Genomic DNA, 64,952 nt, shown 5'->3' with positions numbered 1-64,952 from the left:
TGAGGTAACTAAATGCTGAACTAGGGTATGGGAGGGATGAGAGGGAAAGGTCGAAAGAAGTGTAGGAGTTGGAGAGAATTCTAGAGGAGAATGATCTGATGTATCCAGTTCTAGAGGGAATACAAAGCACTATTTTGGTTAAGACACTGAGTATGGACATCTATTTATGGGAAACTATAAAAATAATGGGCCTGAAGTACAGATTTTCTACTGGAAGTGCAGCTTTGGTGTGTAGAAAAGTGTTGTTAGAGAACATCTCAAATTAGGAACCATCCCTCTTAACGGAATTTTTTTTTTTTTTAAGATTTTATTTATTTATTCATGAGACACCGAAAGATAGGCAGAGGGAGAAGCAGGCTCCATGCAGGGAGCCCCATGTGGGGCTCAATCCCCGGTTTTCAGGATCACACCCTGGGCCGAAGTCAGACGTTCGACCACTGAACCACCCAGGCGTCCCTCTTAACGGAATTTGAGGGGGAAATAATCAGGATCTTGAACCAAAGCATCTGAGTAAGATGTTCCATGTGAAGTAATTTCCACAGTTGTATGAAGTAACTCTTGTCAGAGAGCAATGGGGACCAGGCTTCAGGTCCACTTACTAATGGCATGGTGTTGGTACCTTTTCCTCTTCTGTAAAATGAAGATGATAAAAAATACCTACCTTGTAGGGTTATTATTAAGGGATTAGATGTGCAATTATTTTGTGAAGTGCTTTAAATTTCTGCTTTTGTTACATGTGTTTCATGTTACACTTTACACTTAAAATTTTCAGTTCACTAGTCTAGAGGATTCGTAAAATATGTAGGAATGTTATTTATAAAAGGAACACCAAAATTTTACGTTTTAAGGTTTTGATCACTAATTTCACAAGTACTTCAGATGCTCCAAAACCGCTTCTGTCCATAGACACAAATTGTACTTTTTCATTCAATATACATAGTTAAAGGAATTATTAATCACTTAAATATGAGCAAAAGGTTGCTCCTTCTCACCCCAAAAAAGCAGCATAAACGCAATTGAATGCAGAAAGCACAAAGAAGGTGTGCCTGGATGGCTTGTCATTTGAGCCTTTGGCTCTTGATTTTGGCTCCCTTCATGATCTTAGGGGTTGGGAGGTTGAGCGCCATGTCTGGCTCTGCCCTCAGCAGAGTCTGCTTAGGATTCCCTCCTCTCTCTCTCTCTCCCTACTTCCCTCCCTCCACCCATCCTGCTCACGCATGCACAAGCACGCTGTCTCCCTCCCTGTGTCTCTCAAATCTTTTAAACACAGTTTGTTTATTTTTAAAGATTTTATTTATTTATTCATGAGAGAGAGAGAAAGAGGCAGAGACACAGGCAGAGGGAGAAGCAGGCTCCGTGCAGGGAGCCCAACGTGGGACTCGATCCCGGGACTCCAGGATCAGTCACATCCTGGGCTGAAGGTGGCGCTAAACCGCTGAGCCATCTGGGCTGCCACACAGTTTACGTGATACAGTATATATGGATAACTCAAAGCCTGGAAAATTAACAGAATTAAATATTCATAAACTTTTGCTATCTATAAATTGTGTACTGTTGTACATAGTGCCGTAGAAGTGTTTTTGAAAAGCAGATTCTTCTGCACAGCTTCCTAATGAAGACTCCGAGGACCAAGACCCGCCCACAGTCATCCACCTTCAACAGAGACATTCGTTGCTCACATTGGCCCTTGTTTTGTTTTTGTTCTTGTAATCGTCCTCGTTTACTGACTTCAGTATCCTGAACATTTTCTCTCGTGTAAAATGTGGACAAGGTGACCAAAGCACAAGTTCTGGAGGAGCCTGGAGCCGGGATAGCACTGTGTTTTAGGAATACACAAGGGGTTTTAGGGAATAGTGTCAGTACAGTTGGAGAAGTGAAATCCAGGAGAGAGATTGGGTGGAGTACACAGGAAGATACCAAGAGAAGGGTTGGATACTGCCTTGGAAAGAGCCACCCTTCTTTGGGAAAGAAAAATTAGGTAGACTCAGATTTAGCTGAAGGGGAAATGGTGTGTCCCCATTGGATAGGGCTCGCTCAGGAGTTCTGTTGCTAGACAGGAGTTAGCACTTGGCAAGCAGCAGTAGAGTTGCTGCTAGTGATTCGTACGGAGCCAAGATGGTAGGATTTTGCGTTTTTGCAACATTAGGTTTGCTGCTCAGGAGTAGGAATGGGAGAACTAGAACACTCATGATGAGCCAGAATTAGAGATGGAGCCGGTGTGCCTGGGGAGGGATTGGCAGAGAGGCTACAGCGGGAAGGCTATTTGGGGGTAAGGGAAATTGAATGAGAAAGAACAGACCGACTGAAATGGGAGAGGTGCCTGTAGGGACTTGGTGAAGGTATGGATGGAGTGGGTCAGTGCCTGAAATGGAGGGCATGATCAGCCTCCACCAAAAAAAAATCTCAACAGGTTACTTTGGATTTTCGTGGAGAGTTTGAAGGAAAGATGATGGGTGAACTCTTTTAAAATAGAAAAAACTTTGAGCCCTTTCAAGGTTCTGTGACCTCTTAGTTTGGGTGCTCTCAGATCCCAAGTGCACGGAGCCACTTACAGTGGCTAAGCACTGGGTGCAGCCTCTGTGGGCAAAGGAAAACTAAAAGTAGCCCCATTGGCCTTGTTCATGTAAATGAGGCCCGTGAAATGTAGGTTATTGCCCTCTTGTGGCCAATTCTTGACACAGCAGCCAAGAAACTTGGTTGTACGGCAGTGTTTTCAGTGCTTTCCAATGGGCATCAGCACCTGGGAACTTGCTAGAAGCAAACTCTCAGGATCTCTCCCAGAACTACTGACCAGAATATGTGCTGGACTCATTCCTCATGCCTTTTAAAAAGCCCCTCAGATGATTCTGATGAGTGTTAAGAGTTTGAAAACTGGTGTTTTTTTTTTTTGTTTTTTTTTTTTAATGATTTAAGTAATTTCTAGGCCCAACATTGAGCTCCCCCTCATGACCCCCCAGATGGAGTCTCATGCTCTCCCAAGCCTGCCAGGTGCCCCTGAAGACCATTCTTCTGAACTCCTGCTCCCATAGCCCACCTTCCTCCCCAAAATGCACTCTAATTCCTAATTTCAGTAATAGAAATTCCTATTTGGAGTTAATCCTACATTCCGATCTCCAAAACCTGCCTCCCCGAGACCTCACCCTATGATGGAAACCCTGGATACCTGACCTTAAGGAGCCAATGTCAGGCAAGTCGGCCTAGTAACGCCTGCCCTGCAGAGCCACTTTTTGAGGAAATAGCAGCCTCAGCCTGTACTGTTCTTTCTCCACTGAGAAAAGGAGCCACTGGTTTTTCCTTCCCCAGAAACTGCTTCATTTTTCCCCTTCCTCCTGCTCACTGGAATTCCTTTCCTAAGCGACACCACAGGGATGGTAGGTTCAACTAGGGGTGAAGTCGGTGTCCGCTAACACCACCTGCAGATCCAGCCATCTGAAAAGCTGCTCCCCTAGGCCACAATGCTGCTCAAAGGATGTCGACCCAAGGGACTTACTCTGTACCTGTGGTTCCTTATATTCAAAATACTTAACACCCACGCTGTCTCACAACAGAACTTCAGCTCCTCAAAGGACTAAAGATTCCATAGAGGTTTGTACTAATGTACTTAAAATAGAGGACAATGGCCGTTCTTGTTTAAACAGAGCCCAAACACACTAGGGGTTAAATAAGCTGCTTCTCTTTCCACTGTTTATTATTAATGTACAAAATATACAAAACCAAAAGAAAAAAAATACTCATCCCTCAAATCCATCGTGGCTCTAACACAAGACCCTGCACAAAAGCCAACCAATCCACTGTTTTCATAGAAAACAACTGATGCCAAAACCTGGGAAGGAGAGGGCTGGGGAAGGGTGCGTCAGCTTGCGGCACCCACCCAGGAAGGCACCTGGTGGGACTCAGAGGTGGCTGACAGGGCAAGGGAGCCAGAGGCCTCACACTGACAAGGTTCCAGGTGGGGGGCAGAGTATGCCAACTCCTGAAGGCAGTGCATGTAGTGTGACTTGTCAGGCCCAGCGTGCCGGGCAAATTGATGAAAAGCTGGTCTCAATGAAGTGTTTTACAAAGTTCCCAGAATGAGCTGCAGGTGAGGGTGGACCACCACCACCAGTCTCACCTATGCCAGCTGCAACTTCCACTGGCTGCAGGACATGAATTGGCCATCACTGGAACTAGCAGACCCATGGTGCAGACTTGGGTGTTCACAGGTTGCAAAGTCTGACTTGAGAAAGGACTCAATGTAAAAAGCCTGTGTCCAGGGAGAAGTGGGGATGATGTATTCCAGAACTCAAATCCAGCCTGATTGAGCCCTCTCAGTGCAGCGGGATATATAATACCCCTTTTTACCATCTCCCCACCCCATGAAGAATAATGAACTTGGCTGGGAGGATTTCATAAGTGCAGCTGATTCCGTATCAGTTGTGTGCGTGTGGAGGACCCACAATAGGAGAGTAGAGGTGTTCTCCAGGATAACCAGCTTTAGGTTCTCAGGCATAAAGGGCAATACTGGAAAGGGGTTTGGGGCTATAGGGCCAATCTCAAAAACTGAAGCCAACCGGGTCTTCTCTTCAGCCGTCCAGGGTACAGAATGTATCCAGTCTCTCTCCTCCCCAGACTGGAGGAAAATATGTACATCGATGTGCACCAGTGATCACAAAACCCCCAGAAACCCAAGCAGGTGGGGACTGAGGGGCCGGCTCCTCATCAGCAGGGGACGGGACAGTGGGCCTCACAGAAGCCATAAGAGGGTAGAAGGAGCAAGGCTGCAGTCCATGGGGTGTGTGTGTGGGGGGGGGGGCAGAGGAGGCAGTCCCTAGGGCAGGGGGGGCCCATTGACACCCGGGTGGTAGAAGGCACAGTTGTTCTCATAGCGGCAATTGCCCTTCATCATGAAATGTCGGCACACAGGGCGGTTGGACATATCTGTGGGAACAATGGCAGAACAGTTAGAACACGGCTCAGAGGTCAATGCCACCCTTGCCTCCCCACCCCCACCCTGTCCATAGCACCCTGAAAACTAGCGTGCAGGGAGATACGGAATCTTACGGATTTGGGGGAAGGGCAAAGAGTAGCAATTGCCAGGCATGCTGAAAATAGGGGGACTTGCCTGGCCTACCACACCCAGGGGAAGTGATGATGCTACCCCAAAACTTAAATGGAACACCAAAAGCCATGCAATGAACAGGAACCATTCTCACCTCCTCCATGGCTGTGGCCTCCATCGTGCCCTCGGTGGCCCCCTCCTCCATGGCCAGGGCCATCATGGCCACGGTGCTCATGAGGTGGTGGCCCTCGATGGTCATGGCCTCGGTGACTAGGGACATCATGAGGACGGTGGCCATGGGGCCCCCCATGTCCAGGACCTTCATGGGGGCGATGTCCACCGCCAGCACCCATTCCTCCACCAGGACCTTCATGGGGGCGATGTCCACTGCCTCCACCCATGCCACTGCCAGGGCCTTCATGAGGACGATGGCCACTGCCACTGCCCATGCCACCACCAGGGCCTTCATGAGGACGATGTCCCCCACCTCCACCCATGCTACTGCCAGGGCCTTCGTGGGGGCGATGCCCACCACCCATACCACCACCAGGGCCTTCATGAGGACGATGTCCACTGCTGCTGTTCATGCCCCCACCAGGGCCTTCATGTGGACGATGCCCACCACCTCCAACCATGCCCCCACCAGGGCCCCCTCGTCCATTTGGAGGTCCTCCTCCAGAGCGACCTCCCCTGGCCCCCCGGAAGGGAGGAGGAGGAGGAGGTGGTTCATTTCCTCCTCGGCCACCACGGCCTCTATGGTATGGTCCAGGACCTGGTCCTGGGCCACCCCGCATTGGGCCACCTCGCATGGGGTCACCTGGGCCATCCCAGAAGGGATCACCCCCTCGTGGAGGGGGTGGGGGACCCAAGAGACGCGGACCCACTGACCCACCAGGGCCTCCATGAGGACCTGTTATGGAAAGAAAGGGAGACTGTATCAGCAACTTGTTACACTCAGGGATGGCCTCTCCCAGCCTAACCTACCTCCCACCCTTTGGTCAATCCTACACTATTGCTAAGCCAAAATTAAGCAGATAAACCCATTCCAACCTCTCATTTCCCACCTACCTGGTATAGGTCCTCCAGGTCCAGGGGGGAAGTGCTGCATGGCCTTGGGACCCCCAGGACCTCCTGGTGGGAAACCATTGGCTATTGGACCAGGGCCTAATAATCCATGTGGCACTGTTAATTAAAAAACAAAATATAGTCAGCAAGAGGATTCTAGAAGAGTGGCATGACTTCCTCCTTAGGTTTGCCCCTCTGGCCCTCTCAGACCAACTTGTCAGACCAAAGCTCCATCCAGTCTTCCCTCCTAGCAGAAGCAATACCTTTGCTCACCACTGTCTGAACCCTGCTCCCCCCACACCAACTCCACAGTAGGCTTCCTCCCTGGCCCTGGTGATTACCGAGCATCTGCTTGATCTTGTCTGAATAGTCTGGTTGCTTTAGCAGTTCCTCTGAGGGATGACTATTTGGGCTACCCTGTGAGGCAAGGTGAATAAAGAGCCAGTCAACAGAATGCAAGGGTAAAAACTAGTAAAGAAAAGAGAGCTAGATGAAGAGGTAAGTGAGACAAGTACTGGGGTATACAGAAAGGCAGATTCCAGACAAAGTGGAAAAGAGGAAGGCGGGCTCATATACCATGATGGAGGTGAGGATCTCTTGGACATTGATGCCTCCTCCTCCAGGACCCTGGGGGCTCTTCCCAGCACCCATGCTTCCCATGAGATTGGCCAGGACAGGAGGCAACTTGGAGCCACCTGCTCCATCAGGTGAGCCACCAGCTCCCCCAGGCTCTAGGCTCTCAATATATGGGGTCTCATCCATGGAACATTCCTGCAAGAACAGAACAATCAGGACTAGCTTTGAAAGAACGAAGAGACATTCCATTTGAAACTGAAAAATGCTGAAAGACGCACTAAGATCACAATCACAACTCCACCACCACATAGCATATACTCACCTCATCTAGGGGGATGAGCTTTGGGGGTACAGGTTCATAGGGTTCAGGATCAGGTTCATGAGGACTATTAGGAATGCCACAGGTGATGGGACAAGAAAAAAAAAAAAAAAGAATGATAGTTAAATTATTTATTCAAGCCCTCACATTCCCCCCTAGCCCCCACCCCCTTCTGAATTACCCCAGGGCATGTTCCTGTCAGGAGTCCAAGCACTTAACGTGGACATGGTTCATGCCCAGGGTGTGAACCCGGTTCTGCTCACCTTTCCTTGTTCAGGAAGAGCTCCTGAAGGATTCCTTTCTCCCGCTCAGCCTGGATATATCGCTCCTGGCTGTTGCTTCCAGGGGTGACAAGAGGTGAGGGCAGAACCAGGGGCCGGGGGCACACCCAGGGCACCTTCTCCTCCATGTTGTCATGGCTCAGACGCCGGGCCGTCTCAAATGCATGTCGGTCTGACAGTATCTCTCGCTTAGCTGCCTCACCAAAGTCCTTGATCTTATTCACATTTACTAGTGGCAACGAGAGAAAAGAGAAAATATAAGCACAAAACAAGTTCTTTTTAAACTCTCTATACCCAAAAATAAATAAATAAATAAATAAATAAATAAATAAATAAATAAATAAATAAATAAATAAATAAATAAAAATAAAACTCTCTATACCCATCTACTACACAAGAACCTTGACGGCTCACCTCGTTCAGTTTCATCCAGTTCAAAATAGAAATATTCTCTCAGTTTGCCCTCCTCAGGCCATGTCACCGTCTTTCTCTTCCTGCCTTTCCGGGTCAGCTGGCTGGGATCTCCGGGACTCTCCACGGGCTTTGCATCCAGCGCTCCTGACTCTAAACAGGCTGGAAGCAGGAGAGGTGTCAGACCCAGGTTGTTCCTTTTAGAAACCCCCCAAACCTGAACCAATTTCTAGACTTACCCGTATCCATGAGCTCTGGGACTTCAACAGGGGGAACTGGGGTTCCTGGGCGATCTGTGTCCATAGCCTCACAAGTTGGTGCTGGTTCTGGGGAAGAAGGTTTGGCCGTGCTCGGTTCTGTGCTCGTTTTCCCTTCAAACGGGCTTGGCTATTGTGAAAGAAAAAGAAGTTAATGAGTTGACACGAAAGCCAAGGTTAAGGTAAGGCAGTTAGTCCAGCATCCTAGACAGGCTCCCCTGCGGATTCAGATGAAGGAAGACTTTTGTGTCTCCCACTGCCAGCCCCCCAACCCTCACCCCAGTCCACATCCTGTGGTCCTCCCCAACCATTCCTGGGCCCTTCCTTTCACTTTAGACATCCTGTTGTTGACATCTACGGCACAGGGCTCATACCTTGGCAGCTGTGGGTGACAACACCTTCTTCTTCTTCTTAATTTTGATGCCTGGAACAGGGGCTGAATTGAGTGCATCCAGGAAGCCCAGGCCCTCCATAGCTACAAGAGGATAAAGCATAAAATGGAACCATCAGACCTCTTTCACAATCCTATTCCTACAAAGTTTGAGCAGGAAATGGGCCAATGGAGACCCTACCCCAACTTAGGACACAGTTAAGTTCAAGGTGACCAGGATGCATATGCTGGACTCACACAAGAAAAAAAAATTTTTTTTTTTAATTTTGTTTTTCAGTTTAAAAAAAAAAGACTTTATTTATTCATGAGAGATACAGAGAGACAGGCAGACAGAGAAGCAGACAGGCAGACGAAGGTGGCGTGCTAAACTGCTGGGCCACTGGGGCTGCCCCTGTTTTTAAAAATTCTATAATCAGGATGCCTGGGTGGCTCAGTGGTTGAGCGTCTGCCTTCGGCCCAGGGCGTGATCCTGGAGACCCGGGATGGAGTCCCACATCGGGCTCCCTGCGTGGAGCCTGTTTCTCCCTCTGCCTCTCTTTCTCTTTGTCTCTCATGAATAAATAAATAAAATCTTTAAAATAAAAAAAAAAAGAAATTCTATAACCATCATGGGGGCTTGAACTCATGACCTGGAGATAAAGAGTTGCATGTTCCTCCAATTGAGCCAGCCAGGTGCCCTATTCTTTCTTTTAAAGGCAGGCAACTTGGGGTGTCTGGCGGGGCTCATGGGGTTGAGCGTCTGCCTTCAGCTCAGGTCATGATCCCAGGGTCCTGGGATCGAGCCCCACATCAGGGGTGCTAAACTAACTAACTAGTAATAAATAATAACTAAATAAAAGCAACTTGAGGCTTTCAGTATTAATTAGAGCTCAGGTAACTCAGGAAAACCCTCATGGACAGGACCAACTATCCCGAGACTGGGAGCACCCCGAACCAGTCACTGAATAGCACCCCATTCCCATCATCAAGATTACTTCTAAGTAATCCTATGAAAGAGGAGCTCCAGAGGTGCAAAAATTAAGACAAGCACACAAAACTAAGAAATCCATCCTGTACCCCCCCTCCCCCTCATTTCCATGGAGTTCTCTCCCAATTCAAAGTGTGTTCCTCTACTTCAGACTCACGCTGTGGTGGGATGATCTTCACTTTGATCTCTTTGGTGGCATTCGGTGTGGTGTTCAGTGGCTTGTATTTCTTCTCTGCAGGGGGAGCACCATCTCCTGGAGCAACTGTGGTGCTGTTGGAAGATGAGCCGTCAACATGATCTCTGATGCACCCTAACTTGCCCCCTCTTCCTCCCTCATGTCCACAGACATAACCCACGCAGAACCCAGTACGAGGGCCATACCTCTGACGCTTGAGGGGGATGGGTTTAAGATTGTACTTGTCAGAAACCACCACTGCACTGGCGTTCTTTTTCACAGGCACCAAAGATGGGGTCTCCAGCTCTAGTCCTGAGGGAAGAAACATGCCATTGCGTTGAACTTATTACCACTCTCTTTAACTCTTCCTCCCCACTCCAACACTAAATCTTTACCCAGCCCAAACCTCACCTACTAGTCTTCTGTCTTCTCTCTTCCCCATGCGTGCCCTATCATAAATCCACTATTCCACCACAAGGCCCTAGGTGTATATCTGCCCACAGACTCTCCCAAGATCAGCCAACCACCCTACCAGTGGAACGAAACTTGGCGTGACTGGGTGCTGTGGTTCGGAGAGACTTGGGCTTCTCTTTCTTCTTCTCTGGGGCCTCCTCAGCCCGGGTCTCAGCCTTCACCTCAGTCAAGGGTCGCTCGGGAGGGGTGGTTCGACTCTTCCCCTCTTCTTTACGTTTTTTCTTATCTTTCTCTGTTGTGAAAAAACAAAGCAGAAAAGGATTTTATTTAAAGAGAAAGACTGTCAAGAGGTGAAGCAGACTAAAGCCACCGAAGGCCAGTGGGAAAGAAATAAATACAAGGGATAAAAGACTAAGGAGCTTACCAGCAGGCTGGGTACTGCTCTGGGAGCGGATGACAGCCATCCAGTCGCTGACAAGGACTGAAGCCAATTTCCGGAGCTCTGCAGGTGAGAGTATAAGGGAAAATCCCTAAGTAACTAAAAATATTCTTCCAATAATAGAAAATACAGAGGTTTAAAGATATACTGTGAAAATCTATGTAACAGAAAACGTAGCCCAGAGTTTTAAGGAGAACATGAGATAGGCTCAAACTCTTGGGACGCCTGGGTGTCTCAGTGGTTGAGCGTCTGCTCAGGTCGTGATCCCAGGCTCCTGGGATCAAGTCCCACATCGGGCTCCCTGTGAAGAGCCTGCTTCTTCCTCTGCCTAGATCTGCCTCTCTGTGTCTTTCATGAATAAATAAAATCTTTATTTTTTTTAAGATTTTATTTATTTATTAATGAGAGACACACAGAGAGAGAGAGACACAGAGGAAGAAGCAGGCCCCATGCAGGGAGCCTGATGCTGGACTCGATCCCTGGATCTGGGATCACACCCTGAGCTGAAGGCAGATGCTCAACTGCTGAGCCACCCAGGTGTCCCTATTTGATTTTTTTTAAGCCATTATTACTAGTGGCATTCTAGGAAAAAAGGTGGCCTAGAAAATCTTTTTCTTTTCTTTTTTTAAGATTTCATTTATTCATGAGAAATACAGAAAGAGATATACAGAAAGAGAGAAGCAGGCTCCATGCAGGGAGCCTGATGCGGGACTCGATCTCAGGACTTTAGGACCATGCTGTGGGCCGAAGGCAGGCGCTAAACTCCTGAGCCACCCAGGGATCCCCTAGAAAATCTTTTATAAGATGAACCTAAGTCATGCTCCTTGATACTTTGTTTGCCTTTAGGACAACACAGCAATACTGTTCTTAGCTGTTTGGACACTTGAACCCTGCCTGCTTTTTCCTTGAGTTTAGTTCCTGTTCTTTTAACACATGGTTAGTGGAAGAGTGTGGACACTGGCTTCATTCTGCTGCTCTATTCATAAGAGAGACACAGAAACACACACACACAGAGAGAGAGAGAGAGGTGCAGAGACACAGGCAGAGGGAGAAGCAGGCCCCATGCAGGGAGCCTGACGTGGGACTCGATCCCAGGTCTCCAGGATCACGCCCTGGGCTGAAGGCAGGCGCCAAACCGCTGAGCCACCTGGGCTGCCTGAATAAATAAAATCTTAAAAAAAAATCAAGGAAGTGTAGCAAATAAGTGTAGCGAAGAGCTAATAAAGCAGACCACTTTAGAGATGGGGAAGGCAGTGTTTAGAGAAAAAAGACGGTCAGAGAACTTAAAGGACAAAATGTGTTTCCAAATATACAGAAAAAAAAAAAACAAAAACCTTTACAGCTCTTGCTTTTCGTACTTAGCAAATCACATCTCTTATCTATCTATCCTCTTGCCAGCTTTTCCACTTACAGATTCATTTAATAATGAGATTATTGAAAACATTAAAACCAAATTTTTCAAATAAATACCCACAACTAGCAGTTTCTATAATTAAGGCAACACAAACCCCAGTGCATCCCTAATACAGGTATATCCTGAACCTTTTTGGACCAATTGATACTATAGTCTAGTCAGACTTTATTAGGAATGTACAAATTTCCAAAGGAAGTACAAAACAATTAAATCTACATTCAAAGGTGGCAGTACAATTGAGACAATTGGAAAACAGGGAACAATATACCCAACAATGAAAAAATAAGAGATGAAAAATGATTTAATAGAAAATTCTGTAGTTTTACATTATAAGTTATTAAAGATAATTTGTAAGGTCACAAACACAGAAGTGTTCAATATCTGAAAGGACCCAAAACCAAGATTTAATATAACTAAAATAATGGAAAGCTAGAGAATGTTTTTCCACTTAAACACTGTGAGTTAAACTCTTTAACTTGCTAAATGTTCCCAGTGTTTTCTCCTATAGCTAAAGGAACTTCAGATAGGCTCACCCAGGGCTACATGTTCTTTCTACACCAAACTGCCAAAGCCTCCTTCCAAAAGGACCTAGCACGCCATTCCTTTTAGACAAAAAAGCAAGCCTGTATTCTGATCAGGGGATCAGCTCTCCTAGAACACTGCTCACTTGTGGCACACTAGTATCTTGTGCTAGTGGTTTGTACCCTGGGTATAAACCCTTTTCTTCGCTGAAGGAGAGGCTGTGACTTTCTGGAGCCAGGCTCTGTCTTCAAGCCAGAACTATATGGCCCTTGCCAAGGGCTCCAAAACCCTTTATCTTAGAAAAAGACAGACTGTTGCTACCAAAGCTGTGATCTACTCCAGGATTCAGGATCTGACCCATGGCCTATAGGAAGGTATTTACTGGTAGAACTATATAGGAAACACACACTGAAGGCCCCAGAATATGTTACGTTTATTTAGAATAACAGAAGAAAACGATGATGACACTCTCTAGGATGACACTATTTTCTCCAAAGAATTTCAAGTGCATAGCTTTCACAACCAAGAGATATCAAGAATCAGCTTTTTGTTAAAAGTATGCTGTCTTGTCTTACATTCAATGGTAGAGAAATGGACAAATCCCATTTGAAATTTTTTACAAGAAAGAGAAAAGTAAGGTGATGTAGAAAGGAGTGACAGGACAGTTCAAGGATGGGAGTGAGACATGAAGGTAACGAAGTGAAGTTATGAGGAAGGACTGGCCCCTACCTTCATCCTCACTTGACTTGCTCAGTTGCTTCACCAGTTTGGCTGTGTTGTTCTACAACAGACGGGGAGAAAGGTTAAGTACCAGGAGGAACAGGAGTCCTCTCAGAGCTTACAACTGCACTAACACACAATTTCTTTTTTGTGAAATTTTAAGTAATCTCTACACCCAACATGGGGTGAGATCAAACCCACAACCCCGAGATCAAGAGCCACACATTCCACCAACTGGAGTGCCCTGCCTACAATTTAATAGTCCCTAATGGCGACCACCGCTACTATGGTACTTTACCTTTTACAAAACCTTTATAGGTGCAATTGTACTTAATTCTAAAAACAACCAAAGTAGGTAGAAATCATTTCCAACAAGAGATGAGAAAACTGAGTCTCAAATATCTAGAAGCGCCCTAACCATACATCTGTTAAAGGGCCTAAACCAAGCCTTCTGATACTATATTCCTATTTTGTTCCATCACTCTTCTGCACAGGTCCAAGACTGCAACCACATCAGAGTTGGTGTATTTTATCTGTCAGGCTAAAGCAAAAAGGAGCAGTAGCATTGTACAGACTTAGGGTACCTGCTTGAGATGGTCCACGGTGAGCGGGAGGTGCTGCAGGGTAAGCAGAATTTGCTGCAAGAGGGGAATGTTGTTGGTTGTCTTTGAATAGGTCAGCCAATTGTTAAGAAGCTTGTAGCCACCAACATCAATAAACCTGCAGGCAAGTAGGAGAATTTGTAATGCCCTTCCTGGGTTTTGGAGTGCCATATCCCACACTCCTACTCCCCCGTCAATGACCTGGGAACCCCGTGCCTCACCTCCCCTGCCTTCTAACTACATCTTCCCATCCCAGCCTCCCAGATCCTCCCCACTTACTTGACCAATATTTCTGGTGACTGGGTCTGCAGGAGAATGTTCAAGTAAGTGCATCGACTCACCATCTTTCGTGCTTCCTTCATCAGGCTGTAGGAGGGAAATTAAGCTTAGAAATGGAGCAAGAGCCTCTTCTTTCAGCAGAAGCATCTCTGATCTGTGGGAGTGCCTAAAAATCCCTGATGACTTGGGACTCTGCCAGAGTGGGAAGGTCACACAAGCCTCTCAGGGGATGGGATGGATCCAGAGTCCAACGGAATCCCATGAGAGGATGGAAGACAACTGAGGAGACACTGAAGCCTCTGGGGAGGTGAACATCACTGCTTCTCTAACCCACAGGACACACTTGATTCTGCTTCCCGGTGAAGAATACTAGCACTAACAGCCATCCATTCATAGTCTGTTCAGGACTGGCTTAGTCTCTTGCCTTCCCCTGGGAGACTGGAAGAGCCCTGAAGGAAACGACAGTTTGGGATGTGGAATGTGACCCAAAACAGAACCAAGAACTGTCACTTGGCTTCCCTGTTCCCTTCCTTTCAAAGTATGACTCCCAAACCCAGACTCCATTGTGGCTAGGAACCAAGGAATCACTTCTTCCTATCATTTACTCTAAAATTACTGGATTCCAATCTTATTCTAGACTCTCCCTCTTCCCTCTGAGAACACTCATTCCTGTTCTGCTTTATATAGTACAACTTACAATATACTCTAACCACAATGAATCCAGAGATAGGCAGACTCACCTGAAGATTTTGGAAATCCCATCCACACTCTTGACTTCCCCATCTCGGTTAAGGAAGCTATCCAGGCCCTTGAGAAGCTCTTTGGGATCTATGGGACCCGAACCCATGATTGAAGTTTCTAAGACAAGGACAAAATAAACCCACAGAATAAATGGCCGGCAAGGACAATCCCACTATACCCTCTAATAAATTCCACTTCTACAGCACATGAAATTTTGTGACTAATTATTCAATCTATATTCAACTATACTCATCATTTTCTAGGTAAGAAAAAAATCAACACAGACCATCACCACCCCTGGCAAGTTAAGCATGGTGTTAATACAGGACTGAATGGGAAGACTAAAATTAGACTGGAGAATTGGGCACCACGTATTTCTCTCTCCCTCCCAGTTACATCCTTTCTAGATAGCTGAACTTCACTAAATTGTATGAGAGCTAAGAGTCAAGTTCCTATACTAAAACTCAACAATCCCAGGCTTTTTTGCTCATTGTTAGGTCCTATTTCTCCTTAGCTGCTGATGAATTTGGCTTGGAAAAAACGAATAGCTTAATAAGAACTGGGCCAATCCTGGACACTTGGGCTATATGCCTTCTAAGATTAATCAGTTCCTTTTTATCTCACTCTATTAAGAATCATAATCACCTCAAGCGGCAGGACATGCTCTGTTTGCACCAAGAGACAATCAGCTAAACTAGCAGGTGATACAAAACTAGAAAACATCCTCTTTCCCTCAAGAGAGTTGTGGGCACCTTCCTAGAAATGGAGACAAATGGATTTAAAGGAAATCCTTTATATCATAAGCCTTGAAATGAACTGCCACTCGTTAACCAGATACTACACACATTTTTATGGTTTCAAAGTTAAGAGGAAGGCTGGCTTGTGATTTCAAAAGCAAAGATGAGAATCTGATCACTACTCCTCTTCAAAACCACACCACTTTCCAAGATCCCCAAAAGAAAGGCTTGAAATTAGAAACCATGAAGCCAAAAAGAATAGAAAAAAACTAGAAGCTGAAAAATGCTATTAAATTTTAAGTAGCTACTTTAAACCAGGTTAGAAAAGGAGCTCATTAAAAGCTAAACTGCTGTTATGGGATAAAGTGTGAAGCAATTCTAGTCCAAAACCCAAGCTAATTTAGAATCAATGTGGCTCTGAGTGGGATTCTGAGAACTGAAAGTAATACTTATGTTTGGGATGTAAGACTAACACTGGGTAGAAAGGAGACAAGAAGAAAACAATTTCTTGCCTCCAGCTTAATAGTACAGATAACAGACATGATCCCAGAAGGGTGGGAAAATCAGTGTTTTACAAAGATAACTCTATTTGTGCAGGAAAAAAGACCAAGTTTCTTATAACAGAGATGTTCTATTTGTTCTCAAATTAAAAAACAAGACAAAAAAAAAACCCCAAGCCTAACAATCTCAACTTTTAGTCCTCCCAACAAGGCCAATAAATTTCTAAATAGAGAAGTCCTAACAACCTAGGAAGCAGCAGGAGCAGGAAGGGGCTGGTTCTTGAGGTCATAACCTGCAGGATGAATACAGAGTGAGGAGGTAAGAAATGCTGAATGGTGAGCAAATCTGGGTTAACTGTGCATTGCTGCTGTCCTGGAATTTCCACAAGGGCAGGTAGAACCTGAGGTCAGAGAAACACTGAAGTAGAATACTATAGATTAGAAGCCCCCCAGCCAAATCCACAGAACTGTGCAGATTCTAACAGACAGGGAAGGAGAAAAAAGCATTTTTTCCCATGTGGTAAGACAACATAGAGCGACACAGACACCATACCAAGAGATACACAGATACAACAAAGGGATAAAACAGGCTTCCCATCTAGGGGCGACTGGAAAAACAAGGAGTCAATCCAAAGCAGTACATATCATCAGCAACCACAATGTATACAATTTGACAAAAAGACTTAAATTAACATCACTTCAAACCAGTACCCCCACTCCCACCCGGCCAAATACTGCTGACCGCACTGATTCAAACCCAGAGTGAAGATACACCACCTTCGAGAACATTTTGCAGAACCAAGGAGCTAAGCCAATAGGACTGCTACCTCTCCTTCCTTCAGAAACTCAAAAAAAAAAAAAAAAAGGGGGGGGGGGGTCACTCGAGCCGAAATGTTCCTTCAGAAGGTAGCAGAGAAGAAAGAATTAACCATCCCCAGAGACCAATCAGCACAACGCTAAATTCTGTCCAGTGCCTTATGCTAGGAATGGGACCCAGGGACAACTTTTTCATTCCCATTCATAACAGGCAAAAATACTCAGGGAAAGCTAGAACATAAAACAGAAATCTTAAATATTCATTTTCCACTATTACTTTTCCTTTTATATTTTGGAAATATAATCAACAGAATTAAGTTTCAACTCTAAGTAGCAATTGTGACAAAATGTAAATGGGTTTTCTCATGGCTTTCCTACAGGCAAATTAGTTTTGAGTCACTTAAAATGAAGGACTCCAAGTGTCTCACAACCAAACTTCCTTAAAGTCAGTACATTCTGAGAGAAGGTACAAGGCACTCAAGTGGAAAGGAATGAAGAGCCTAAAATCCTGGCGCAGGCCTACCTACAGTGGAAAAGGCTAATGAGTTGTCCAGAGAAGGAGGGGCAGTAACCAAGTGTCAACATCAGTCTTATCTGGAGCCTCAAATGAATGCTTGAGGAAGCTTCCTGGAAGCAAACAATCTAGGGCATACTTTTGTTTTTAAACTCCCCGAAGACAGTACAGAAGGGGCAGGGGGAGGGTAACAATCCCAGCCTTATCTCTACTTTGTCCTAAGCTGTGCATTCCTTCTCATCAAGAATTTTCCAGGGAGATGAGCACTCCGAGCACAGGCACTGGGGAATCTTCTAATCTTACCAGAGAGAAACTTAAAAGTGACACCCACTCCGGCCTCCGAATTGAGTTTTACTTGAGGGTTATTCAATTAAGAGTGAAAAATATCTAACTTGGCTAGTTATTCCATACCTATCACCAAGAAAACTTAATTGGTTTAGGACAAAACCCCTATGGCAAATCACAGCCCTCTTAAAAACAATCACGACACTTGTAACACATAAGGGAATCCAAATTTACCTTAACAGAAGTCTTAGCACTCTGGAAATGAAAACACTTTGTACCTGACCCTAACATTCCCCTTCCTTTTCTTGGTGTTTGAGATATGTCCTTATACCACTTGGTGGACTGAATTAGATCTTTAGGTGATGCACAAGGTCTTACCTCTCTTAAGTCCCTAATCCTCAAATTCATTTTGAAAACCGTATCTGCCTTTTAGTATAAGGATGTAAAATCACCCCTCCCCCTCCCCAGCAAAAGATCCAAAATATAACACTAGTCATAGACTATAAGGATCAGGTTCTCCGAACAGATGTGGTTTCCCTAGAAGACCCTGTTTCCCCATCTCCCATGTTAAGGAAGATCTTCTTTATTAATACCCTGTTCACTAGAGGTCAGGAACCCCAATGGGCAGAATATTCGGCTCCCAAGGAAGGTATGCTGCAGAGGCACATGGCAAACTGCTTGAAAGATAAAAAATTTGTGGTCAATAGACATGTGAAAGAGTCCCTCCCACCCAATCCAGAAGTCTAAGTACTAATTTGAGAATCTGTACCCAGCAGAAAATTAGCCCTAAAGTCTCAAGTCACCATAGGAGAGCTGTACAAAATGGCTTTCTGATTCTGCCTAGAACTTCCATGCTTCAAAGCAGGACTTTAAAAAATGGAAAGTATATGGAAAATCTGACAAAGATTTGACTTTGAAAAAGTTGGAGTAAGATAGAGAAGGGGCAGGACACCCAATACCACCCTGAGAGCATGGCTTTAAACATGCACCCATTGCTAAAGCACTGCAGGAGTTGAAAAATGAAGACGTTATTATTCCACTAATGTTTTAAAGGAATTTCTTTCTAAAGGGAAGGAAAAAAATTCAAAAAAGGTGGTTCTTTGGAAAAAAGAAATGAAGGTTGTGAAATGTAATACCAGAAAGGTTTTGCTTACCAGACACCGTAGCTCGCATCCCCCTGCCTTGAGTTTACAACTGCCGCCTCCTTTCCTATTCATTTCTCAATCCTAGTACCAAAGTACAGGAGCTACACAACTGGAGAACGTGACACAGCACTGAACACAAAGAGTTTATCCCCAAACCCAGAAGTGGGAATAAGGGTGATTTAAAAGGAAGTCCTGAAGTACCCACACTCCCCCAGTCTCTATACAAAGCAACCAAAAGCAGGCCCAAGGACTGGCTCCTGGGCTTAAATGGCACATTTCAGTGTCATTAGGCCCCATGTCTATTCAAGTCACTTTCCCAAGTCCTCCTACCCCAGTATCCCCCACCACACAGCACGCTCACACGCGCTCTCTCCCTCACACACACACACACACACACCCCACCAGAAGGCTCCCAGCCTTAAGTATAGCTGGTTTGACTGCTTTTCCACCCCTGGCAACTGAAGCGGGGAAAACCTCCAAGCAGTTGTGATGAGTGAAGGTGGAAATAAAAGCAACAGGCTCAGATTGTTAAATTACAAGAGCTGCCCAGGAAACGGACAACTTCAAGACCTAATTGCTACAAAGCTTTTTCCTTTTAAGATAAGAAAAGGTTTCTTCCTGTCTAACAGCAGCGTGCAGAGGGAGCATCGGCTCAGGGGTGGAGTTTCAAGAGGGTGGAGAGGAAGAAAGCTGATTACATCACCTTTCCAAGCTGCTCCTCCCCCTTGACCAAGTTTCTAGGGCGGCCCTAAGCTCTGGATGGCAAAAGGGGGAGAAAAAACAACAAAGCAGCAGGGACGACGCCATTTTGTAATGGAGAAGAGGAAAACTTAAAAAGCCATCCCGGCTCTGCCGGCAGCCAGTTACCTTAAAAAACACCCCTTTTCAGTAAAATGCCCCAAACCAGCACCCATCCTGAATGGTCTTTGACCTAATTGAAGAGAGTTGTGAAAATAAAACCAATTAAAATATTTAAAAGAACAATTTTCTGCGGGGAAGAACTGAATTTGCAATTGAGGTTCAACCTGCTACCATCGACCACCCCCATCCTCCCTATAAAGGGAAAAGGGGAGGACTTGGACCACTCTCAACAAATAGGATTGAGGTGGGAGGACAAGAGAAAAATGGGCCAAGACACAACCTGCAACGCCGCTTGGAAGACAAAAGGACAAGGAAAGTCGCCATATTGAAGCAGGGAAGAAAAAAATTCCTTTTAACGACACAAATCTTTTAGAAAAGCTAGCATTCAATTGCACTAAATGGCTTTTAAAGTTATACTCCTGAATTCCACATTTCCCAACCTTCCCACCCACCAAAACGTATCAAGTTAAAATGTTAATCATTTTTGCTCTTAAATAACCTATGCAACCTGCAACAATTACAAAACATTCTTTACCTCCCCATTATCTTGTATGTACTGGCACTAAGATTATTTTTTGTATTGAATTTAGGGTCTTGCAATCTTTATTCCTAGATTGCCACCTATTTTAAGCACACAAATATACCCCAAGCACATTACATTAAAATTGAGAGGATTTAACAATCATTTAAAAAGTCATAGCCAGCTATTACTTTTCTGCCCATCTCCTTACCCTGCAATCTTTATGTACAGATTGCTTATTAATCTGGCAAATTGAAAGACGCCCTGCTTGTCTCACACACAAAGAAGTGGGACTTCTGAGCCACAAGATCCACCATCTTTTGTATGTGAGCTCATTAACCCTTTTGAAGACTGCTAACAAGAGGAAGTTAACCATTCCTCCTTATAAAAAGCAAACACTTATGGCTTTGGCAGTCTGGAAATTGGCTGGATTACCAAGGGTTAACCGTCAAAATCCTCACTTGCTGGCCCTCCCTCCACCCTTTCCTTGCCTGCAGCCGGGCAGGAAGGTAGGTGGTAGGGGAGAGAACAAGACTGTTTAGACCAAAGGCCCCTTTTTAATGGAGATTAAGTGACCGGCTTGGTCCTTCTCCAGTTCTCTATTTTGTTCTATTGGCTCATTTCTTCCTCTCATTATTTTTGGTTTCACAACGGGAAACGTTGAGTTCTTGTTGCAAGGCTGGTTTTGGAAAATTCGACACTTACTATCCAATTTTTTTGCGACGTCAGCACCTCGGGCTCAGGGGGGAGGGGGTTAAAATTTTGGAGAAAAAAAATAAAACAACCAACCAGGACCCAAAACTCAATTATTTGGGGGGCCTCATTGGATCAAAAAGTCTCGTAAAAAATTGAAGGCCAACTCAGTATTCATTTTCCCCCCACCCAACTCCATTTAGGGAGGGGGGTCGTAGAAAAAAAGTTCTGAGTGGATTCAAAAAAGTAAACGCTGGATGAGTGGATTTGGGTGGGTTTGGGAAGGGTGGGTGGTTGATTATTTTTGCAGTTATGTGGTGACGGTCCTTCGGCCACAGATTTCAAGTCCCATGCAGCGTGGGCTGGTGGGGTGGGCAAGACAGGTGGGAAGGGGCAGAAGACACAAGTGGTTGGGCTGGTGGCTGCTGTTTTCCCTTTCCCCCCTCAGGATCCTCTCAAGGGCTTAGATGGTGCTGCGGCTTGTTTTTTTCCTCGTGGCCGGCCTGTCTTTCTCCGAGAAAATTCAAACCTGGGATAAAAGGAACACAAGGGAGAAAGATACAATCAACACGGGTTGCTTTAAACACGCACAAGTACCATGGTTGTTGTCGCCAAACACCTCCAGGTCCCAACGAGAACACAGCCGCGTCCCATAAGCCATGGTCCTCAAAAGAACCCATGCCTAACCCCCTCCCCAACCCAACAAGCTCAACAATACTTTGCCCTCCAACCGACAAAATGCCCAAACTTACCTCTAAACGAACCCCAGAATGGCGCCTGTCTGCTCGGGCGGTGTCTTTTATACCCGGACGCCGCCCAACGCGCCCAAACATGCTAGTGAAACGCCCTTGTCGCGAGACATTGTGCGCGAGGCGTGAATTCATTGGCCAACCCGAAAGACAACTCGCTAGCTGATTGGATAGCCTTCCTTCACCTCCGCTCAGCCCCTTCCCCCTCGGTACTTTCTTCCGCCTCCTTCCCGGCCCCCGCGACGAGCGCGTGACCGGGGAGCCTAGCACCTCCCTTTCCTCTGCTTCCACCACTTCCGTCCTCGAGAACAGTTCTCACCCTGGTTGGTAGAACCGGGCCGGCGCATGCGCAGTGAGAAGAGGTCCCTCGAAATCTCCTTCAAAATTGCTTCAAACGCAAGCTGTAAGTATAAGATCTAGAAGTCGTACTGACTGGCTCAGGAAAAACGCAATTTTGAGGCCAAATTCGATTGTGACGCAGTAGAAATTGACTTCGCCCCACAGCCCCCCTTTTACGCTTCCGTCCTGACGCAAGTGCGCGGCCGCCTCCCGCACTGCGGGCTCGCCGTCGCCCCTATCCTAGTCAGTCTCTTGGAGCATGCGCAGTCGCCTTTCTGGGATTGGGCGTGCGTCAAGATGGCGGCCTCCGCATTGCGTTCGTGGCTGAGGCCCCCTCCTGGCCTTTCGCCCTTCAGAAGTGCCTACGGAGTTCAGGTAACTCCTTGGGAGCACATCTTGTACAACCGCAACTTAGTTATACCTTGTCTAGGGCATCGCTCCTTTGCTGGGAATCCAGGAGCGGAATCTTTCCCAAGTGCTTATGCCTTGGCTGTCTAGGCAGCAGTGCTTCCACCACCCTTCCCCTTCCCTTTGCTCTCAGTACTGTGCGAATTTTTGATCGCCAGACGAGGGAAAAGAGCCTGGTTAGATACCATCCTTTTCCAGCGTACCAACTCGGCTAAAGCACCAGGTGAAGGATTGGGCCTCTTGGTCGTACACAGCCAGCTCCTAAGCATGCATATGATGTCTAAACTTGTGATTCCCTGGAGTGCCCTTTTTGAGAAACACTAGCTTCTTCCTGCGGAGCGATCCGCGGATAAAGCCCGGATACGTTCTCACGACCTGGGGCCTACTTTCTTAGCTCTCTTTCTCTCACTCAATTACTTTGGGGGGGGGGGTGCTGTTTTAGTTTTGTTTTTCTTTTCCCTCTTATCGGAGTATACATGAGGCCTTAACTTAGTACTTTAGGTTGAGGTTTTTCTGCAGCCTCATGTACTCACCACACTGAAGGTTCTTGGTAGGGCAGGGTAGGTTCTTGGTGGGGCCAGGTGAGATAGGAAAACTTGCAAAGTTGGCACTTCCTAAAGTGGGACTGAAGAATGGTGACAGGGATCACCACGGAATTAATGACAGACCTGGTGGCTTTAAAGCTAGCGTTAGGACTCAAGTTTGTTCTGGCCTGTGGAATGTTGACCTTCAACTTCTGTAAAGGGGCGATTCAGTGATTCAGGATTGGGTTGAGTTGGAGACTCACCAATGAGCCTCTCCCCACCGGGCATGACTGCTTCCCAGTCACCTATCCTAGTTACCTTCTCACGTTAGGTTCTCCTTCAGGATCCAGAAGACAGAAGAGTGGTTGTTGATGTTACTTTTACCCTAACAAAAGTTCTACTTTGTATATATATATATTGCCTCTATATTCTGTTAATACAATGAGCATGTATTCCTCTTCTCCCTAACATATGGGCAGTGAAACTATCCAATCCTTTCCTTGAACTCATTTGCTCATTTTTTTTTTTTTGCCTTCTTTATAGGTTCCCCTCCAGACTCTTTGCACCAAAGGCCCCCCTGAGGAAGATTCTTTGTCCCCAGTTCCCATAAGTCCTTATAAGAATGAACCGTGGAAATATCTGGACTCAGAAGGTACCTCTAAAATGGAAAGGGGAGAATCAAGGGTGTCTGAAATAAACAGAGACACTTCTACTATCCCTACCAGGAATAATTTGTGTGGTCTTTCATTTCAGAATACCAGAATCGTTACAGCACTCGCCCTGTCTGGGCTGACTACCGTAGAAACCACAAAGGTGGAATACCCCCACAGCGGACTCGAAAGACGTGTATTGTGAGTTTCTGAAGGTGGTACGTGGATGGGATGTGGAGGAGGGCGGAGGCCATAGTGACAGTGGCACCAGCACTTTTTCTCATAGGACTTTGAACATCTTTCACCTTCTAGTTTCTTCTCTCCACAGCGTAGAGATAAAGTTGCTGGGAATCCCTGCCCCATCTGCCGTGATCACAAGCTGCATGTCGACTTTAGGGTAAGGAGAATCTTCTCCAAGATAAGGACTTGGATTCTCTTTGTAGTGCTAGAGAGATTACCACGGGTGTCCCACTACAGTCTATTTGCATTCATTTTCTAGTAGTATGAAAACTTCTTCTTTTCTAGTCTTTTATCCTCTACTGTGGTTCATACTAATAAAGCTTTATGTCTTTTTTTTTTTTTTTTTTTTTTTAATGAGAGACAGAGAGAGACAGACAGGCAGAGGGAGAAGCAGGCTGCATGCAGGAAGCCCGATGTGGGACTCGATCCTGGGTCCCCAGAATCATGCCCTGGGCTGAAGGCAGGCATAAACCGCTGAGCCACAAAGGGATCCCCAAAAATGTCTATTTCTAATGGGAGAGCAATACTCAAAGGTTCATTTATATCTTATATCCATCTCAATTTTTAGCAAGTAGTTTGGGCTAGTGTTTTTCTTTTTTCTTTCTTTTTTTTTTTTTTTTTTTTAAGATTTTACTTATTTATTCATGAGAGACACACAGAGAGAGACAGAGGGAGAGGCAGACTCCCCACAGGGAGCCCGATGCAGGACTGGATCCCAGGCCTAGTGTTTTTTGAGGTCGGTTTTGGTTTTTTTTGGGTTTTGTTTTGTTTTGTTTTTTGTTTGGGGTTTTTTGGTCATGTAACTATTTAATGGCATGCCAAGATTTAAGGCTGGAAGGCAGATACGTGAAGCAAGATACAGAGTTTAATTGCTTTTCAGAAAGCCTTTATTGCGAGAACAGGACTTGCTCCTTAAAAAGTTCAGAAACTGGGACGCCTGGGTGGTGCAGCGGTTGAGCATCTGCCTTTGGCTCAAGGTGTGATCCCAGGTCTGGGGATCGAGTTCCACGTCGGGCTCCCTACCTAGAGCCTGCTTCTTCCTCTACCTATGTCTCTGCTTCTCTCTCTGTGTGTCTCCTGAGTAAGTAAATATTATCTTCAGGGAAAAAAAGTTCAAAAATAATGGGGAAAATGTTCTGAGCCTGCAGTGAAGGTATTAGAGCAGAAGCTGAATGATTGGTCATTAGGGGAGTTGGAAAGAATTCACAGATCAGTCAGTAGATGGGGGTGTCTGATTGCTCATAGGTCCCTTCTGACCCCATTGTAAGAGGGTCCTATAGATAGATAACTTCTCAATTTCAACTATGTATGATTGGTTATAAATATAGAATAGGGGCATCTCGGTGGCTTAGTCGGTTGAGCGTCTGCTCAGGTCCTGAGATTGAGCCTCACCCTGTGCCCTGTGCTGGGCATGCCAGGCTCCATGCTCAGTGGAGAGTCTGCTGGAGATTCTCTCCCTCTCCCTCTGCCCCTCCTTCCACTCATTCACTCTCTTTTTCTTTTTTTAACAAAAGAGAATGTAACTAGTCATATACAGTTTAGAATCAGTTACATGATCAAGGAAGAAAGAATATGAATTGAACAGTGCAAATGACTCTGCGTGCTCTTCTACTCCACAAGCATATCTACTTAATTCCATGGGTGTCATCTCCTGTGACTAACCCACTGGCTGAGTCATTCTACATAATTAAAACTATGAAATTGGTCTTAGTAGCGTATATGTTACATACAGCATGCTATCATATTCATATTTTAAACATGCACATTATAACAGATACTGCTTTTCTTTGGGTGATTTCAGGGATTACCACCTTACTATCCCCAATTTTTTGCATGAAGGGCTGATTTTACAACTTAACTCCTGCAGAAGGGGATTCTATAGTAGTCTCAGTGACAGAATGTAGGCTGAGCATAGGAAATGGTTGGAAAGCCAAGAAAGAGGAAACATTTACTACAGTTTTCAGGAATGTGTTCAGCAGAGTGATGGGGCTAAAACTGGGACACAAAGGAGGGTAGCACCTGGAGAGACAGGCATTTAGGGTGTCCACACACATGTGTAGGGATTGCGCACTTCCAGTTTCTCAAGGTCTTGCTGCTCTCCCTACCTTCTCTCATGTTTCTCCACCACTTCCCCCCACAGAACGTGAAGCTCCTGGAACAGTTTGTCTGCGCCCACACAGGTGTCATCTTCCATGCCCCATATACAGGTTAGTCTGTCGATCTTGTCACCACCAGAATAGCTTTTCCTGGAGCACTTCTTATTTATTCATTCATACAACAGGTATCTGGTGGCTCCTACATATGACGTAAAAAACGTGAATGAACGTTTTTTTGGAAATCTTGCCTTAATGGGTACATTTACATGTGGATAAAAGGTACAGGCAAGTACCAATGTAACTAAATTATTTAAACATGGCTCTTAAAAGATAAGTGGTGGTAATTATTTTCTTTTGGGTCTCTCTGCTTTTACAAAAGGTTTTCTAGCAAATTGTCCTATAAGTTCTTTTTGCCATTGATAATCCAAGTAGATCTCCCAAAATCTGGAATGGTAATCCTAACAATTTAAGATTATGTCTATTCTTAATGACCCAAATCTGGCCCACTGCCATGTCTGTTTATGTCCATATTGTCCACAACTGCTTGCAGTCTACAATGGCAGAGTTAAGCAGCTGAGGCAGACTGCGGGACCTGCAGAGCCTAAAATTTATGTGGCCCCACACAGAAAGATTTTGTCAGCCTCAGCTCTAAAGCAAAGTTAATTTGCAAAGAGTAATCTGAATCACCATTTGGGGGATGGCAGTATGATCAGTGGAGTTTGGTTTGTCAGGGAGTCTTTAAAGAAGGGCTTTATATAAAGTCAAGCTATAAAAAGCCGAAGGGGCTATTTTGCTACTCTCAGATCACCTTCTCTAGATTGGGAGCCCTTTCTTCCTTTAGTGAATCATTCTCAGGGGATTGTCCAACCCAAACCTTTAATTAATCACACTTGCCTTTTGAATTGTGTTCTGCCCTGTCTTGGAGGCTTTACCATTAAACGGCTTTTCTATGGGATGCCTCGGTGGCTTAGCGGTTTGGCTCCTGCCTTCAGCCTAGGGCGTGATCCAGTCTGGGATCAAGTCCCACATCAGGCTCCCTGCATGGAGCCTGCTTCTCCCTCTGCCTGTGTCTCTGCCTCTCTCTTCTTTTTGTGTCTCATGAATAAAAATCTTTAAAACAATAAATAATTAAATGGCTTTTCTGTAGTGGCTGGACCCTCTTGGAAGTCTCAACCTTAGCTTTCAGAAAGGGGGGGATTCTTCTGATTGGGTAGATGGGGAAACAGGCCCATCAAGGGGTCAGGGAAGTAGGGTTATTAGGTGGAGCAAGATTTCCAAGCACAGCTTTTTATAATCATATAGAAGCAGTTGTGTACTCTATGGTGCTTTCTAGAATAAGCACTGAGTTCTCTTTCTCCCTACAGGGGTCTGTATGAAGCAACACAAGAAGTTGACCCAGGCCATTCAGAAAGCCAGAGATCATGGTGAGCATGATAATAGACCCAGTGCAGTTTTATTAGCCATAAAGGTGATTTAGGGCTGAAGGGTGGATACAAATATTTCTACTTGTCTGAGAAGGTGGCACCTACCATGCTCTTCCCAAGAATCTCCTTTCAGCACTCCACTGTCCCTTTTTCTCTCTCATGAGTTTATCTTGTCATTGCCCTGTTCCCTTAATTCTCTTTCCTTTCTCTTCCCTTTTATAAGTATTGGTCCCAGTGCCAGAGATAGATGATAAGAGATCTTTGTATAAATTTCTGGCCCTGGGCTCCATGACACCTTTGCAGAAATTAAGAAAGGAATGGCTCTGCAAGTGCAGATGCAGCTCTGTAGCCTTGATGTAGAGATGCACAGCTTGGCAGACAAGAGCCCCAGCAGTAAGCACATCGGTTGACATTGCTCCCTTGGCCAGTTGCCTTTGTGTACAACATGCATAAATATACCCTATGGCTCTGACTGGTTTCTCCCTCCCTTTTTATGTCATTTTACTTGTCTTAACCTGACCTAGCCTTCCTTGCTTGCCTCCCTCAGTTTCTCTTTTCTTAATCCCCTAGGTCTCCTCAGTTACCACATTCCTCAGGTTGAACCTCGGGACCTTGATTTCAGTACCTCTCACGGAGCTGTGAGTGCTACTCCGCCAGCCCCCACCCTGGTTTCAGGTGACCCCTGGTATCCATGGTACAGTTGGAAACAGCCACCGGAGAGAGAGCTGTCCCGCCTTCGACGGCTCTATCAGGGCCATCTTCGAGAAGAGAGCGGTCCCCCACCTGAGTCAATGCCTGAAGTGCCCCTTAGCAGCCCAACCGAATCTTCCTCCACTGAGGAGAGCCCTCAGAGTGCTCTGTAGGAGCCATAGACGGGGAAGGGATTAAGGGATAGTGCCTAGGAATTACATGATGGGATTTCACTCTCAAGAGTTGTGTCTGTATATGGCCAATGGCAGGCCCAGGGCCAGAGGAAAGAAATGATTGCTGTTGAAGGGAATAAATGCATCGGCGGCTTAAGGAGGGCAGGGCAGATGTGTATGGGAAACCTCAACCCCTATGTATTGTAAATAGATAGGCTAAACATTGTTACTTCCAATGTCTGCTAAACGTGGCTTTTCCACAATAAAGCTGTATTTCCTGTTTCTGGGCTGAGTTTCAGATTAATACCATTTGTGGTGGGGAGGGGATGTGGGTGCTGCTGTGGGGAGAGGAGCGTTCAGGCTTGGGCCAGGCTGGCCAAGGGACTCTGGGGACCCGAAGCCACCAGGAAGGAGCAGTTGGACCATCTTGTCATGCTCGGCCTCCTGGGCCGAGTTCCCACGGTACCTAGCAGCTCACTGGTTGGGGGCGGGACTGGGGAGCGCGAGGCCAGCTTGGGCGAAGTGCGTCGCTGTGGCTTCCGAGTGGTGAGGGGACCGGCCTGGCGACGGGCGGGAGGGCGGTGAGGCGGTCCCGCAAGGGCGGCTCCTGAGCCCCTCCCGCCTAGCCCGGGAAATAAAGGCTCCCAGAAGCGCTTCCTCCCTCCTCGCCCCGCCCTTCAGGGAGGAGCGGAAGTGACGTAACGCGGGGCGGGGCGGGCCGCGCACAATGGGCCATGGAGTTCTCGTTCGACGTGGACGCGCTGCTCCCGGAGCGGATCACGGTGCTGGACCAGCACCTGCGACCCCCAGCCCGCCGACCCGGAACCACAACGCCAGCCCGGTGACATCTCAAACCCGCCCCAAAGCCCTTCTCTCCTGGTTCCTTCCGAAACCCGGTCTAGGCACCACGCCCCCTTCTCACGAGTGACCTCCCTTTTTGTGGCCCTGGCGCGCCCTTCTGGTGACCTTTGACCTTAGACCTAGGTGGAGTTGATGGGCACTCGCATCTGTGACCTTTCACCAGAGCTTGTGATTGACCCGCCCTTCCGGCTTCCCTACTATAACCCCAGGGAGGAGGGAGTGTACTGTTTTGAAGAGGTGTGGCAAAAGTTTAGGTTCCCGAAAGGTGGGGTGGAAAACCAGACCGGAGGCCTCCAAGGTAAAGTCAGAGAGCCGTAGGTGAAGTCAGAGAGCCGTAAGTGCTGAGCCTGGGTTGGGGTTGTGGCCAAGGTTCCCAGGGCCCTCTAATTCAGTGAGTATCTGACTCGTTCCTTTTTTTTTTCTATAGTGTTGATCTACAACAGCAAATTATGACCATTGTAGATGAACTGGGCAAGGCTTCTGCCAAGGTATTGGGGAGTCTTTAGATAGAGAAAAGGGGAAGGCTTCTCTGGGGCCAGTAGATAGGGATGCCTTGGTCCTTTGAAACAGACTTTCAGAGAGTCGGCCTTTATTTTCCTGCAGGCCCAGCATCTTCCTGCTCCCATCACCAGTGCATCAAGGATGCAGAGTAATCGCCATGTTATGTATGTGCTCAAAGACACTTCGGCACGACCGTGAGTGCCAGATGCCCTTCCATCCATACGTTATTCCTTCCTTCCCCAACCCTTCTTCCTTTGTTGACTTTGCCTTCCAAATAGCTGCTACTAGCTTGTTTCATTATTTTCCCCATCCTACAGGGCTGGCAAAGGAGCCATAATCGGCTTCCTTAAAGTTGGATACAAGAAACTCTTTGTACTGGTGAGTTACTGGAAGCTAAGAGTTCACATGCCTTGGCTTCTGAGAATAAAAGTGCTGGATGTCGCAAGATGGTAGTGATGTCTGGGTCCTAAAAGATACTTGTTTTTCTTTACCTCTTAGGATGATCGCGAGGCTCACAATGAGGTAGAACCACTTTGCATTCTGGACTTTTACATCCATGAATCACTTCAGCGTCATGGCCATGGGCGAGAACTCTTCCACTATATGTTGCAGGTATCACTTACTCTTTCACCAGTCCATCCAAAATAGAGATCAAAGGCCCTTGTGTGCTGACCCCCTCCAGAGACCCAGCCTGTGATGTTCCCATATCCTCCTACTCCCTTCCCAGGCTGCTGGGTTCCTGTTGGCATGCTCTCCCCCCACCTTCTTCTACTCTGAGTCTCCTGTTCCCTGCAGAAGGAGCGAGTTGAACCACACCAACTGGCCATTGACCGACCCTCACAGAAGCTGCTTAAGTTCCTGAATAAACATTACAACCTGGAGACCACAGTCCCACAGGTTAGAAGTTTCAGTGGGTAGATCTTCACTGAGCATTCCCATTGAATCTATTTATTTGGGGGCAAAGAAGTGACATCTTCGAAACACTTTTTATTCCCCATTATGTAGGATTCATTTTATACAGCTAAGGTCTTCTTCTTTTTTTTTTTTTTTTTTTTTTTTTTGTGGTACCATCTCATTCTGCAGCTATTCACTGTCATCTATTTTAATTTTTTATTGTGGTTTGTTCCATATACCCAGTAATATGTTTTTGCCCCAAACACAGCCTGCTCATTTCACCTTCTTGTTTTTATACAGGCCTTTACTCAGTATTTATTAAGACTCAGAAAAACATATATTTCTTATCCCTTGGGAGCTTTGGCCTAATACGGAGAATATGTTTTGTGTACAACTAAATACAATATAATGTTACTAATGCTATCTGTTCATTTAGCAAATATTTATTGAGCCCTTGACTCCGTTCTGGACGCTAGGAATACTTTACTCGACAAAACAGATAAAAGTCTTTGCATTTGTGGAGATTATATCCTAGTTGGTGAGACAAATACAATAAATGACTATCTAGTGTGATGATAAGTGCTCTGGGAGGATGAGAGCCACTAGGAAGGCCCGCGAGTACTACTGTGGGGATGGGAGTGCATGGGGTTGTAAGTTTAAATAGGATAGTGAGGGGAGACTTCACTTAGAAAGTGCCATTTGAGCAATAACTTAAAGGAAGTAAGAATAAGAGCCAAGTAATATGTGGAGAGAGGGCATCCCAGGCAGAAGGAATGGCAAGTGAGCAAGTGAGCAAGTCCATGAGATAGGAATGTGCCTGAGCAAGTGAATTGGCTGATGTAGCTAGAGCACCAAGAGTGAAGGAGGAGTGTGGTAGATTAGATCAGCCAGCAGCAGAGGAGGAATAGCATTTCTTACCTTATCGTAAAGGTTTTGGGTTATGCTCTTAGTGGAAAAAGGAGTGTCATAGTAGGGGTTTGAGCAGAGGGATGATATGATCTGATTTAGCCAGACCACTTTGGCTGTTAAGAACAGCAGTAGGGAAACAAAGATAGAAGCAAATAGACTAGTTAGGAAGCAACAATCCTGATGAAAAATGGTGGTGGCTTAAACCAGGATGGTAGCACTAGAGAGGATAAAGGGTAGTCAGGTTTTAAATATTTTGAAGTTAAGTAAATAAGATTTCTTGATAGATTATCTATGGAGAAATTAAGGATCATCCAAAACTCAGCCTGAGTCATTGGACAGATGAAGTCTACGTAACTGAGATGATAGGCAGATTGGGGGGAAATGGTAGGAGTCCATATTGATTTTGTTAATCCTAGGTTGAATGGGTAGTTGGATACTTCTCGGGTTTAGAGAAGAGATTTGGAATAGAAACGTCTCTGTATACATAGGGTATTGAGCAGTGAGGCAGGCTGAGGTCACTAAGGGGTGAGTATAGAGAAATGGTTCAAGGAATTGAGACCTTGAGTACTCTTTTAAGAGGTGTCATGGAGGAGGAGAAAGCATATGTGACCAAGGAGTGACTGGTGAAGTAGATGAGAATTTACAGGTAGGGTGACCTGGAAAGCCAGTGAAAAGGTGTTTCTAGTATGAAGAAATGGCTTACTAAGTCAGATGCTACTGATCAGTGAGGTCAGAAGAGGCCTAAGAGGTGACCATTGTATTTAGTTCCCTGAAGCCACTGGTGATCCTAACAAGCCTTTTCAGTGCAGTGGTGGATGGAAGCCTGGATGGAGTGGGCTTTAGGAGATTGAGAAGCTAGCAAGTGGAGACAACACGAATAGGCCACTCTTTTTAAATGCTGCTGCTTTAAGGGGGCGCTTGGGTGGCTCAGTCGATTAGGAATCAGACTCTCGATTTTGGCTCAGACCATCCTCTTGGGTTCTGGGATTGAGACCCATGTCTGTGTGGCTCCATGCTCAACGGGGAGCCTGCTTGAGGATATTTTTCTCCCTCTCCTCTGCCCCTCCCCCTCTTGCTCTACAGGGTTGCGTACTTGCATGCTCTCTCACAAGTAAATCTTTTTATTAAAGATTTTATTTATTCATTTGACAGAAGAGAGAGCGTGCAAGAGGGGGGGATGGGGGGGGCAGAGGGAGAAGCAGACTTTTTGCTGAGCTAGGAGCCCAGGACCCAGGCTAGGAGCCACCCAGGCACCCCTCAAATGAGTAATCTTTAAAATAAATTGCTACTTTAAGGGGAACAAAGAAATAGAGCAGGAACTACAGGGAAAGTGGATTAAGAGAGGGTTGATTGTTTTCAGTTGGGAGAATCAACAGCATAAGAATGACTTGCTAGAGGGGCAGCCCTGGTGGCGCAGCGGTTTAGCCTGGGCTGTGATCCTGGAGACCCGGGATCGAGTCCCACATCGGGCTTCCTGCATGGAGCCTCTTTCTCCCTCTGCCTGTGTCTCTGCCTCTCTCTCGCGCTCTCTCTGAATGAATAAATAAATAAATCTTTAAAAAAAAAAATGAATGACTTGCTAGAGAAATAATGTGATGATGTCAGAGAAAGTGGGGTGAATTGCTGAAGCAATATCATTGAATGGGCAGGAGCGGTCGGGATTGGGTTGACAAGTTAGCCTTGAATTAGGAGCATGGACACTTAATCCACAGCAATATGATTTGATTGATGTGTTTATAGAGAAGGTATGAAGACATGGTGGTGAGTGCTACCCTTGAGGTGGGCTTCCTGCACCGAGCCTGCTTCTCCCTCTGCCTCTCTTTGTCCCTGTGTCTCTGATGAATGAATAAATAAAATCTTAAAAAAAAAAAAAAAAAGAAAAGAAAGGTGAATATCATGGGGACAGAAGTGGGCAGACTAAAATGCATTTCATACAGAGGAACTAGCATGAGCAAAAGCAGATGGGTATTCAACTATCTTTTGGGGTATTGCAGGCAGTTTGGTGTGGCAGGAGTGCTGGGCATCTGCTTGTTTCTGGAGGAGGAGGGTGGGGGGCTAAACAGGGTTAAGGCAGGAGATAGGCAGGGTCTATTTATATTTAGAATATCTTCTCCTAGTACATTGTTCGATTAAGAGGCAGCGGAGAGCGGTGGAGGAGCACAGTACGGAGCATACCCTGGTAACCTGTAAGGCCAAAGCACTATAGGGGCACCTGGGTGGCTCAGTGGTTGAGTGTCTGCCTTCTGCTAAGGTCCTGATCTTAGAGTCCTGGGATCGAGTCCCACATTGGGCTCCCCACAGGAAGCCTGCTTCTCCCTCTGCCTATGTCTCTGCCTCTCTGTGTCTCTCATGAATGAATGAATAAAATATATATATATATATATAAAAGACCAGAGCACTATAAATAATCATACAAACAATGATTCATGAACTCTGGGTGCCATCATCTCCATGGATCATCTCAGTTGATCCTTGTACATCTCTTTAAGGTGGGTGCTTTTATTGACTCCATTTGAGGTTTGTACAGATTAGCAGCTTGTCCAGACTCAACATAGCTAATAAGTGGTAGAGCAAGAATTTAAACCCATTGCCCACTTTTTTTTGATGTTAAGCACTTTGTTTTGTTTTTACTTTTTTTTTTTTTTTTTTACTTAAATTCAATTAATTAACCCATTGCCCAGTCTTTATGACTATACTGTATTCCTGACTGCAATGCTACAGCTAGAGTCAAGAGTCTGGAGCTTGAGGCCCAGCTGTCACTTCTTAGCTACTTGACTCTGGACAGGCCATACTCCAAGCTCTTTTGACTCTTCTTTAACATAGTGACTCCAAGGGGATCCCTGGGTGGCTCAGCAGTTTAGCGCCAGCCTTCAGCCCAGGGCATAATCTGTGTCTCTGTGTCTCTCATGAATGAATAAATAAAATCTTTAAAACAAGCAAGCAAACAAAAAACATAGTGACTCCAAGGATTGTTGTGAAGGCCAAATTGAATGTGATGATATTATAAAGTAATTCTAAAACAGTTATCATAGTGGAACCCTCTCCTCCAGTATGTTTTCCCTTGACAATTCCACCCATTTGAACCCTAAATCTTAGTTTTTCTCAGTATTTGTATACTTAAACTATTTGGCCTTGTTAATGTGTGTGTATGTGTATATGTTGCTGTTTTGAAAGTTTGGATGGCTCTTCTTCCCTGATGTTTTGTGCACTATGTCTCCATTAGCCTGGGTCCTGGGAGAAATAAAAAGTAGGGTATGAGCTTTTGATTTTTGAGATAAAATGCAGTTTTAATTATCTAAAATATACAGTTCAGTGGTTTTTAGTAAATTCACAGTGTTGTGTGATTATCCCTGCCATCTAATCCCAAAACCTTTCCATCACAGAAAGAGAAACCCACAACTCATTAAGCAGTCACTTCCCATACCCCTTTCCCCAGCCTTTGTCATCCAGTATTCTGCTCTGTCAATTTGTTTTTTCTACACATATTATATAAATGGAATCATACAGTATGTGGCCTTTGTGTTTGGCTTTCACTTACCATAATGTTTTTAGAGGGTTCACCCAAGTTGTAGCATGTATCAGTACTGCATCCCTTTTTTGGGGTGAATATTATTCCAACATATGGATATGCCACATTCTGTTTATCCATTTATCAGCTGATTCAGATTTGGTGGTTTCTGCGTTTTGGCTATTATGAATAATACTGCTACGAACATTTGTGTGCAAGATTTTGTTTGTACATATCTTTTCTGTTTTCTTGGGTATATACCTAAGAGTGGAATTGCTGGGTGATATGGTGATCTTTAACTTTCTGAAGAACTGACAAGATGTTTTTCCACAATGACTACAGCATTTTACATCTTTTACCAGCAATGTACAAGTATTCCAGTTTCTCAGTATCCTCACCAATATTTGTCATTTTCCTTTTTTAAAAATTATTAGCTATGCTAGTGGGTATGCACTGGTGTCTCTTTATAGTTTTGATTTGGATCTTCTTGTTGACTAATGATGTTCAGCATCTTTTCAAGTGCTGATTGGCCATTTGCATCTTCAAAGAAATGTTTATTCGAGACCTATGCTCAATTTTTTTTTTTTTTAAGTAGACTCCACACCCAGCGTGGAGCCCAACAGGGGGCTTTGAATTTACAACCCTGAGATTAAGACCTGAGCTGAGATCAAGAGTCAGACACTTAACCTGACTGAGTCCCACAGGCGCCCTCCTTATGCTTACTTATATATATTTTTTAAGATTTTAACTTCTTTATTCATGAGAGACACAAAGAGAAGGGAAGAGACACAGGCAGAGGGAGAAGCAGGCTCCCCGTGGGGAGGCTGATGTGGGACTCAATACCTCAGGACCCTGAGATCATGACCCGAGTTGAAGGCAGATGCTTAACCACTGAGCCACCCAGGCATCCCTTTATGCTTATTTTTAAATTGTGTTCCTTGTTCTTGAGTTGTAAGTGTTCTTTATATATTCTAGATATAACACTTTTATCAGATGTATGAATTGCAAGTATTTTTTCCTAATGTGGAAATTTTTTCCTAATGTGTGGGTGGCTTTTTCATTTTTTTGATCGTGTCTTTGGAAGTGCAAAAGTTTTTGCTTTTGATGAAGTCCAATTTACTTTTTTCTTTTGTTGCTTGTGCTTTGGTGTTATATTTAAGAAGCAATTTCCTAATCCAAATCATGAAGATTTCCCCCTATGTTTCTTTCTTTGGGGTAGGTGGGGGCAGAGGGAGAGAATCTTAAGCAGACTCTGAGCTGAGCACAGAGCCTGATGCAGGTCTCAATCTCATGACCCTGAGATCATGACCTGACCTGAAACCAGAGTCCGACGTTCATCTGACTGAGGCACCCAGGTGCCCCCCTCCATGTTTCCTTCTAAGAGTTTCACATTTTTAGCTCTTGACAGTTAGATCTTTGGGGTGCCTGGCTGGCTCAATCCAAAGAACATGTGGCTCTTGGTCCTGCAGGTCGTGAGTTTGAGCCCCGTGTTGGATGCAGAGATTACTTAAATAAACTTTAAAAAAAATTTTTTTTAAACCCAAAACATTTAGGGTCTTTGACCCAGTTGAAGTTATTTTTGTCTGATGTGAGGCAGAGGTCCACGCTCATTATCTTGCATGTAAACATTCAGTTGTCCAAGCACCGTTTGTTAAAGAAGGTGTTTTCCCCCATTAAATCATATTGGCATTATTGTTGAAAATTAACCGTAGAAATGTGGGTTTACTTCTGGACTCTATTCATGCCATTGGTGTTTATGTCTATCTTTAAGCCTCTTCCATACCATTTTCATTAACATACTTTGTAAGTAAGGTTTGAAATCAGGAGGTATGACTCCTCCAAGATTGTTTTGGCTGTTTGAGGTCCTTTATAATTCCGTATCAACTTTTAGGATCAGCTTATCAGGATCTGAGTTTTTGACTAAGTCTGTCAACAAGGACAGGAAGGTTGGCTTTTGTTCTCCCACTGTAGTTTTTTTAGGACCAGGTTCTGTCCCTAGGTGGTGAATGGCTGAATGGATAACTATTTCACTTCTTTAATTTTATAGGTCAACAACTTTGTGATCTTCGAAGGCTTCTTTGCCCATCAGCATCGTAAGTTTTGTCACCTTGTGTGTGGGCCAAGTAGTTAGGGTGACGGGAAGGAAAGAGGTGGATTCTTGATCCCACTGGCCCCCTCACTGAGGGGCACCACCACTTCCTTCCTCACAGGGCCCCCTGCTCCCTCCCTGAGGGCATCTCGACACTCTCGTGCTGCTGCGGTTGATCCTACACCCCCTGGTAAAGCTGCAGTGAGTGGGTGGAATTGTAGGGCCATGGTGGCTAGTTCCTCTGGAGGCCACAGGGAGCACAGTGCGATTGTGGTCAGTTTAGGAGAATTCTCTGGCAGTCATTACCCGTCTGCCTTTGCTCTCATGAACTTAGTACATCTTAGGCTTGTCAGAACTTTTAACTAAGCAAGCTCATTGGGAGCCTGTTTGATGATCGATATTCGTAGAGTCTCTTGTCGCTGCAGGTCCATTACAAGAGACCAGAGTCACATTTCTTGGCGGACCCCTTGGGTTTCCGTCCGTCATTGAGGGACAGACAAGTGCAATCAGCCCTTCTATTTCTAGTCACAGAATAGTGACACACGTGGTCCAAAGTTGAAATAGTTTTAGAAAATATGCTCACAATTTACACTATTTCCAACCAAATAATGAAATTGATCTGAAGAAACTAACCGAGGAGGTGCTGAGATGTCGTGCAGGCCCCCCTTTCCATCCTCATACACACACACTCCCTATGGGAGTCTGAGAGCCACTCCTTCCTCACTGCCTCCCACAGGTAGAGAAAGCACAGTGTGCACAGTTGTGCTCCCTTGCTGAGCTGGCTCTGTGGCTAGCTCTCCCCTCCTCTGTGGCCAGGAAGGGGAGTAGCCACCCTCAGAGAACAATCTGTTACATCCATTAGCTTTGCCCAGTACCAGGCACTGGGAGGCAGCTCATGTCCATGACTGGCTTTGCCTGCCAAGGCTGCCCCCATCCAGCTCCTGCTGCCTACAGGCTGTGAGAGGGAGCGAGAGCCACAAGACCGGTGAGGTCCACAGGGGAGGGGGGACCAGGGGAAAGCTTAAATGGGATTTGCTGAGAAGTCTCTCATTTGCCACACACAAAAGAGAACCTCTTGAGCGGGAAAAGGAGTCAGCAACTAGAAAAGGGAGGGGACGGGAAGCAGGGCTTTGGATAATATGTTTGCCTTCCATTTACTCTAACTCTAAATGTCTTTGTTTTGTCAAATGTTTTTCTTATTAAAACTTCAATCTTGTCCTATTTTTGCACCGAAGGGCGAGGTTCTGCCCTACCCCAGCCCCCTCCCCAATCTCTCCAGAGCAATTCCTAATTAACCAAGGACTTTGTCCATCTCATCCAGAGGGACCTGGGGTCCTCGTTGGCCCGGCAGGGACCATTGCACTGCCCCAGGATCCCGGGGGGGCCTGACAGCACCCACCAACAGTAAGAGCTTGTCTCCCTTAGCCACCCTTCTCCTGCATCTCCCAGGCCCCAGAGTCTCCCCCTGAACTTCCCCAACTCTGCATTTGGCCTACTCCTTCTGGCTCCCCTCAAGTGCTCCAGCATCTCCCCTCAACTCCCTCTTGGTGTGAAGGCATTGCCACAGCTGCTTCTGTGATGGAGCTGACCTCTGTCCTTCCCCAGGAGGAACTGTGGTGTCAGGAAGCAGAGGTCTGGGGTCAAGGAGGTGGTGGTGGGAGGAGGGGTGCAAAGTATGTCTCCTGATGCTTACCTTGTGTGTGTCCTCTCCACTGCCAGCTCCAGCAAGAAAGCTGCCACCCAAGAGAGCAGAGGGAGACATTAAGCCATATTCCTCCAGTGACCGAGAATGTAAGACTGGGGTAGGGTGGCTGCTGGGCTTGGGGGCCGTTACCCAGAAGGATTGGTTCTCTCTAAAGGCTCTGGTTTCTCTTTTTTTCTACCCAAATCTTTGCTATCTCTTCTCTCTCCTTTTCCTTTCTCCGTCTTGCTCTGTATTTTCCCTCCTGCCAGTTCTGAAGGTAGCTGTGGAGCCTCCTTGGCCCCTGAACAGAGCCCCTCGCCGAGCTACGCCTCCAGCCCACCCACCCCCTCGCTCCAGCAGCCTGGGAAGCTCCCCAGAGCGGGGTCCCCTCCGCCCCTTTGTGCCAGAGCAGGACTTGCTGCGTTCCCTGCGCCTCTGCCCCCCACACCCTACCGCTCGCCTTCTGCTTGCTACTGATCCTGGGGGCAGCCCAGCCCAACGTCGCCGCACCAGGTAAGAAGAGCTGGAGGGTCAGGGAGCCTCAGAACCGTGTCAAAGAGGGTGTTAGCAATGGCAAAGGGCAGTGTGAGTCTACCATAGAGGAGAAGCGATAGGACAGGTGGATTGGAGAATCCCGGAACCTTTTGAGAAGAATATATTGGACCAGATTTTGGAAGCTGGAAATAAAGTACATGAAGGAGTAGAATAGTATTTTATATGGAGTGTAGGAGGGACTCTGGTTTTTAAAGCAAGAGATGGGAGGAAGGCTAGGAAGTATAGATCCATTGGGTGGAGAGAACAGTCTCCGATTGGGGAGGTCTTGGTTCAGTACTTACTGGTGAGCTGTGGGGTCTCTGGCAGTTCGGGGAACCCTGGCCTTGTCGGTGCTTTGTATAGCAGGGCCTGTCCTAGCAGAGTGGGTACCTCCTTGATTTCTCTCCCTAGCTCTCTCTTCACCTCTGACTTCTCTTTCTGTTTTTCTCTCTCCCCTTATCCCTCTCCCTTCCTGTCCATAACACCCTTCCCCAGCTCCCTTCCCCGCTCAGAGGAGAGTCGATACTGACAGTTAGTGGCCCCCCTCCCTGGACACCTGGGCCAGGCAGAGTCCCCTCTCCCTGAGAACCCCAGATTCACTCTTCCATTGTAGTCCCAGGTTCCAGGGGAACCTGACAGAGCTTGTAGGATTCCCTTTTCCTCTTTCTTGGGCAAAGGTGTTGTCAGGGTCCCAGATGGCTTAGTACGTTGTAGCTCTTCTTCCCATAGAAAGCACGCTTTCTTTCCTAAGTGGGCTCCGCACACTCTCACAGACAGGAGCCTGACTCGCTGCCAGATCCCTAGGTTGGGTGGCTCATACTAATTATCCAGAGAAGCACACTCTTGCTTACTGTTAGACTCGAGAATACACTGGAAGGCCCAAGGGCCTCCTCTGCTCCTCAAGACCCATAAGGAGTCTTATCCATGGAAAAATCCCACGGTCCTTCTACAGTGTTCCTGCTGGCTCTCACTGCTTTGTGCTGCCTCCCACACTTAACATTTGAGGCCTGCAGAAGCCGACCAATGAGCTTTGCCTCAGAGCCGTTCAGTGATAAAGGACAGGGCCTTACCAGCTCCCCAAAGGGATCCACTCAACATTGCCAAACTCTTACTCTCATGTTTTGCATATGTGTCTGGGAACCCCCAAGCTGATGTCTGCTTTGGGGCTCTAAAGACTCCGCACACTTCTAAAGATACCACTACTTCCCCCAGCTCCAGATTCTGTGAGGGAGTTCGTTTCTTGGCAGTGGTCCCACCGAGTCCCCTGGGGTCACTCTTAACCATATTTCAGGAGACAAGCCCTGAGTCTCAAGTATCTGTTAGCTCCCAGGAACCCACCCCTCTTGCATACACCTCTTCCCGTAGCTAGATGATGGTATTTTCCAGTCTTGTGAGATTATCTTGAGGTAATGGGGGAATTCTTCCTCTATTTCTTTCCTCTATACCAAGAACCTTCCCTGCTCCATACCCAGGGTATGGAATACCCTTCCCCCTCCCTACTCCTTGAATGTGTGGTAGTTCAGGTACCCTCAGTGTTCCCCCATCCCAGTACTTGGGAGCAGGATCTCCCTCTCTCTCAACTCCTTTTCCTTCTCTTTTTCAGTGTTGTCTGAATACAGTGTGCATTCTTTTGTGTTTTTTAAATGGACATTTTCAATGAAAAAAAAAAAATCAAAAAAATCCTAAACTTCAGGTCTCAGCCTCGTTTGTGTGTCACCTGTTCTTTTCCTGGGATCCCTGGACCTGTCTCTATCCTCTTCCTTACCATTGTGATCTGCTGGATGTTCTGCAGATTCTGTCTCCTGTCATATAGTCACTGGATACTTCAGCTTCTAAATCTACACCCCCATTCCCTCCAGAAACCTCCAGTTCTCCCCCAGTGACTTCTGCCCTTTAGCCTCGGCCAGCCATTGCCAAAATGTCAAGATCTGCCAACATCCCTGGGATCCACTCATTGCCTGAATTCCTCTTCCCGTTCTGATTTCCTGCCCTTTCCCCCAGCCTTGGACCTCTCCCAAGACAATTCCTTTTCCTCCTGAATTCAGCCTTGTCACTCCCTACTTCCCTCTGGTCTGCCGTGTCCTGTAACTAAAGTCATCAGGTTTTCTAAACCAAACACCAGGGCACCTAGTCCAACAAATTTTTTTGCCTATATAGGAGTCTGGTTTTCTGACATAACTTCGAGACACAGGCAGATGGAGAGGCAGACAGGCTCCCTATGGGGAGCCCGATGAGGGACTCGATCCCAGGGCCCAAGGAGCATGACCTGAGCCAGAGGCTGACATTCAACCACTGAGCCACCCAGGTGCCCTCGTTTAGCCTTACTTTTAACACAGTACCTCAACTAGAACTAATACCAACAAACCAGGGCTGCTCCAGAAAATCTTGGGGTATAAAATGAGCTCCCTCCCCTTTTCTGAGGCACAGCTTACATTAAAAGTAGTTATTTACCCTTCTCTCTCCTGTACTATTTCTTCCATTCCTCTCCTCTGATCCCTCCATACCCACTCATCTTTGTTCCTATGGCCTCTACCCCATCATCTCCCATTGTTTCTACAGGGGGGCTCCCCCAGGGCTGGTAGCCCAAAGCTGCTGCTACAGCCGCCATGGGGGGTTGAGTTCCTCATCCCCCAATACAGGTAAGTATTCTTCCCTCCTGTCCTCAAAAAGGGTACGCCACATTCACTACCCACTCCAGCCTTCCCATGCACATGCCTGGTGTTTCCATAGGCCACCAGGAATTGAAGCAGGGGGGACAGGAAACAGAGAATAGGTGAGGTCCGAGCCCCTCCTCTGCCAGCCTCCCACCATCTCTGACTCCTTTTCCTAACATCTCTCAGCTAATTTCCCCACTGAACACCAGCTCTTCCCACAAATTGTTCTACCTAACGTCCTAAAACCCTCTTTCCCCGTGGGTTCGTGCTTACCTTTAGCACGATCTGAGGGGGTTTCGAATTTGTACCTAGCACTAATGGTTTCAGCCCACAGTCCATCTTAAGCCCTACTCCACATCAGAACCAGACCTTGAAGAGTCCTCTGCACTGCTCCTCTAGTACCCCCATTACCCACTGTTCATCTCCCTCCCGCCTACTAGGTCTGCCGGCCAGGAGCAGGGCTTGTCCCAGGCTGGGTCTGGGGAGGAAGCCACGCACACTGTGCCCCCAGAGACCCAGTCCTGGACAATGGGTGGGGACATACTCCACGCCAGGTTCATTCGAAACTTGCAGGACCGCCGCAGCACCAGGCCTTGGTGAGCACAGCCCCCACACACCCTCAGCCAGCATGCTCACTGCAGGAGGTGGCCCGAGCCGTTCCTCCAGATGGATGTATTCCTTCTAACTTCCTTCCTTCCATGGGCTGATCAATGCCAAGTCATTTGTATTTTATTTTTTAACAGAATAATAAAAGTATTTATTTTTATCACGAGAGCTGCTGCAAAAGTGTATTGTCATTATTTCAATCCCGTTACTCGCTTCCCGGAGTACCTGCTTCCGGTCCGCTACGCCCCAGCTTCGTGCGTGAGCGGCGCCAGCGAGGCGGCCGTGTGCGCCGGGACGTTGGTCTACTGCGCAAGCGCTGTGAGGCAGCCGCCGCGGCCGGCGAGCGCAGGCGCACTCACTGCGGACGGAGGACCTCGCCGCCTCTGGAGCCCGCTGCAGTGCGCAAGCGCGCACCATCTCCGTTTCCCTCCCTTCAGCCCCTCCACCCCCCCTTCCCCTTCAAGAAGCCGGCTCCGGGGCGCGGTCAACCCTGTGAGGAGGCCAGAGGCCGGACACCGGAGGCGCAGCCTCTGCTCCCGGAAGATCATGTACCAGCCCACCCGGGGGGCGGCCCGGCGTCTCGGCCCCTGCCTCCGTGCCTACCAGGCTCGACCCCAGGTGAGGGCAGAGAGAAACGGGAGGGGAGGCGAGGGGAGGGGACCCTCCTCAGAGCCGGCGCGGGGGGCGGAGCGTGCGCCCCGTCCGCGCAGGCGCAGCAGCGTCCTGCTGCCGCTGTTCACCTGTGCTGGGCGGCGCGGGAGGGGCGCGGGGTCGCTGGCGGGGACCCGAGGGCTGCGCAGCCAGCCGTGGGGTGCACGGGATGTGGGTTTTCCCGGGTCTGGGCGGCGGGACGCGACTGCATTTCGCCCGCGTTCCCGCGGTTACCTGGCCCTGGAGGTGACTTGAAGGACAAGGGGCGGAGAGGTTCGCAGCCTGATCGCGGAGCCGCCCCGGAATTCTCCGGGCCGGACCAGACAGACGAGTGGGCCGCGAGTCTTCCATTGGGATAGCCGTCTCCCGGGAAGGCTGGCCTGGGGGTAGCCGACGGTTCGCTCCCCCGGAGGCCCGGCGGGCACAGGGGCCACGCCCCCCGCGTTGGCTGCCCTCGGGCGCCCAGGTGCGCGCGTGCCGGCCAGCCTCCCCGGAAGTGGGACCCCCAGGGCCCTTGAGGGCGCAAGGACTCGTCTAGGCCCGACTGTAGGTGACCTCCCGCGCATCGCACTTCCAACGTCCCTGCCTCTAACGGTCTCCTAGGCGTGTGTGTCGTTAGAGGGGCCCGAAACGATCGTAGCCTGCATGTACGTACCACTTTGTAGACGGCGAAATTTTATCTACGTTTATCATGTCGTATAGTCCTCGTAATAACTCAGTATGGCTGCATCGTCTTCGTTTTAGAAGAGATAAGCATAGGGCATGAGAGTGCCCAAGATGTCACAGTGGAATCGGAGCTCAGAGAAATGCCTCCCACGTACAGTTGGATGTTTTTTCTCTATCGCACACTCCATGCTGAAGTTGTTACAGGCTACGTGATTTCATCCACAGTACACTAAAGCCTGTTGCTCGTTAATTTTTCAAAATACGTATTAGGATTCTTTCTGTAAGAGAATCGGGACTGCCCCCAAACAGTGTTGGGATCTTAAACAATGTAAAGGTACCTACTGACGTTTTGGGGAACTACTTGAACCTATGTCATAGGAAACTCTTTTTCTCCTGTTTTCAGTAGAGATGAAGATGAATTCATCCCATTTTCCTCTAATTTCATCTCTTGTCAGGAGGAGCAGGTGGGATTAGAAACACATCAATGAAGAGAGTTTAGATGAAGGGGACATCAGGCAGCTAGATTCTTATCTTTTTCCCTTTTATTCTTCCCCTTAGGACCAGCTGTCTCCACGGGCTTTACCATTCCCACCCCTCTGGCCCCACTCCACAACAACTTCTCCATCTTCTCTTGTCTGGTCTCCACCGCCCCCACTCTCTCCCATTTGGCTGCTTCCTGGAGCTCCCCCACTGCCTCTCCCTCAGATCCAGGCTTTCAGCTCACCATGGGTGGTTCTCCCTCCAGGAAAGGGGGAGGAGGGACCAGGACCTGAAATGCATAGTGGCTGCCTGGATGGGCTTAGGAGCCTATTTGAGGGACCTCCCTGCCCCTGTCCTGGGGCTTTGATACCTTTCCAAGCCCCTGGGACTGCTCGCCCTTCCCCTGCCACTCCATCAGGAGATCCAAGTATGGAGGAGCACCTGGCTGTCATGTATGAGAGACTCAGACAAGAGGTAAGTCAGCTTGAAAGTGGCCTTCATCCACATTGAGAAGGGATGTAGGTAATACTTGGAAATAGAGTGTTAGTCAACTGGGTTTTCTTGGAATTACGAGGTAATTATAATATATATATATATATATATATATATATATATATATATATGTTATAAACATTTCCTAAGGAAAAGATGTTCTTCAGTTTGGATTTAAGGGAAGTTAAACATGGGATGAGATGACCTTTTACTCAGAGGAGAGTAAAGAAGCATCAAAAAGAGAAAACTGAGAAGTATGATCATCTTTTCTTTCCTACTGGGGCTGATGCCTTCTTCTTCCACCTAGCTTCCCAATCTCTTCCTTCACTCCCACGACTATACTCTCTACTCATCAGATGTGGAATTCATCAATGAGATCCTGAACATCCGTACCAAGTGAGAATCCAGGCACTGGTAGGGCCTCGGGGAGGAAAAGCACCCTGTTTTCTACTTGATCTTTTTCATTGACCAGAGAAGGTCCTGCCACTTCTCACAACTGTTTCCCGTTCCCCAGAGGCCAGTTTGGTTTTCAGATTATGCCATCATGAGCAATCTTTCCCATCTCTTTCTAGGGGCCGGACGTGGTACATTCTGTCACTGACCCTCTGCCGCTTCCTGGCCTGGAACTATTTTGCACAGCTTCGGTTGGAGGTTCTGCAGCTGACCCGCCACCCAGAGAATTGGACCCTGCAAGCCCGCTGGCGGCTTGTGGGGCTGCCCATCCACCTGCTCTTTTTGCGTTTCTACAAGCGGGACAAGGAAGAGCTTTATCGGTAAGACAAGTGAGAAAAGATCCAGTTTCCTAATTTTATTACCTTTAGGGCTCCGGTCTGTCTGGTCTTCCAGAGAGTCCTTGATCAACCCTGACTTCGGCCTTTTTGAGGACAGGGATTTTGTTTTCATATACTTTAATATGGGAGAAATCAAGACTTTGTGTTAGGAAACCTCTAGACTTTTGTTTTTTTTTTAAAGGGGGGTAGCCCAGGTGGCTCAGCAGTGTAGTGCCGCTTTCAGCCCAGGGTGTGATCCTGGAGACCTGGGATCGAGTCCCACATCGGGCTCCCTGCATGGAGCCTGTTTCTCCCTCTGCCTATGTCTCTGCCTCTCTCTCTCTCTCTCTGTGTGTCTTTCGTGAATAAATAAATAAAATCTTAAAAAAAAAAAAAAAAAAAGGAAACCTCTAGACTTAGTTTGTGTACGTTATGTGGCACATAGTAATCATTCAAGTATTTACTGAAAAAATGAAGATTCCCGTCTAATAAGTTGAGCCTCACAACCTTAGGTGAGTATTTCATAAGATTTCTGGCATGGAAGAGAATCCCAGGAAATTGTTAGGCTCAGCCCAAACCAGTGGTTCTCAGACTTTGCAGCATGATGATGTCATCTAAGGATCTTCAAAAAATACTGGTGCCAGACATTCTGATTTGAGTGGGATGGGGTGCAGCCTGGTCATCAGGATTGGAGTTCTCCAGATGATCTAATATGTAGCAAAATTTAGGAAGTACTGGTTTAAACAGATGCTTGAATTAAACTTTGGAACCCTCAGTCAGACTCTCTTTTTCCCTTACACCAGGACCTATGATGCCTATTCCACCTTCTACCTGAATTCCAACGGCCTCATTTGTCGCCATCGCTTAGACAAAGTGAGTCCTTAGGCTGGGTAGGGATGGTGTGAAGGGGGCAGAACATTCCATTAACTGACATTAACCTTTGTTCCTGCAGCTGATGCCTTCACACTCAGCCCCAACGCCTGTGAAGAAGCTGCTAGTGGGAGCCCTGGTGGCTCTGGGACTGTCAGAGCCAGAACCCAACTTACACCTCTGTTCCAAGACCTGATCCAGGAACTGGAGTGGAGGCAGCACTGAAGACTCTGCTATGTACGCACAAGAGGAGGAGGTGGAGGTGGCCTAGAATCTCAGGAGCCAGCTTCCTCCCTTTTTTTGCTCTCCTTTTTTGCCATCTCATGCTGTGTAAAGCTGCTGTGTAATTTAAGTTGTAAATAAAAGTCTAAGTGAATATATGAGAATTTCCGTGTCACATTCTCTGCATCTCAAAAGTTCCCATAAGCTTAGGGCACCTCGCTGGCTTAGACAGTAGAGCGAGCATATGACTCGATCTCAGGGTTGTGAGTTCAAGCTCCATGCTGGGCGTGGAGCCTACTTAAGATAAAAAATTCTCTCAAATAAAATCTTTAAAAATAAAAGTTACCCCAAGCTTTATTCCAAAAGTAGATATTAAATAACGTACAGAAGGAAAAGGAGCTGATGTTGAGTTCGGCTTGCGTCCCCTTCTCTTTATCCTAGCTCTTCCCGTGTCTTGCCTATTTTTTTGGGCATTTTCTTAGAATGGGGATCTTCTAGCTCCTTGGCTTTATAATAATGAGGAGCCACCTCCAGAAGCCAACTGCTTTCAATCTCCAATACCTACAAGAGGAGAGAAAAAAATCAGTAGGGTTCACCTTTTTCCAACTTGCACTCTATGTGTGATCAAAAAGTTTCTTCTGGGGCACCTGCATGGTTCAGATAAGCATCTGTCTCCAGCTCAGGTCATGATCCCAGGGTCCTGGGATCAGGTCTCATCAGACTGCCTGCTCAGCGGAGAGTCTGCTTCTCCCTCTCCTGCCCCTCCCCACTGTGTGCTCGCTCGCTCTCTCAAATAAGTAAAATCTTAAAAAGTTTCTTCTACCTTCAACTGTAGGACTAGGGTAAAGGTGCCAGGCTCTAATACTCTATACCTCAAGGTCAGACACACCTCTACAAGTCCTTCAGGATTCCCAATAAACTATCCCTAAAAAACCTAATCATAAAGACTGTAAAGTACACTCAGGACAGAGACCACTTCTGCTTTGTTCACCATTCTCACCCCAGCATCCTAAACACTTGAGACAATAGGCATTCAAATACTCCCTGAATGAGTATGCAGTTCTTGGATCTTAGTAGATGCTGACACATCTGACAGAAACCACGCCTTTCTATTTTATCCTACCTTAAATTAATGTTTTCCTATTTCTCAGCTAGTCTCAGCAAATTGAATCTTGCTAGTATGCTACCTCCCCACACATCCTCACTTTCCTGGGCAGAGGAAGGTCCCCTCACCTGTCTCATGAACTCCTTGGTGGTCAAGACAAGTTCGTGGTAGAGCAACCAGCGTGGCTGTTCCTCAAAGAGGGAGGAGTTGGGGTGAATGAACACTGTCTGCTGCTGTTTGACTGTGCGATAGCCACTACGAGTCAACCGGGCCGTGTGGTAAAAGTAACCAGCTGTGATGGCCTGAGGGGCAGAAGGAGAGAAAGTCAACCGGAAAAGCCACACATCTGGGGGCCCTAAGCACTCACTACCTTTTTTAGGTCAGGCCCTCGGAGAACTAGAAAGGTAAGGAATGCATGAAGAACCCACTGAGAAGGCACCTTCAGTGGTCTGGGGAAGAAAGCACGGAAGAGCACACTCTCCAGAGGAAGAGGCCTAGCCTCAGGCTGGAGGTACTGCTACAGGCACCCAGAGCAGCTCCCTCTGGAAACTGAGGGCATCGGAGGAACAGCAGCAGACTAAAGAAATGCTGACCTTGCGTACACGGATATAGTCCCCCTGGCAGGAGCTGAGACCAACTTCTACGCGTTCCAAGAGCCCCTCCAGCTGTTCTCGCACATCCCGGGCTCGGCGCATTGATCTGAACTGTACAAAGTTCTCATAGCACCACTGAGAAGAGTAGCCACTCTCAGCCCACTGTGAAGATGGTTAAAAAGGGGGGAGGTTAAGTACATAGCAAAGCCAGAGTCCCCTGTGCCTCCCTCAGTCCCATCACCTAAGCCCAGTGACCTGAGTATAGACATTCAGCAGAACCAGGTGGTCTCCACCAGGGAGGAAGAAGTTGACACGGGCGTTGTCAGCATGAACTACCTTGTCCTTGGGTCGGTAGAAGATGGAGTTATTGACAGACAGCATGGCAGCCACTGTCAGAATCTCTTCCGAACAGCTATACCTGGGGCAGGAAGACCAAAGCACAAGGTTCAAAGGAAGACACACAGGTACACAGGGTGGGGTAAGCGACCATCCTATGGACATGTGTCTTCACATGGAGACTGCCGGGTGGGGTAAGGGCTACAAGTCAGAGTGGATGGATTTGGTGGTGGTGCTGGCCATGGGGTGTCGAGGAGGTGGGCTGCAGACGTAACAGTGGCAGAGGAGGGCCCTCCACGGAACTGGGGGCAGGAAGGCACTGGGGACCTCTGAGGGTAGGAAGGACTTCTGCGGCAGGAAGGTGTGGAGTAAGGGCGTCAGGGAAGACAGCACTTCAAGTTCATGTAATGACTTCTGACCTCAACCATGGCAGAGGAATGGCATTTAAAGGTGGTCCCTCCATAACCACATCTCAATGTTACAACCCCAAACCTCAGGAATGAGAATCTCCAGACCAGTCCACACACAGCGCTCTCCCCACAGGTGCTGAGTCTTCCATACCAATTTACACCCCCAAATTCTGTTTGTCAATCTTACCCATTTGATAAATGTCTTATTGCCCTTGTGAGCCTCCAAAGGCGCAGAAAGAGTTTTCTAATAATTTATTTGTTAAAGAATACCACAGCAGAGAGAGAAAGGAAAAAAGAGCAAGGTCACAAAGATGGCCCAGAGATGGGAGGAGGCACAGCCAGTTCGTGTGCTGGTGCTGGGGGCCTAGCCAGGCTGGCAGGTATGGGGTAGGGTAGGAGCACAGTGCTTACTTCTCAGAGGCCAAGATCATTTTAGATAGCATGGGATCCACCGGTAGCTCTGCCATCTTTCGACCAGACTAAGGAGAGGAAAAAGAGTTGAGGCCAGTCCTCCCTCTGGTGCCCCTCCAGCACCCAAGAGCTCACCCCAACTGCTTCATCGTGCCCCAGACCATGCTGCCATCCCACCTCACCGTGGTGAGCTCCCCAAGGTGGTTGAGGGCTCCCAGAGCATATAGCTGCTCCAAAGCCAGCAGCAGGGTCTCATATGGTGGAGGGTCCAGGAAATCAAAGTGCATTAGGTCATGGATCCCTGAAGAAAGATATGAGGGGTAGAAGAGATTCTCTACAGGGATCTGTGACTCTAGCCCCCACCTCCCTTCTCTCTCAGGACTGGGCGACCCCAATAACCTAAGCTCTTGAGCAGCAACACAACATTGCCCAGGCTGGTCCTCTGGATCTCAGGCACCGTGGTTTCCTCCAGCTCATGCTGGTAGGCCCAGGCAGTATACAGGCGGAAGCACTTCCCGGCAGCCACCCGACCCGCCCGACCAGCTCGTTGATTGGCTGAGGCCTGGAAAGAAAGGAGAGGTAGGTTGGCTGACAACTGGTGAGGAGAAAAAGGAAGTGCAATATTTATGCAAGAAATCTGAGAAGACGTAGGCTGCTTATTCCGGTCCTCTAAGAGGCCCCCACAGCCTCCTGAGTCGAACCTTCCCCACAGAGACACTGCTGAGAGTGCAAGCAGGCTGACCTTGCTGCAGGGTGTGACAGTGAGGGATTCCATGCCTGTGCGAGGGTTGTAGCTCTTCTGCTTACAGAACCCTGGATCCAGCACATAAATGATGCCTTCAATGGTGAGTGACGTCTCAGCGATGTTTGTTGCCACAACCACCTGAGTGAGAGGATGTAGTCACCCGGAGACCCCACCCACCAAGTTCCCTAGAAAGAGTAATCTGGAAGACTTGAGTAAAGAAGCAGGCAGAGGGGGATCCCTGGGTGGCGCAGCGGTTTGGCGCCTGCCTTTGGCCCAGGGCGCGATCCTGGAGACCCGGGATCGAATCCCACATCAGGCTCCCGGTGCATGGAGCCTGCTTCTCCCTCCGCCTGTGTCTCTGCCTCTCTCTCTCTCTCTCTGTGACTATCATAAATAAAAAAAAAAAAAAAAAAAAAAAAAAAAGAAGCAGGCAGAGATAAGGGACAGGAGCAAAGAGGATTACTGCCTAATGTCAGAAGACAGGGACAAGGCCAGGAAGGGGTCAAGGAGAGAAGGAATGAAAAGAGACATAAGGGAATCCCTGGGTGGCTCAGCGGTTTAGCACCTGCCTTCAGCCCAGGGCATGACCCTGGAGACCCAGGATCGAGGCCCACATCGGGCTTCCTGCATGGAGCCTGTGTCTCTCATGAATAAATAAATTTTAAAAATTTAAATTTAATAAATAAAAAATAAATAAAAATTTAAAAAAGAAAAGTCAGAAAGAAAGAAAGAAAGAAAGAAAGAAAGAAAGAAAGAAGAAAGAAAGAAAAAGAAAGAAAGAAAGAAAGAAAGAAAGAAAGAAAAAAGAAAGAAAGAAAGAAAAAAGAAAGGAAAGAAAGAAAAAAGACATAAGGTGGAAAGGAAATGGGAAGAGTTAAATTTTTTTTTTTTAGAGATGGGAGAGGGAGTCCAGGTTCCTGCCTCCATCTTTCCCACTACCACTTTCACACTCTGCCTCAGCTAGGACTTCCTTCAATAGCCTCCTCATGTGTCTCCCTGCCTCTACTCCAAGTCCTGCTTACCCGGCATTCTTCTGGTACCCAGATTGTCCTTTAAAAATGTAAACCTGTCACATCACTAACACCATCCGTTGATGGCTTCCTATCCTACTGGAGAATTATATCCAAGCCCCTTAAGTCTCCAAGTGCTCTACCTTTCTGATCTCATCTCCAAGGACTACGGGCTCCGTCGTTCCACTCCTGCACAGTTGCTCCCTCGCTGGTCTGAGCACATTCCTCACTCGGGTCCTTTGCATGAGCGCCTTCCTCTGCTGGACACACTCCCTTCCCAGCTATCAGCCTGGCTCCCTCCCTCACTGGGTTCAGGCCTCAGTTTCCCTTTCACCTTCCCTATACCCCAAGGAAACTACCTTCCTGACATTGCTCACTCCCAGCCTCCCTGGAGTCAGTCTCCTTTTCCCCCATGTTGGGCTATATCTCTCCACAGCATTGGTCACAAATCAGCATCAGGCATCTACGCGTCCACTGTCTCCTAATTTAAGTTAGACTGTCGGCTGTGAAGCTAGGGACTTTGTTCTGTTCATCACTGTATCTTCATGCCCAAGAAGAGTATCTGGCACATGGCAGGAGCTTGTTATATATTTGTTGGATGGAAGTTACGTCTTTGCTCAAAACCCAATCATCTAAAGTCAAAATGCTTCCGACTGCTATCAAAAGCCTTCCCTAATCTCAGTCCAGAACTGTTTTCACCACGTGAACCTTCCCCTCAGCCTTTTGGATTACATTCTGACTTAAACATACCTTAAGCCTTGCTCTGGTATTACCTACGTTTTTTTTCCTAAAGATCCAAATCAAATCCCACCTTTTGGCACCCTGAGGACTTCCCTTCTCCTCTGCATCTCCACATACTTACTAACTGGATCAAATATTTGCTGAATTCACCCTCTCTCTCCAGCTCTGGAGGCTAGGGATTGACTACAACTAAGCCTTGCAGCTGCAGCAGTGCCCAGGACACAGCCTGCATAGGGCAGGCACACACCCTCTTTTTCACTATTTGTGTGAACTATAGGGGTGAAGAATGTGGGTATCTCCAACTGACCTTTCGTGCCCCCGGGGGTGTGGGCTGGAAGATACGGGCCTGCATGTCAGAAGGCAGGTTGGCATAAATGGGTAACACCAAGAGCTCCCGAATTTTGGAGCCCAGGCGGCGGCAGCGATCTTGGAGCATCTCACAGGCAGCCTCAATCTCCTCCTGGATTTGGGATGGGGAGAGCAGTACAGGTCCCAGAGTGACAGAAGGCCCACCTGCCAGCTCTGTTTTGCCCTGGGATACACACCTCATTGCCCCTTGCCCCATGTCTCACACCTGTCCTGTCAGGAACACCAGGATATCCCCAGGGGGCTGGGTCACATGGATCTGCAGCACAGACACCACACAAGCTTCTAGGTAGTCAGCCTCTGGAGCCTGGGGGTGAGGAGGAGAGGGTCACAGGAAGGCCATCTGTTCAGGAAACTTCCTCTTCTCCCACCTCAATAATCAGTTTATCCCAGTTCTTCTTCAGACTCTCCATTTCCCCTTCCCTCCTTGGGACAACCTTCTCCAAAGGCCCAAGCTTTTCAGCCTCGCACTTCAGCCCATCCTCCCTGAGGGGAGCACCTTGGTATAGAAGATGTCAACTGGAAACCTGCGTCCAGGGATTCGGAAGACAGGAGCATCATCAAAGAAGGTGGAGAAACGGGCAGTGTCCAGTGTGGCTGAAGCCACCAAGACTTTCAGCTCAGGCCGGAAACGAGCAACATCCTTGATTAACCCGAAGAGAATGTCTGTGTGTAGGGTTCGTTCATGAGCCTCATCTATCATCACCACACTGGGGAAAGAACAAGAGGGCTGTGAGCCAGGAGAGCTGCCCAGGAGAGGACAACAGGATCCCCTGGACAAGGGCACAAAGGGAAAGCAAAGAGCCCAATGGTGAATATGGGAGGGGGGGTTCCAAAGAGAGGCCAATCACCCCAGTTAAGGAAGACTAATACAATGTTAAAGAAAGCCAAGGGCCCGCAGTCTGCAGTTTATCTCAGCCTGGACAGACAACAACGGCCAAGATCTGGAGGCTGAAAGCCAAGGCCAGGACAAGTCATATATGCTCTCTGGATCAGAGTCATGGATCTGTTAGACTCAACAGAAGTAAGAGTTTCTGTTTTAAAGGGGGGGAAAAAAGTGAGAACAGGGCCTTTTGGAGTAAGGCTGGGCTCCCCGGGCTGGCTGAGAATGAACATACAGACCTGAAGCACCAGGATTTGCACAGCCCAGGAGCTCCTAGGCTTCCATGAGACTGCTGTTGTGCATGTCTCTTGGTCCTACTGCATCCTTCTGGAGAGAGGAACCAGGTAAGCCTGTCTGTCTGTCTTTCTTTTCTTTCTCTCTCTCTCTGTCTCCTCTCTCTCTCTTTCTTTCTGTAGGTTTTATTTATTTATTCATGAGAAACAGAGAGAGAGGCAGAGACATAAGCAGAGGGAGAAACAGGCTCCCTGTGGGGAACCCAATATGGAACTCAATCCTGGGACCTCAGGATCATGCCCTGAGCCAGAGGCAGTTGTTCAACCACTGAGGGACCCAGGTGTCCCCCAGTAGGCCTTTCTACCCCAACCTTAGAGGGCTCTGCGGGCCACTTGGTCTCCTCCTTAGTTGTATGTGGGACACATCTCTGATATCTTTGCTAAAGTCTTTGGATTCTCAGGTGACAGCCATGCCTGCAGGAGCTCACCCCTGACCTCAATTCTTTGTGCGTATCCCTGACTATGCCAGTGAAGTCCCCAGCTGTTTCACAAAGCAGGCTGGCTTGACAGGAAAACCCCACACCCTAAACACTCTTGCACTGGCTGGCCTTCCATGGTTTCTGAGATTTTTGCAAGGGATGTGAAGGCTCAGATCATATTTGTCCTGTTGCTCCATCTGTGATCTTCTAGGACCAGAACTTCACAGCCTCCTAAGATTTGAGAAACCACATACTGCTCAGCTGGCCTGATCCCACCAGCAACCCATGCATAGATCCCTTCTCCTCCTAAACACATATTTATCCAAGCCCTGCTTGGCCAACACCAGAACTGGGAAGGCACTATTCACAGACCAAACTACTCCAAGACCTGGGCCAAAGGCCCAAGATGAGGGCCCCAGCACACAATCTCTACCTCAATTGAGGGCCTCAATCTCTACCACTCTCGCTTCTTAGTGTTGCACTGAAACCTGTCTCCCCTATAGCCACTCCTGTGGTTGCTAGTTGTGCTCGCTGCAGCCACGTGAAACAAGCTTTACCTCTTTTTCCACGGAGCAGCCCTTCCCATATTTAGAGGGAACCAGGATGTCTCCCTGAGTCTCTTCTCTCTAAGCTGGACATTCTAAGTTTCTTCAAAGGGTCTTCACGTGGCTTTTCAAGTCTCTAGAGCACCATTCTGTCATCCTGGTGTTTTTCTAAACACTGCAAGCAATGGGGGGTGGGGGGTCTATCTCTGCAGTCCCTCTACCTCATCTCCATGGTGCCTACAGGTCAGTCCTAGGACTGTCCACACCATAAAGCTTCAAGAACTGGTGGGCTTGGGCAGCCTGGGTGGCTCAGAGGTTTGGTGCCTGCCTTCAGCCCAGAGCATGATCCTAGAGACCTGGGATCAAGTCCCTTGTCAGGCTCCCTGCATGGAGCCTGCTTCTCCCTCTGCCTGTGCCTCTGCCTCTCTCTCTCTCTCTGTATCTCATGAATAAATAAAATCTTTAAAAAAAAAAAGAAAAAAAAAAAAAAAAAGAACCAGTGGGCTAATCAGAAGACAAAGGCCAAAATAGCTGGATGACAAGAAAAGAAAAATAGGCTAGAGATTAAAGAACACACAGGAAGGTGCTGAAGGGTCAGAATGCAGCAGACTGGGCAGGAATGGTGGTGGCTCTCTGGTGGGAGGTGGTGACCCCATGTGTACCTGTAACTTGCAAGGTCAGGTTCAGAGAGGAACTCCCGGAGGAGCATCCCATCTGTCATGTAGCGGAGGACAGTTCGCTCTGATGTGCAGTCCTCAAAGCGGATGCTGTAGCCAACCTGTCAAGGGGACCATTAACGATAGAGATTGGGCTGGTGCTCCTGGAAGGGAGTGCAGGGCTAGGGAATGAGGGGTCAGGGCCTGGACGTGTAGTGTGAAGCCCTATGCAGTGTGGGCTACGTCCCAGACCCTAGAGGCTCCCCTCCCTACCTAGGCCCCATAGATCTCACCTCATTCCCAAGCTTCACACCCATCTCCCGGGCCACTCGGGCAGCCACACTCATGGCTGCCACTCTCCGGGGCTGGGTACAGGCAATCTTCATTCCCTTCTTTGTGTATCCCTGAATGACAAAAGAAGAGGTTTTCCCTTTGCTAAATATATTCCTGGGGCCTAGGATAATTCAGAGAAAAAAGGTGTAAGTGCACGACAGGGCAGGGGGAGATGAAGGAACAGACAGAAACTGAAAACCCGACCCTCTGAGGGTCCCAGACTTTTGGGTGATCACATTCAGGCTCAGATCTGAGATGGAAAAGGACAGACCAACTAGGGCAGACCCAGAAGCAAGGGGGAGCCAGAGAAGGTGAAAAAGCAAGAAAATGAATCCTCTGACTCCTCATTCTTTGGCCTTTGCAGAGGACCGATGGCTGAATGGGTTGGTATGGGAAGGTCCCAACCCCACCATCTACCTGTCTATGCATCTTTCCAACACGAACGCTGGCACTAGACACAGATACTGTGTTAGAAGTGAGAACAGAAACAGGAAACAAGTTTGCCCTTATTCTTAAACTCACAATTTAATGGAGAAGACTATGACTAAAGATGAAAAGATAAGTGACTGCTCAAAACAACAGGTGAAAGGAGCTCTGACAGGACTGTACTTGTCAAGGGCCAGTGGCCGGCAACCTGGAGGGTGCGGATGACTGTACCTCCTCAAAGAGATACTGCGGGATCTGGGTGGTCTTCCCGGAGCCCGTCTCACCCTCGATGATGAGGACCTGATGATCAGCAATGGCAGCCAAGAGCTCCTCGCGGAATGGAAACACTGGGAGGCTGCGGCGGACAGCCTGCACGGACTCCTTCTGCTGGGCCTGGGATGGAGGCGATGGGCCTGATGGCTCCTGCAGAGGAGGAGGGGTGTGAGCTTCAGGGTCGGCTTCCCAACCTCGTTAGAACGTGCCACAGTTCTCCTGCTCACCTCGTTGCCCTGGAGCTGAGTGGCCCGGACAAACTCAATGGTCTCCTCTTCCTCCAGCACCAGCTGATACTTGGGCTCCTGGGAGGCAGCATCTCGGGCCCCAAACTTCAGAGATGCTGCCCCTAGCCGGGCCTCCTCCCAGCGTCGCTGCTCCTCCCCAGGGGCGCCTGATTCCTCCTCCACTAGATCCACAGCTCGTGATGGCTGTGGAGAGAAGGGCATGTGAAGACAGAGGATGCCCTCTTCCCAGGCCTCTCCTCTCCGGTCACTATCCGTACCCACTAGGAAAGGCAAGACCAAGAAGGGGCCAGTGGAGGCCCTGTCCAAAGCCCTGAAGACTTCCCTCTGCTCAGCTTGGAGAGCAGGGCTAAAGTGGACTCTGCTTTGCCTCACCTGGCCTCGGGTCTCCTCGGGCATGTGGTAACGATTGGTGGCCTCCAGCTTCTCCTGCTCCCCAGCCGCTCGGTACTCTCGGGCCAGATCCCGCACTCGCCGCTTGTATTTGAGCTCCCGTCGCTCATGTCGGCTAAGCTCTACATCCCCAAAAAGGAACTCCTCATCAGCCAGCTCAGCCTCTAGGTCCTCAAGCTTCTCTCGCTCCCGCTTAGCCAAGTACTCGCGGCGTGATTTCTTCCGCAGCTCGGGAACCTGGGTCAGGACAGGGTAGCCAAATCCTCATCTTGCTGGAACAGCAACCCCCTTCCTTACCTATCTGTAAGAGTGACAAATCCCCCAACAGGCCAGCAGTGTCCCTCTGCAATATCCAACCTGACCTGCCCCAAACTGGGCCTCTCTGAAAGCCACACACTGACCCCCAACACTATCTTTCAGCAGCACAATCCAGCTTGAAGGCCCTTCTGGACAGCTTCGCCATCTTGGTCAATATAGATGCATTACGGTTATTTGTATGTTTCAGGTTTTATTCTATTTTATTCGACTTAGTGGAAAGGAGGAAAACAGGGCAGCCTGAGAGGCTCAGCAGTTTAGCGCCGCCTTCAGCCCAGGGCCTGATCCTGGAGACCCAGGATCGAGTCCCACGTCAGGATCCCTGCATAGAACCTGCTTCTCCCTCTGCCTGTATCTCTGCCTCTCTCTCTCTCTCTCTCTGTGTCTCTCATGAATAAATAAAATATTTAAAGAAAAAAAAAAAAAAAAAAAAGAAAGGAGGAAAACTAAAGGGCTAATACCAGCATTTAGAAGCACAGGTCTCAAACTGAAAATAAGTGAGACTATTGGTAACCACTGGATGTGCCAACAGAAGGTAATCTGCCTTAGTTAGATGCTCCCTGGTCTTAAATCAAATGACTATAGTTTGGAAAAGGGGGGGAATACAGTATATACAAAAAATGGAAGTACAGCATTAGAGAGTGTTTCTGCAAGATGTAATCAGAAATGCTTATTAGCTCTCTGGGACTAACCTCTCCTCGCCTCATACAATCTGGCAGCTGGCTTCTACATATTTCCTTTGATAAGAGGTTTTCAGTACACATAATGGATGACGGATAAAGACTGGTCACATCATCCTTAAGGCTTGTCTCAGCTCTCACCATGAACCTGCCCACTGTGGCAACACTGTCTTCCCTGGGATCAAAACAGCCTCCTCCACGGTGGTGGCCAAACTTCATCAAGCCCTCTCCTGGGGGTCCCTGATTCTACTTAATAGCTTGGCTTTTCTTGCTTATTCTGTGAAGACTTGAAAGGAGTTTATGCTCATGATCTAATCTGAGTACCACAATCAAATACTCTTTCAACCTGATGGGGGAAGCACATGGAAGTTCTTTTAAAATATGGGCCCCAAAAAAGGGCAATTTGAGGGCACTGGCTGGCTCAGTCGGAAGAGCAGGTAGCTCTTGATCTTGGGGTCCTGAGTTTGTGCCCTACACCGGGTGTAGAGATTACTAAAACAATAAATAACAACAACGATAAAACCCAACTCAGGGCAATTTGAGTATCAAAAAGAAAAAATCATATGCAACTGTAAAATATTGAAAAATAAAAACACATGAGTTCAGTGTGACACACATACACACAACACATGGGAAACAAGTTTTTACCACCAGTGAGGTGACTATTATATCAAACTCCTTACTTTCAAAATTAGTAATTAAACATTTGCCCTGCCTTTTTTAAGATTCTTCTTTTAGGGGGATCCCTGGGTGGCGCAGTGGTTTAGCGCCTGCCTTTGGCCCAGGGCGCGATCCTGGAGACCCGGGATCGAATCCCATGTCGGGCTCCCAGTGCATGGAGCCTGCTTCTCCCTCTGCCTATGTCTCTGCCTCTCTCTCTCCCTCTCTCTGTGACTATCATAAATAAATAAAAATAAAAAAAATTAAAAAAAAAAAAAAAAAGATTCTTCTTTTAGACAGAGAGAGAGCATCAACAGGGAGGGGCAGAGGGAAAGAGACTCAAGCAGACTCCACACTTCTTGAAGCTCTGTTGAGCTCGAAGCCCGACATGGGGCTCTGCCTCCCAACCCTGAGACCATGACCTGAGCTGATAAGAGTTGAATGCTTAACTGACTGAGCCACCCAGGTGCCCCATTTGCTCAGCCTTTGAAGAAAGAATTGTAGCTCATTCCTGGTTATTTTTAAGCCTTACTTATTTGAGAGAGAGAGAGAGAGAAAGAGAGCGCTCGAGCATGCACAATGCAAGTAGAGGGAGGGCCAAGGATAAGAAGGAGAAACAAACTCGCTGAGGGCGGAGAATGACTCGGGGCTGGATCTCACCACCCTGAGATCATGACCTGAGTTGAAATCAAGAGTTGAGGGACACCTGGGTGGCTCAGCAGTTTAGCACCTCCCTTCGGCCCAGGGCATGATCCTGGAGACCCGGGATCGAGTCCCACATCAGGCTCCCTGCATGGAGCCTGCTTCTCCCTCTGCCGGTGTCTCTGCCTCTCTCTCTGTGTCTCTCATGAAGATATAAAATCTTTAATTTTTTTTTTTTAATTTATTTATGATAGTCACAGAGAGAGAGAGAGAGAGGCAGAGACACAGGCGGAGGGAGAAGCAGGCTCCATGCACCGGGAGCCCGACGTGGGATTCGATCCCAGGTCTCCAGGATCGCGCCCCGGGCCAAAGGCAGGCGCCAAACCGCTGCGCCACCCAGGGATCCCTAAAATCTTTAAAAAAAAAATTGAAATCAAGACTCAGATGCTTGGGCAGCCCTGGTGGCGCAGCGGTTTGGCACCACCTGCAGCCTGGGGTGTGATCCTGGAGACACGGGATGGAGTCCCACATCCGGCTCCCTGCATGGAGCCTGCTTCTCCCTCTGCCTGTGTCTCTGCCATTCTCTCTCTGTGTCTATGAATAAATAAAATCTTAACAAAAATAAAATAAAATAAAACCTTTAAAAAAAAAAAAAAAGACTCAGATGCTTAACATACTAAGCTACCAGGGCACCTTGCTCATTTCTAGTTAAGGAAAAACTCTTTATATAAAAGGTTAGCCAATAAATGGAGGAATGTCACACTCCAAAAATCACCTTTGCAATCCCAGTGAAACAGCAGATTCAGGAAAGCATTAGTAGTAGTAGTAGTGCTAGTTATGCTAAAACCTTTAGATGAAAGGCTGTTGGCACAAACGCTATCTGCACTAACAGGTACATAATCTGTATGTCCCCCTAAAGTGATTGGTGTCATGTGAAGGGCACATCACCACCTAAGAAGTGTTCCTGTCACAACTTTTTAATCTGAATTGAGGCAATATTTGGACCCAATTTCCACTCTAAAGGAAGCACAGGGCATAGAAGAACTCAATACCACAAGGTAAGAGTTAGATAAATCCAGAATAAGGGACATGGTACCAGATGAGAGAGAGAAAAGGAAACAAACATAAGAGACTGAACCACCAGGGATGCCAGGGTGGCTCAGTGGTTGAGCATCTGACGTTGGCTCAGGTCGTGATCTTGGGGTCCTGGGATCAAGTCCCACATCAGGTTTCCTGCAAGGAACCTGCTTCTCCCTCTGCTTGTGTCTCTGCCTCTCTGTGTCTCTCATGAATAAATAAAATCTTAAAAAAGAAAGAAAGAAAGAAAGAGAAAGAGAGAGAGAAAATTAAATTAAATTCTGGGAAATAAAAACATTACATCTATACTGACAGATATCTTAGAAGTCTCTGACCACAGTCATTTTGTGGGGTGGGTCATGAGATGGCTTGATCAGGAGATCTGAGTTCCACTAGGCCATTCTTAGGACATCAAGTCTCAAAATTCTTTTTAGAAACTGAAATGTGACCTTACTTGAGAAGACCAGACTTTTGGAAAACCGCCAGCTCTACCAAAACTCATATGATAACAAGTTCAGTTCATGAATTGCGAGGGCTGTGTCCCCAGTCAGAGAGAAGACCAACTTGGGGAATAGAAGAGGATCACAAGGCCATGTTTGGGATGGAGGAGTTAGATGGTAGGAAGGCATCTGGAGGGATCCCTGGGGGGCTCAGTGGTTGAGCGTCTGCCTTGAGCTCAGGGCCCGATCCTGGATTCCCGAGATCGAGTCCTGCATCAGGCTCCCTGCATGGAGCCTGCTTCTCCTCCCTCTGCCTGTGTCTCTGCCTCTCTTTCAGTGTCTCTCATGAATAAATAAAATCTTAAAAAAAAAAAAAAAAAAAAGGGAAGGCATCTGGAATCAAGTGTGCTTAAGCTGAATGAATAGCACATTCCTAGGCAATGGGACAACTGCCTTGTCCCCCGTCCTCCAACCACACCTCTTGATGTTCCAGCTGACTGAGTACGGCTCCTTAAGTCTCAGGAGCAAGCAAAGCTCACATCTCCCTGACGAAAACACTCTGACTCAATCCTAAGGAGTCAGGAGGGTCTGTAGGCAGCTTCTTTCCTTCTACAACTTAAGTCTGTCCTTCGCAGGCTCCTGTCAACACAGACCTCACACCCCAGACCTGACACCCCATCAGCACCCTCCCTGTACTTCCTTGTATCCTTTTTCCCTACCCTAAACCACTTCATCACAAAGTTGTTTTTCCTTTTGCCCTCTGACGTTAGCTCCCTGGGCGCTAGGACTCACCATGGCTTTCCGGTCTTCCTCAGCCATCTTGAGGCGCTTCTGAGCCTCTTCATAAGCCTAGAAGAATCCAAGGGTGCAGGGCTGTGAGGCCAAAATCTCCCACAGCCACTCCCTCTCTAGAATCACAAGGATCATTTGGATATACTATAGCATAAAGAAATGTCCCTTCTCAGTGGGGAATCTCTAGGCCTACAGGTTGAGCAGAGGATCAGCAGAGGCAGAGGACCCAAAGGGTCCTCTTACTACAGAGATTAACACCTCCAGAGGCCATCCTGGTCTTCCCAGAGAGCCCTATCTCTGCAATCACACCCAACTGACCCAGATCTGACCCAGGGATCTTCTTGGGGATTTACAGAACATGCTGCTCCTATGCACCTTCTTGTCTGACCGCTCCAGGACATTGCGAGTCCGATCCTTGTCTCGCTGCCGAACCCGCTCAGCAAAGGCATCACGTTCCTCCAGGTCCTGAAGGCGCTCTCGCTCGGTCCGCTCCCACTCATCCTCAGATTCTGGCTTCTCAGTCTGTTTACTCCCCCTGCAAACCAGTCCAAAGGATTACATAAGGTCTCCTAGGAAGCTTACTGCCCCCTTATCCCCTGCCCCACCCTCTCTTACTCTGCTTCTAACTTACCCTGTCTTTCTTCTCCCTTTCTCGGAAATCTCTTCCTCCTCTTCTTCCTCCTCCTGACATTTCTTCCTGAGGTGTTTCCGTTTTCTACGCTTCTTCTGGAGACTGCTCCCAGTTCTACCTACGGTCTCCTCACTGCTCTCCTCACTGTCTTCCAGCAACTTATAGGATCGGTTCTTTTCCAGCAGGGCTCGGGCCTCTCGCTCGGCCGCCCGAGCTGGCTTTTCTACCACTGCCTTCCGTGGTACCTATCAGTAGAAGGGAAGATAATGGGATGTGAGCAACTCCTGATTTTTACCCATCTACTTTGCCCCATTCTGAATTTAAGGAATGGCGTGACTTTTTTTTTTAAGATTTTATTTTTTTATTCATGAGAGACACAGAGAGAGAGGCAGAAAAACAGGCAGGGGGAGACGCAGGCTCCATGCAGGAAGCCCAACGTGGGACTCGATCCTGGGTCTCCAGGATCGTGCCCTGGGCCGAGGGAGGCACTAAACTGCTGAGCCACCCGGGCTGCCTGGAATGGCCTGATCTTAAACCAACCTTCATTGTCTCTTTTCCCCATGGCTTCACACCATGTTCATCAGCCTGAACTGGGCCTTTCAGCTTCTGACCCTCCTTGCAGTCATTCATTTAACAAACATTTATTGAAGCCTGTCTGATGCACCAGGTACTTGCTAGGGATCAAGGACACAGGAATAAATACAAGACAAAAATTCCTGCCCTCGGGAGGCCTGGGTGGCTCAGCGGTTGAGGGTCTGCCTTCCGCCCAGGCCGTGATCCTGGAGTCCTGGGATTGAGTCCCACATTGAGCTCCCTCCATGGCGCTTGCTTCTCCCTCTGCCTCTCTCTGTGTCTCTCATTAATAAATAAATAAAATATTTAAAAATAGATAAATAAAAATTCCTGCCCTCATGGAGTTTATTTTACATTCTTTTTTTTTTTTTTTTTCTTTTTTTTTAAGGTGTCCCATGCAGGGAGCCTGATGTGGGACTCGATCCTGGGACTTCAGGATCACGCCCTGGGACAAAGGCAGGTCCCTACATTCTCAAAACCAATTCTCAATTGCTCAGACTCTGTTCTTCCCCACAATTAAGTCATCACGATGCAAGGACTGACATGCTACAAGGATTGGTTTACAGAGGCCTGTCATATGTTTGGCACTGTACCAGATTCCAGGGATACATGCTACACGGATTTACATAAAGTCCCTATCCTCATACCACTTAAATTCTAAATTCATCTTTCATCAGGAACCATATGTGACAACTCAAGCAGGCTATCTGCCATTCTATGAACACGTTGAACACTTTCACTCTTCGATATACTTACTAAGCACCTGTTCTGTAAGGTGTTGTCAGGTGGAAGAAATACAAAGACAAGCAATACACAGTCCTGTCCTCCAGGAATTCACTTTTACACCTTTACTCCTTCCCCCTTCTCTATCAGACAGATTCCGGGGAATCTTTGGGCCTGCTTTCCCCTGATCACTACCCTTACCTTTTGTGCCCTACCACAGCACTTCTCACACATTTCTTCTATAGCCTTGCTACTCAACATGCTGTCCGTGGACCATCCGCTTCACCTGAAAACTACCTAGAAATGCAAAAACTAAGATCTCACCCCAAACCTACCGAATCTGGATCCACATTAAAATAAGGGTCCTGGGTGAGTCGCATGCCTATTAAAGTTCGTGAAATACTGCTCTACAGCACTTCACGGTCCTTGAACTTCTCCCCAGAACTGCACGTCCAGCACCTAGTACAGTACCCAGGCGACAACGGATAAAGGCTAGGTGCTGGTGAACCGAGCTTACTTAATTCCCCCAAGGACAGTTAGCCTAGCCTCACCTGGACAGACAACCTGGGGCCCCGCCCCTGCTCCACCTGCTCTCCCGCCGCGCCCACGCCGGGCCCCGCCCCGCCCCTGCAGACACCTTGGTCCAGAGTCTCAAGGCGAAGTCGCGAGCCGGTCCGCTGAGGTCCAGAGTATCGGTGTCTCGCAGGCGCTGTACGAAGTCCTCGGCCGAGGCGCATCGCTGCGCGGTACCGATCAAAAACTGGGCTACGTGCCGCTCACTCAGCCCGAGCACCGCGTGCAGCTCGTCCTGCACCCAGCGCTCCAGCCCGGCCGGCGTCGCCATGGTGACCCACGCGGCCCGGTTCCTGGCCCTGAACTATGTCGAGTGAACACGCTGGCGGCTGGGCCCGCCGGAGGCCTGCAGGCCTGGAGCCCTGGACTGGAGTCCCAGCTCCGCAAAGGACCTGCCTTTGACCCTTGGGTCTCGGTTTCCCACAGCCCCAAGCCGTCTTCTCGGACCGCAGAAGCCGGAAACGACTAGTCGTTTCCGGCCAGTCGTTTCCGGCCTCTGCACTACGGCGGCCGAGCGAGGTCAAGCCTCGCGGAACCGCCGAATCGAACGGGTGAAACGCTTCGTTCCCGCCTCCACCAAGTCTTTCTGTCGCCCTCTGATGGTCGGTCTGTGGATACCTCGCTCGCTCATTCATTCAACAAATGCTGTGTGCTAAGCACAGTTTTAGTAGCGGGGGATGTGGCAAATTATCAGACAAAAATCCCTTACTGAAGGCGGGGGAGGCGAGGTAGATAATAGATAAAGCATGGGGCCAGAAATAATGCAAGATTTTTGTGTGGTTTGGGGAGGTTCTATTTCAAATTGAAAGGCTGGGTCCCTGCTGATGAAAATTAGCCCCTGCTGATTAGGAGTGACGTCTGCTCGTGCTGGTACCTGTGGCAAGAACGAAAACATGTTAGACACGAGCGACGACCTCCAAGCAGCAAGAAACAGCTTTGAAAACCTCCAGTCTGGGATCCCTGGGTGGCGCAGCGGTTTGGCGCCTGCCTTTGGCCCAGGGCGCGATCCTGGAGACCCAGGATCGAATCCCACATCGGGCTCCCGGTGCATGGAGTCTGCTTCTCCCTCTGCCTGTGTCTCTGCCTCTCTTTCTCTCTCTCTCTCTGTGACTATCATAAATAAATAAAAAAATAAAAAAAAAAAATTTAAAAAAAAATAAAAAAAAAAAGAACCTGAAAGCCTCAGTACCACCCAGCCACAACCACCACTACTCTGTCTCCCCCAGGACCTTCAACACTTCACCAGCAAGATCCAGTTCAGCATCACTAGGAAGAAAAACATTGATTTAAAAGAACA

The 64,952-nt window shown here is 47.7% G+C and overlaps 5 protein-coding genes across 13 annotated transcripts; 3 read left to right on the top strand and 2 right to left on the bottom strand.

Annotated features, from left to right (window-relative positions):
• Positions 1-4,389: 4,389 nt before the first annotated feature.
• Positions 4,390-21,888, bottom strand: PPP1R10 (protein phosphatase 1 regulatory subunit 10). 3 transcript variants are annotated; one of them, XM_041773162.1, is made up of 20 exons: positions 21,751-21,888; positions 18,618-21,211; positions 14,611-14,728; positions 13,871-13,957; positions 13,574-13,709; positions 12,999-13,050; positions 10,319-10,396; positions 10,013-10,186; positions 9,687-9,792; positions 9,463-9,575; positions 8,322-8,422; positions 7,930-8,077; positions 7,694-7,852; positions 7,262-7,508; positions 7,002-7,065; positions 6,680-6,874; positions 6,445-6,520; positions 6,107-6,220; positions 5,193-5,948; positions 4,390-4,917 (listed from the first exon to the last, which is right to left on the bottom strand). In XM_041773162.1, the coding sequence occupies exons 2-20, from the start codon at positions 18,634-18,636 to the stop codon at positions 4,808-4,810; spliced, it is 2,853 nt and encodes a 950-aa protein (XP_041629096.1). In that variant the 5' UTR covers positions 18,637-21,211; positions 21,751-21,888; the 3' UTR covers positions 4,390-4,807. The 3 variants fall into 3 exon arrangements, with proteins under 3 accessions (XP_041629096.1, XP_041629098.1, XP_041629097.1); XM_041773164.1 differs by having other exon boundaries at positions 20,695-21,211; XM_041773163.1 differs by lacking the exon at positions 21,751-21,888 and adding an exon at positions 21,435-21,524.
• Positions 21,889-22,002: 114 nt separating this feature from the next.
• Positions 22,003-28,257, top strand: MRPS18B (mitochondrial ribosomal protein S18B). The gene is made up of 7 exons (XM_041773234.1): positions 22,003-22,145; positions 23,246-23,354; positions 23,456-23,553; positions 23,681-23,749; positions 25,733-25,799; positions 27,053-27,112; positions 27,683-28,257. Exons 1-7 carry the CDS (start codon positions 22,068-22,070, stop codon positions 27,973-27,975), a joined length of 774 nt encoding a protein of 257 aa, XP_041629168.1. The 5' UTR covers positions 22,003-22,067; the 3' UTR covers positions 27,976-28,257.
• A 225-nt stretch (positions 28,258-28,482) lies between these two features.
• On the top strand, positions 28,483-42,376 carry ATAT1 (alpha tubulin acetyltransferase 1). 7 transcript variants are annotated; one of them, XM_041773173.1, is made up of 13 exons: positions 28,483-28,816; positions 29,264-29,324; positions 29,440-29,531; positions 29,655-29,715; positions 29,836-29,949; positions 30,133-30,234; positions 36,696-36,741; positions 36,859-36,927; positions 38,457-38,528; positions 38,691-38,934; positions 41,515-41,594; positions 41,686-41,728; positions 42,050-42,376. In XM_041773173.1, the coding sequence occupies exons 1-13, from the start codon at positions 28,710-28,712 to the stop codon at positions 42,207-42,209; spliced, it is 1,251 nt and encodes a 416-aa protein (XP_041629107.1). In that variant the 5' UTR covers positions 28,483-28,709; the 3' UTR covers positions 42,210-42,376. The 7 variants fall into 7 exon arrangements, with proteins under 7 accessions (XP_041629107.1, XP_041629103.1, XP_041629115.1 ...); XM_041773169.1 differs by lacking the exon at positions 41,686-41,728; XM_041773201.1 differs by lacking the exons at positions 28,483-28,816; positions 41,686-41,728 and adding an exon at positions 28,826-29,134.
• Positions 42,377-42,558: 182 nt separating this feature from the next.
• On the top strand, positions 42,559-46,524 carry C1H6orf136 (chromosome 1 C6orf136 homolog). Its single transcript, XM_041773224.1, has 6 exons — positions 42,559-42,833; positions 44,091-44,486; positions 44,812-44,900; positions 45,077-45,277; positions 46,078-46,147; positions 46,227-46,524. Exons 1-6 carry the CDS (start codon positions 42,762-42,764, stop codon positions 46,338-46,340), a joined length of 942 nt encoding a protein of 313 aa, XP_041629158.1. The 5' UTR covers positions 42,559-42,761; the 3' UTR covers positions 46,341-46,524.
• Positions 46,525-46,694: 170 nt separating this feature from the next.
• Positions 46,695-64,123, bottom strand: DHX16 (DEAH-box helicase 16). Its single transcript, XM_041760205.1, has 20 exons — positions 63,720-64,123; positions 61,787-62,031; positions 61,531-61,690; positions 61,156-61,212; positions 56,532-56,786; positions 56,139-56,342; positions 55,870-56,061; positions 55,173-55,283; positions 54,886-55,001; positions 52,583-52,793; positions 52,292-52,390; positions 52,025-52,177; positions 49,964-50,104; positions 49,621-49,783; positions 49,404-49,522; positions 49,222-49,289; positions 48,320-48,482; positions 48,065-48,226; positions 47,600-47,773; positions 46,695-46,927 (listed from the first exon to the last, which is right to left on the bottom strand). The coding sequence occupies exons 1-20, from the start codon at positions 63,924-63,926 to the stop codon at positions 46,799-46,801; spliced, it is 3,129 nt and encodes a 1,042-aa protein (XP_041616139.1). The 5' UTR covers positions 63,927-64,123; the 3' UTR covers positions 46,695-46,798.
• Positions 64,124-64,952: the final 829 nt, after the last annotated feature.

The sequence above is a fragment of the Vulpes lagopus genome, chromosome 1, assembly GCF_018345385.1.
Source record: "Vulpes lagopus strain Blue_001 chromosome 1, ASM1834538v1, whole genome shotgun sequence".
In the NCBI taxonomy this organism is placed as follows: Eukaryota; Metazoa; Chordata; class Mammalia; order Carnivora; family Canidae; genus Vulpes; species Vulpes lagopus.
This window is presented reverse-complemented; position numbering and strand designations above follow the sequence as displayed.

Coding starts and splice junctions, on each gene's coding strand:
- PPP1R10 (XM_041773162.1), bottom strand. Junction 8,078..8,321: donor TGTCACCCACAGCTGCCAAG/GTATGAGCCCTG, acceptor CTTTCACAATAG/CCAAGCCCGTTTGAAGGGAA. Junction 7,509..7,693: donor ACTGGATGAAACTGAACGAG/GTGAGCCGTCAA, acceptor CGTTGCCACTAG/TAAATGTGAATAAGATCAAG.
- MRPS18B (XM_041773234.1), top strand. CDS start 22,068: ATGGCGGCCTCCGCATTGCGTTCGTGGCTGAGGCCCCCTCCTGGCCTT. Junction 22,146..23,245: donor GAAGTGCCTACGGAGTTCAG/GTAACTCCTTGG, acceptor CCTTCTTTATAG/GTTCCCCTCCAGACTCTTTG. Junction 27,113..27,682: donor TCAGAAAGCCAGAGATCATG/GTGAGCATGATA, acceptor TTAATCCCCTAG/GTCTCCTCAGTTACCACATT.
- ATAT1 (XM_041773169.1), top strand. CDS start 28,710: ATGGAGTTCTCGTTCGACGTGGACGCGCTGCTCCCGGAGCGGATCACG. Junction 29,950..30,132: donor TCTTCCACTATATGTTGCAG/GTATCACTTACT, acceptor TGTTCCCTGCAG/AAGGAGCGAGTTGAACCACA. Junction 41,595..42,049: donor TTCCTCATCCCCCAATACAG/GTAAGTATTCTT, acceptor CCCGCCTACTAG/GTCTGCCGGCCAGGAGCAGG.
- C1H6orf136 (XM_041773224.1), top strand. CDS start 42,762: ATGTACCAGCCCACCCGGGGGGCGGCCCGGCGTCTCGGCCCCTGCCTC. Junction 44,487..44,811: donor ATGAGAGACTCAGACAAGAG/GTAAGTCAGCTT, acceptor TCTTCCACCTAG/CTTCCCAATCTCTTCCTTCA. Junction 45,278..46,077: donor GACAAGGAAGAGCTTTATCG/GTAAGACAAGTG, acceptor CCCTTACACCAG/GACCTATGATGCCTATTCCA.
- DHX16 (XM_041760205.1), bottom strand. CDS start 63,926: ATGGCGACGCCGGCCGGGCTGGAGCGCTGGGTGCAGGACGAGCTGCAC. Junction 62,032..63,719: donor CCTTGAGACTCTGGACCAAG/GTGTCTGCAGGG, acceptor TTCTACTGATAG/GTACCACGGAAGGCAGTGGT. Junction 55,002..55,172: donor GTGTGAAGCTTGGGAATGAG/GTGAGATCTATG, acceptor TCCCCTTGACAG/GTTGGCTACAGCATCCGCTT.